The following is a 72,089-nucleotide window of genomic DNA, read 5'->3' on the forward strand; positions in this document are numbered from 1 at the left end:
TTTTGAAACTTGAATGTATTTAGAAAACTTGAATGTGATCTACTAAGATTCAATTAGGCTCATTAACTAACTGATAAGTTACATCAGTAGTGCCTGTAAGTGAGCTGTGTGTATTCTGATAAGTAACACTAACATATCAGACGTTGAAATATTTAATTTGAGAGTCCATTGTCCTTGTGAATTGTGTTGCCAATGTCGAAAGTTTGACATAAAAAGTGCCTCTTCATCTCTAAGCTGTACTTCTACTGCAAATATGCTATCCATAAGTATTTTTTAAATGTTATGGAATAATTAACAATTAAGAAATAGCATTAGTGTCACAGTTGATTTGTACTCGAAATCTTACATGTTTTGTCGGCCGGTGTGGTCGAGTGGTTCTAGGCGCTACAGTCTGGAACCGCGCGACCGCTACGCTCGCCGGTTCGAATCCTGCCTCGGGCATGGATGTGTGTGACGTCCTTAGGATAGTTAGAACTACTTGAACCTAAGTTCTACGGCACTGATGACCTCAGATGTTGAGCCCCATAGTGTTCAGAGCCATTTTTTTCTTACATATTTTGAGAAAAAATAATTTTTTTGGTGGAAATTTCGAATTTTCTCTCACGATTAGAAACGCGCATCGTTGTACTTGTATTCTGCCATAGCCAAACCAGGTATTCAGCGAGGTGGCGTAGGTAAGAGCGCGGTATTTCGGCAAACCGACTTCTTGCCATTTTCAGGCGTTCCTGTTGAGTGAGTGGTATCTGCTGAGTGCTGCCTTTATATCCTCTCTTCCCTCCCTCCCGCCGCCACTACCTGACGCCATCAGATGTAGACGTGGTGCTGTGGTAGGGGAACGGCGGTGTCGGGAGTCGAGCCAGAGTTGTCAGCAGTGCCTCGAATGGCACTGAACGTATATTGCTGCTAAGCCGGCCGCGATGGCCTAGCGGTTCTAGGCGATTCAGTTCGGAACCGCGCGACTGCTACGGTCGCAGGTTCGAATCCTGCCTTGGGCATGGAGATGTGTGATTATCCTTAGGTTAGTTACGTTTAAGTAATTGTAAGTTCTAGGGGGCTGTTAGCCTAAGATTTTAAGTCCCATAGTGATCAGAGTCATTTGGACTGCTGCTGGCGTAGCGACAATGCTTCTTCGTCCTTTGCAGCTGTGACGGGTGAGGATCTCCATCTCAAATCTGGGTCCTAGGCCTTGCTTAATTGAAACCCGCTGTCCTTATTTATGTGTCCATCATGCAGCTGGATTTCTACGGTGTCTTAGAGAATGCAATCCCAGAAGGAACTGCATTACTGCAACAACTTTGAGTCGTCATAATTCATGGCATGTCCGTGGGAGATGCAATACTCGCTCACAGCGGACTTTGTCGGCAGAATGTTGTCTGTGTGGCACTTACGTTCAATGTGTATCTCTTGTGCTGTCCGGATAGTCTGGCCTACATGCATTTACCCATACTGGCACGGGATGCGGTAGACTCCAGGTTCCCCGAGTGCTGGTGGTCCTTGAGTGATCCTAATAAGGCTTTCGACTTGGCTGGTGGGCGGAATATGTACCTGACACTGTGGTTCCAGACTGTTCTTTCGACATATGCTCATGTGTTCACGATGAGTGGAATAACCGCCGTGATTTGAAAATGACGGTAGATGCTGCTAGAGTGCCGTCTGGTATTCGTTTGAGGAGCATATCCATAAATGTAAGCTGGTGGTTTTCCTCTATCTCCATCGTGAATTTTATGTTCTGGTACAGCGAATTTAGATGTCGCAGAAAGTCTTGTAGGTGGCGTCGTCCATGTGACCAGATTTCCAACTTGTCGCCTGTTGTTGTTGGGTCTTTAGTCCGAAGATTAGTTTGATGCACCTCTCCATGCTACTTTATCCTCTGCGAGCCTCTTCATTTTCAAATAACTACTGCAACCAATATTTTTCCGAATCTGCTTACTGTATTCAGCTCTTGGTCCCCCTCTACGGTATTTAAACCCTCCCTCCCTTCCTCACACACTTCCCTCCAGTACTAAATTGGTGATTCCTTGCTGTCTCAGAATGTGTTCTATCAACTGAGCTCTTCTTCTGGTCCCGTTGTGCCGCAAATTTCTTTTTCCTCCAGTCCTATTCCGTACCTCCTCATTAGCTACGTAATCTACCAGTCTAATCTTCAGCATTCTTCTTTACCACTACATTTCGAAATGGTACTTACATACTCGTCAGGTACGCAGAAAGTACCGAGCGAGGTGGCGCAGTGGTTAGACACTGGACTCGCATTAGGGAGGACGATGGTTCAATCCCGCGTCCGGCTATCCTAATTTAGGTTTTCCGTGATTTCCCTAAATCGCTCCAGGCAAATGCCGGGATGGTTCCTTTCAAAGGGCACGGCCGACTTCCTTCCCCGTCCTTCCCTAATCCGATGAGACCGATGACCTCGCTATCTGGTCTCCTTCCCCTAAACAACCAACCAACCAACCGCAGAAAGTACAAGCACAGAGTCGTATTGTACCTAAAATAGAAATGGTTCAAATGGCACTGAGCACTATGGGACTTAACTTCTGAGGTCATCAGTCCCCTACAACTTAGAACTACTTAAACCTAACTAACCTAAGGATATCACGCACACGCATGCCCGAGGCAGGAGTCGAACCTGCGAACGTAGTGGCCGCGCGGTTCCAGACTGTAGCACCTAGAACCGCTCGGCCAACAAGGCCTGTCCTAAAACACAGAGTGAAGCTGTGTTTCGAAACATCAGCGCGTTCTTTTGTTGCCTTTTCTATTGACAAACATTATTTCTAGTTTAACAATCGTAATTTTTACCGTTCAAATTTTTCCATCATTTCATTTAAAATGGGGAGAACAAGAGACATGTTTATATTAGTAACAGATCAAGATTTTAATTTTAGTTTTATAAATTTTGAGACTAAGTAGCCCGCATCTCGTGGTCGTTCGGTAGCGTTCTCGCTTCCCACGCCCGGGTTCCCGGGTTCGATTCCCGGCTGGGTCAGGCATTTTCTCTGCCTCGTGATGGCTGGGTGTTATGTGCTGTCCTTAGGTTAGTTAGGTTTAAGTAGTTCTATGTTCTAGGGGACTGATGACCATAGATGTTAAGTTCCATAGTGCTCAGAGCCAGACTAAGTTTCCGTTTTTCTTTATGAAGTGTTGAACGAGTTGGTAATGCAGATATGTTTTTACACTATCCAGTCGGTGCGTAGTTCATTAAAAGTAGTAAGCAGTGATGATCGTTTCTCTCTGATATCGTTTCGTGAAGGTCTGACAAGCATAGTTACGAAAGTACCTAATCCTTCATCTGACACTCTTCACTATTTACTATTTACTTTATTTTTGTATTGTCACCTGCATAATTTATAATTTTGCTTCGGTAGTTCAATGAAGCCACGTGTACCCTTGATGTAAAGAATGGGAAACGACACTGGGTCCTGGAATCCATCAACCTATTGCTAGCTCTCCAATTTACTTAAAAGGCTGGTCGGAATCTCTCGGAGTCGAAGGTGAGCAGTTCTCGGTTCGGAGGGTATTGTGAGCTTCGCTCTGACTCTCAGCTCATTCCAGAAACAGCAGCGTCTCCTCAAACGCGACACAAGTATCCGACCGAGACTGACCGAGCTGAGGGTACAGTCGCTTTGAGGGAGGAGCTCGGCTGACCGAAGCCGCTGCGCAGAGAACGCCCTGTCAAAGCGCGTGGCCGCCCACAGAGTTACCAGCAGAGAACAGAGTACCATTGGGCTGAGCCGGAAATAGCCTGGTAGGAACTCTGGCGTTCGTCGTACCTGGAAATATCTAAGTTGGAAATATCAGGAGCTCGGAGTGACTTATCCTCAGATGAAGGGCCAGCCTGCTGGCATTCCGAGATTATTGGTTCTAATTTCTCCGTTTTGTAGCTAATGAACTGTTCCGGACATTTATATCACATTCCGGTTTCTTAAACTCCGCTTCATGCAAAACACGACGTATTTCTTGTTTTATTAACCCATACGTGATTTGACCCCTATATGTTACCTTCTGTGGACCTGGCTTTATTTCTGTAAAATATCATACAAAATCCTTGGTTGATTTTCAAATTTTCACTCTCCTTAAAACCTATATCATGTGCTTTTTGTTTAACTTGTTTCGATTGGTTACCTGAAATTACGTTACTTGTGAAAATGGATTTTTACTGCTCGGTTTGCTTTTCTGCCGCCTTATCGTTTTAATGGAATGTTGTCTAGGGAGTAATGGTGAAGAAAGTAACTTACTTTTGAAATTCTGTTTCGTGAGTAGTGCTTGTCTATTCCCTTGTAGTTACGTTTTTCATCCAGTTGTGCATCTCTGGTGGGTTTTCTTTTACTGTTGGTACTATGTACTCTGAATTCCACGTATTTTTTTTAATATTTCACTCTCACCTTCATTTTTCACACGTGTTTACACAAAACTGGATTTGAGCAAACAATTAAGACAAAATAGACGTGAAACACGCTGTGTTATTGCCGGCGTCCTCTTGTTCAGCGTTTTGTTTCTGTTTAATGTAGCTCTAATTTTCAATGTTTGATGAAAACTATTGTAGTGTGTCTACTGATGCGCTTGCCTGTCAGTACGTGTGCTTGTGTGTGTGTGTGTGTGTGTGTGTGTGTGTGTGTGTGTGTGTGTGTGTGAGTGAGTGAGTGTGTTTGTGTGTGTGTGTGTGTGTGTGTGTGTGTGTGTATGTGTGTGGGTTGTATGTTTGTGTGTGTGTGTGAGCGAGCGAGAGAGAGAGAGAGAGAAGGAGAAGGAGGAGAAGGAGGTGTGAAGGTGAGGGCTAGAAAAAGGTGGGAGGTCATTGAAATGCACATGTTTCAGGATATTTGACGAAGTATTAATACCCCGCTTTATGTAAAGAAGGATAATGGAATGTCGTCGAATAAGTCTGGTGATGCTGAGGGTATTAGATTAGGAAAAAAGACAAAGTAGTAAAGGAGTTTTGCTATTTGGAGAGCAAAATAACTGATGATGGTCGAAGTAGAGAGGATATAAAATGTAGACTGGCAATGGCAAGGAAAGCGTTTCTGAAGAAGAGAAATTTGTTGACATCGAGTATAGATATAAGTGTCAGGAAGTCGTTTCTGAAAGTATTTGTATGGAGTGTAGCCATGTATGGAAGTGAAACATGGACGATAAATAGTTTGGACAAGAAGAGAATAGACGCTTTCGAAATGTGGTGCTACAGAAGAATGCTGAAGATTAGATGGGTAGATCACATAACTAATGAGGAGGTATTGAATAGAATTGGGGAGAAGAGAAGTTTGTGGCACAACTTGACTAGAAGAAGGGATCAGTTGGTAGGACATGTTCTGAGACATCAAGAGATAACCAGATTAGGATTGGAGGGCAGCTAGGAGGGTAAAAATCGTAGAGGGAGACCAAGAGATGAATACACTAAGCAGATTGAGAAGGATGTAGGCTGCAGTAGGTACTGGGAGATGAAGGAGCTTGCACAGGATAGAGTAGCATGGAGAGGTGAATCAAACCAGTCTCAGGATTGAAGACCAACAAAGTTTTGTTTCAAAGTGCTTTTAGTCTTTAGATTTTTCTATATCGTGTTAGTTGTGCAGAATGATGTTTGTCGATCTTGTTTCTTCAGAATGTTCCCCACTCTGAGGACGTTTTTGTTGCTGTTTGTTGATATCCGACATACTATCTTCTTTGTAAGGTGATCCCGGTTCTCAGTGTTTACCGTGTTTTTCATATGTTTTATTTTGTTATATGAATGCGTCCACAGCTGTGATGCATTATATATAAATTGGAGGTGGAAGGGGGAAGGCACTACTGACGTAAGCTGCATCGGGACATTACGCAGAATCAGCGGGGACAAGCGAGAATGTATACAGGACCGGAACTCGAACCCAGGATTTCCTGCTTATTAGGCAGATACGTCAACCAGTGCGCCTTCCGGGACACAGCGTTATCGCAACTGTGCAGACTATCTGGGCACGGTTCACGGCTGACCCACACTCACACCGAGTGCAACCTGTCCAAGGTCCCTGTCCATTTCCTTTCCTTTTCTTTCCTTCCTCCCCCCTCCACATCCATTTACATACAGGTATAATGCATCACAGCTGCGAGTTTTCTCATGGTGTCTTTACTTTCTGACATGCCAAAAGAACAGACATAGCTTATTCATTTCACTGATTCGCCTAAATGTGCTTCTTCAGCGCGGATGCACAAGTACGTCCGACCTTCTGCGGGAATCTGAGAGCAGCGAGCATGCAGAAAATGGACATAGACCGCAGACAGGTGGCAGTCGCTGGGAATGTGGCAGAGATAGTCCGCACTGTTGCTATAATACTGTGTCCTGCATAGCTCAGTGGTGCCGGCACGGTAGCTCAGCGCAGCGTGTTCGGTCAGAAGGGTAGCCACCTTCTGCAGAAAAAAAAAGAAACCTGAGTGAAACGATCAACGAAGGCGTGAAAGGGTGTCATAAGACGTCCACCCCAAGCAAAGACAACGAACAAAAAATGAGATAAAGAAAGTGGTCGCCGCACGTGCCTAGTAAGCAGGAGATCCTGGGTTCGAATCCCAGTCTGGCACACATTATCCCTTGTCACCGCTGATTCTGCATAATGTCTCGATGAAACTGAAATTGGTAATTCATCTCCTTTCCTTTCTCCCTTCACCTTCAATATATATAGTTTTTTTTTTATTTCTGCGTTGTACCCATTCTCTCTGGATACCTGGTGCCCACTATTGTGTGAGCCGTGGCACTTTGGGGCGGCGGATGGAATTTATTGTATATTGAATATGATAATGTTATGTAGAAAAGATGCATTTTCCGGCCGATGCACCATTTGTGGGGCGGTGTATGAAAATTTGTTGTTATTAAAATGAATGTGTAACATCTTTCCCAACGATGTACCATATGTGGGGCGGCGTATGGAAATGTTTGTTATTAAAATGTTCCTATGATTTATTTAATCCTGTTGTTTGCCGTTCTCAACTCTGGCTCTCTAACTACAATATTGGCAACCAGAAAATGATTAGCAAAACGTGAAGCCTGTAATCAGAATTCCTAGTGCCCACTTCAACTGAGAAATACACTTATAGCTACAGTTTATAGCTCTGAGGAATTAGGACATTTTCTGGGATTCATAATCAAAAACGATTCTTTCAAAAATGTTCACTATATTCTGAATGTCACAGACCAAAAAGAATCCACACAATGCAACTACCAGAGCAGAGTCTAAAGCGCTGATGCAACTATAACCGTACAAATTAAATGTTTAAGTGAATGCTCGCCATAATTTGATGATAATGTTCATCAAACGCGACGCTAAATAATGGTAGAATGTCTATCCAGCGGCGGCACGTGAAAATACCACATTCGGGAACTGAAGATAGATCATTGAAGTCATCCCAGAATTGACACTTCACTCGAAAATGATTTCATGGTTACGCGTATCCCGACTAACTTATTACGGCATCCGAGGCTGTTTATAGCAATGATACCGACGCGACGCGACTCCCGGCACAGATGCTGCGCTGATCAGCGTCTGGAGACAACTGGGGCCTATTTTCCTCGCGCAGCGTTCTTATATATAAAGCGGCGGTGCGGACGGCTAAGGGAACGCTTGATTAAATTCGCTGTCCCGACTAGCCGCTGGGCTAGTAATGCACCACTTCAAGTTATCAAATAAATCATTGCTTACTTTGCTGATGGCCGATGAAGCTCTCAATTTAAATGTGCAATCAGCACACAGGTAAGTAATTATAATAAAAGTTTGACGTGGCTAAGTCCAATATTTTGGGCGAGATAATTAATTTAATTACACTACACGCAGTAGACGAGCTCTGAACTTGCCCTTTGGAGATACGCTATCGCTATAGTTTTATAGTTATTCACTTGAAACTTCTTACATCTTTATGATTGTAGCGTATCTCCTTTCTACTTAAATTTAAACATCCTATCCTTATTTATTCGCCTACTTAATCTATCTTGCTTCTTAATTTTTAAGACAAAAACCAGAAAATTATGAATTTCAACTAAAATTTTAATTTGTGAGATCTAGAATAGTGTTTCTACTAAATTATTATGCAAAATGAATCTAAATATAAATTTTTAAGTTTCTAGCTCTTTTCTGTTGCGCCAATGATTTTTACAGAAAAACGTCCAAATCTCGAAATGGTTAAAGCTATTGAACTGATATTCAACACATACTGATTTAGCATTAGTCCTGACATGCTAGCAACGTTTCAGGTTATTTACTTCATTTTAAAGTATTGCGCAACATTTATGACGTCAGAGCTAGTTACAGAGGACTGGCTGGCACACAATGGAAAGACTGCTGTGAATTTTATACGGCGTGAGTAGGCTACTTCCCTACAGCGCCATTGAGTTAGTAGACTGTTCTGTCTGGCGCCTCTGGCTGAAGCGTAGTATTGACTATCCCTCTTGCCGCCACATTGCCAGTATGTACATCTACATCTACAGATACGTGATTACTCTGGTATTCACATAAAGTGCCTCGCAGAGGGTTCAATGAAGCACCATCTACCTATGAAGCGTTGGTACCTGTGGACAGTGTCCTTAGGTCTTTGCTTGATGCTATATACCCGAGGTTGGCCGGCCCCAAAAAGAGAGGCACGAAGTTTGGGGATTGGCGGTAGCGTCGCGACAAGAGGTGGTCACGAGGTCCAAACGGCCGAAGCCACCAGCTGCGTAAGGAGGGCCTGCGCCGAGCGAAGACACATGAGTATTTCACCTGGGTCAGACCGACATTCCGTTGGTTGGTTGGCAACATTCGTGTCCGACGACCGCTCGTGGCCTGGCTGCCCTCTTCTACCTGGCTTTCATCGTCACCACGCAGTAACCGCCGCGACGCACCGTGGATCAATGGAACTGCTTGCTGATAAAGGGGAGTAACATTCTGTAATCCTCGTGGTGATTTGTGTCATTGTCCACGTGTCATCCTCATTATTTTCTGGTTTGTAACTTACCGCCAGAGTTGTACTGAGTGGCTCTTTGGTCTTAAACATAGGCCATAGTATTGTACTAAGACACAAGTTTCTATTCCAGTATGAAAAGCTGTTCCATTGTTACATTGAAGATATATATTGTACACAGAAAATAGTAACCAGTGACATTTCGATTTCATTAAGGCAGATACAACAATGAAAACTTCGTTGTCTAATGGAGTTGCCTCAAATACCTACTCAAATTGCAAGAAACTACTATTAGCAATAGATGACATTGCAAAAAGTGTGGAAGACAATGTAAAATCCGTATGAACTTCATATATTTACACTGTGTTTGGCAGAATAAGTCGTGGAAGTTCCTTGTGAAGCTTGGTTTTAGAAAAAAAATATTTTTATACATTGTTTGTTTCTTCTTTCATTCCCTCAGTAATACATATTAATATATTATAATGATAAGACAAAAATGGAAAAATGGACAGAGAAAGAAAGAGAGAGAGAGAGAGAGAGAGAGAGAGAGAGAGAGAGAGAGAAGGAGAGAGAGAGTGAGAAAGAAAGGATTACTTGCTGTGTGATGGATCAGAGTTTTTGACCTACGTATGTGTATGCAACTTTTTACATGTATAATGCAAATTATTGACCATGGAGTCTTTTAATACTATGCCGAAGGTACGTATGTGTGTGTAAATGAATCGATTACCGTTTACCATTTAGTGTTTACAACTTAGCATTAACCATTCACTGTTTACCGTTGCGTGTATGTGTCTCAGTGTGTTTAAGGAGTTCACTATTTTTGGCATATGAAATACAGAGAGAAATGAATACTTCGTATGATTGTAAGATATATATACATAAATAATGTATTGCTCTGAAGATGGCACCATTATTAGCATTTTGCGTTAACGATTGAATATTTAGCATTTAGTATTTAAGATTTCCAGTTAACTGTTTGCTGTTGTGTCAATAATTACTCTGAATGAGAGAGATAAATTGTTTGTAAGGACTGCTGTATTCGTCTCATGAAATACTGAGATATCCTTGGGTAGCATTTTCCGCATATAATTCATATCTTTGACCTTGAAGTCGCCTTAATATTAGGCCGCTCGTGTGAATGTGTACGCAAAAGTTGCGTAGCTTTGACCTTGGAATCATTTTAATATTACATTACAGGTATGTGACTTTCACAGAGATGAGGCATGTCTTTGACTTTAAATTTAGGTTTATTAGTTTTTTTACTGCATATCTGGCACCGCCTTTTCACATTATCTTACTGCCTCATTCTGATTGTTTGGAGAGACCAGCGGGAGGACGTATGAAGCGCAATTGAGATAGGTTCCCCCTGTGGATTTCTGTTTGCCTGTTAGACTTTAGATACTTATTCGTGGTTGGGTGGGAAGAGAAGGAAGACTGGTGGGCATAAAGTAAAATAGAGCTAGTTCCACCACGTAAGATTTTTCACTGGATATTTTATTTTAATACTGGTCTATGATTGGCTCGAGACGAGGAAAGGGAGAGTGGGAAGTGGAAGAGGGTTTATAATTTATCACTAACATCCTCTATCTTAAATTTTATTTCTTGGTCTTCCATTTTTAATACTTTGCTGTTACTGGTTGGAAATTTGGATGTAAATATGACTGCAACGAATATGAAATACAAACAAGTGGGAAATGTGTAGCAGATCGCTCTGGACGGCCTTCACTGGATCCAAGAAATAATAAATGACTGAGATAATAACCCAATGGAAGGTCTTTAACCCTTCGGAAGTCTTAGTACCAGGTTGTATAATGGCGTAATAGTACAACAGTGGATATTTCAACCTATTTCGCAATATGTCATATATGTTTGTATTGACCACCTTTCCTTGCAACAAGTGTCGAACCTCTGCACGTCTTTTGGCGTTTAGCTACAATTTTTTAGTTCTGCAACATCTCTGTATACAACAGCATCATCAACGAAAGGCCTCTTGGAACATTATTATTTATCACAATTCCTAAAACCAACTAAGAATTGAAGGTAGCTTCTTTAGAACTGTAATCTGCACCTATTCACATAGCCAAAAGAACCAGACATCACAAGCACCTGCAAATGATATTTTATGTTATTTAAGGCAACATCAGATTATTTCAGGCACATTATACTGTCAACATCAATATTAACCGTAAATTCTCACGAATGTGTACAAGATCATTTTCATGTATTTACGACACAGGCAAAAACAAGTAGTGGGCTTCCGATGTTCTTTTCCTCATACTTGACTGGCCTTTGTCATATTTTTGGCCCATTGTTTCCAGCCGGACATGAGTGGTGGGTACACATCACAAACGGTCAGAAGAGCTGCTATAGATAGTACTCTACGTAACAGAAACTCCTTTGTCACCAGGTTGCTGGTTCGGCCATTATTTTATAAAGAGAAGAGAAAAGGAAGAGACGCGCAGGGTGGCGCATTGTTTGGCTTTCCTCGGCAGGATTAATGGCGGAGCCAGACCGGAAGTCCAGGTCTGAAACACGACTCCAGCCGACCGGCGATAAACACCAGCCGTACGTCACGCCACTGCTGGCGTGCTCTGCCGCGCCTCCAGTGCTGGAGCCCAAAGAGGATCTCACCGCAAAATGCCTTATGAGAGACACAGGCCGAGTGATCTCAGTCTAGCTTCCACATTACGTATTTATGAATCAAAAACGGTATTGCAAAGCTAGCAGCATGATTGAGAATCTATTAGGTGACGACAAGTTTGGCTTTGCGACTGATAAAGGAACCAGAGAGACAGTCTCATGTTCTGTTTATTAATTCCAGCAATACTTATGAAAATCTAAGACATGTTTACAGGATTTGACGATCTAGAAAAAGCGCCAATATTGTAAAAATGTGTTCGAAATTCTGAGAGAAACTGTGTAACTACAGCTTAAGACGGGTGTATACAATACGTACAAGAGCAAAAGGTGACAATAGGTCTGGAAGACGAAGAAAGGTCTTCTTGAATATGAAAGGGTATAAGACTGGGCTGCAGTCTTTCTCCGATGTTTTTCAGTCTGTACATCTAAGCAGCAATAATGGAAATCAGTGGTGGCTCAGGAATGGGATTCACACTCTGGATGAAAAAATATAAATGACAAGATTCGCTGGTGACATAGCTATGCTCAGCGTACGCAAGGAAATAAATTCTCTGCTGAACGCAGACTATTACGAAAGCCAACTGGGGAAAGATGATAGTAATAAGGAGTAGCCGAAGTGATTTTAGTAATAAATGTACCTTCAAAATTTGGGACAGCAACGTAGAGAAAGTGAAGGAATTCTGCTACCTTGGAAGCAAAGTGAAGTATGACTTATGAAGAGAGAAGGACATTAAAAGCAGACTAGCACTGGCATAGAGGCAGTGCCTGGCCAAAAGAAATTTAGTCGAATAAAACATTTGCCTTAATAGGAAATGAAAATTTCTGAGAATTTTCGTCTGGAGCACAGCGTTGTATGGAAGTGAACCATAGACTATGGGAATATGGAAACAAACGAGAATCAAAGCGTTTGTGATGATATGCTAAAATGTACGTTGAAATTAGATCTACATAAAATGTGACGAGGTTCTCCACAGAACCGACGACGAGAGGAACACGCGGAAACCATTGAAAGGATGAGGGACAGAATGATAGAACATGTGTAAAGATATTAGGGAATGAATTCGCTGATACCAGAAAGAGATGTAGAGGGTAAAAACTGTGGCGAAAGACAGAGATTCAAATATATTCTACAAACAATGGATGACGATGGGTGTGTCACTTTTAGATTAAGAGCTTGACATGGGAGAGGAAGACGGATTGTGGGCTGTTTCAAATAAGTAAGAAGACTGAGGGGAGAAAAAGATAAAGAAAGGAACCAGTAGTCTCTGCGATTATTCACGGTCTGTATACATAATTGAGTCGCTCTTCGTATACCGGAAACAGGCGATGATTAGGAAGTGGAGCTGATCGTAAGTGACCCTTATCACATGGAAACCTCCTTGGACTGTCATCGCATCCCATATCTTGCTACCAGCCAGGAATATCTTTATCCCTTTCTGCCTGGTAAGAAACCGCAGTTAGAGGTCGGTAGTTTGTTACTGTTTATTTCTTCCATTGTTTACATTTCTTAAAGAAGATGAAGAGAGAGCGCTACACCCTCGGACACTGTCGATTTTTTTGAATACTTCGTGCTTCAACACTGACATTTAATACCGTAAGCCACACGCTGGCTCAGTACAAGACCCATTCGAAAACATCATCCAGTAGTAAGAGATTTATTCGTGTCTCTCCGGCATACATGTAGTTTAGCAAGGAATTCACCACTAAGTCCGATGCAGAAATATGAACGGTTAGACTACAGAGGTTTGATTCAACAGACAACGAAGAAGAATAAGATTTTCCTTAAATGAAATGTTTCGTGAGTCCTTTATTTTCTTCCATATCACCTATACTGCGTTTATTTTAATATTCTGTTCCACAGATCCACTCTGGGATAAAATTAATTACCATTTATTTTCCTAGAAAAGTCCTTATTACAAATGACTGTAGATGTCAAAAGATTCTTGTCGCTAAGGACTTTTTCTCACCAAAGGGTTTTGCATTCGAGGAATACTCAGTTCTGAAGGAGATCTGATTAAACATATTTGCTGAGAAGAGATTTATTTTCCTGCAAGAACGTTTTGTGCTTTAACAAAAAATTTACTTTCTGCGAGTATCGTAATTCTTAAGAATAACTTTATTTTACAAGAAAGTTTAAACTGCTTTCAGTGGCGGAGAAAACATTTCTCACGTCACGTTTTTTCCAGGGGATTAAATCCAGTTTATTTTCAACGGGCGACTCGCCCCGACTTTGCCCGAGCAGCACTACGTATTTACAGCCGGGCGATTTGTTGGCGCAGCGCTTACAAGTTATGTACACATACCTACTCACGAATGTTTTAGTGAAAACTGTATGTAACTCCCTACAGTACTTCCTGATAGTAGCCTTCACATACAGACAGAAAAACACGGTTGGGAAGTAATTTTAACTTATAATAACTATATATGAGGGCGTGCTAAAAAGTAGTGTTTCCGAATTTTTTTAACTGTTCTCAGTATCGGCGTTAATGGCCGTACCTTAGGTGGTCGACTTCCCGCTTCACTTGCAGTCTCCTGCCGCTAGGGGGCTCCGAATTGCAGAGTTTCACACGGCACATTGTAGCGTAACTATGTCTGTGACTGAGAAAGAGCTCTGGAAACTTAAAGCACGAATTGGAAGAGTTCGTCCACACATGTAGCACAGTCTACTCTAACATTACAATGCCAGACCACACACGAGCGCTTGCAACGTCTCCAACAATTCGACGCCTTGGGTTCACTCTCAAGGATCATCCTCCACACAGTCCCGACTTGGCACCATCACATATTCATTTACTTCCAAGACAAAGAGAATATCTTCGAAGTGATAATGGTGAGGGGGTGGAAGCAGTGGTGTGGTTGTGTCTCCGTCAAGTCAGTGAAGTCAATCATTCTATAGCGACAGTATCAACAAACTGGTCTCTCATTCGCAGAAACGTGTTTTAAAAGTTTATTTGCCAGCTCGCTCTCGGAGTTTAATATTGTCTCTGGTAAAGCTTCACTGTTCTTTGAAGTAGCGGCGACTGTTTGACTACTGCTTTTCCCGCCAGATGCCTCGTTCCATGCATCTCACCAGAAGCCCATCATTGCAACATGTCACTACAAACGTCAGTTACATGAAACAGGAAACAACACATCTATTATAAATTCACCATTACTATAATTGTAAAATATGTATAACAACCTTTTTTGTTAGTTTGTCTATTTATTTGTGAAAATGGTACTAATATACTTACATTAGTTCCTGAAACTAGCTCGAATATACAGACAGGAAAACTTCAGGGGTGACTTTAATTTAGCAATATTCATATACAGGATTTGGAAAGCATAGATGCTTCATAGTAGTCTTGAAGAGATCTCCGTTGCGCGCTTAGGACTCGAAATCAAACCGTTTCCGAAATATCTTGGTATAATCTCGGATAAATCTCTGACGTTTACGTAACTTTCTATCATTAAAAGCATAGCAAACATAAGAAAATAAGGTCCTCCGAAAATTTATCAGCAGACACAAATTTTCACAATATCCGAAGCAGTGGAAGTGGGACAAGAGGTAAGAATCGTACAGTGAACACAATCCAAGGTACAACAGGGCGTATGGTAACAATAACATGAGCATGTTGCTAAGAAACAATGTGGTACATAGAACTGGGAACATAATGAAGAAACCATGATTCCCAAAATTCTTCACTAGAGACCTCGCATCTCAGAAAAGACTAAGAATAAACTGTAGAACATTGTAGTTGTTGTTGCGGTCTTCAGTCCTGAGACTGGTTTGATGCAGCTCTCCATGCTACCCTATCCTGTGCTAGCTTCTTTATCTCCCAGTACCTACTGCAACCTACATCCTTCTGAATCTGCTTAGTGTATTCATCTCTTGGTCTCCCTCTACGATTTTTACCCTCCACGCAGCCCTCCAATACCAAATTGGTGATCCCTTGATGCCTGAGAACATGTCCTACCAACCGATCCCTTCTTCTGGTCAAGTTGTCCCACAAACGTCTCTCCAATCCTATTCAGTACTTCCTCATTAGTTATGTGATCTACCCATCTAATCTTCAGCATTCTTCTGTAGCACCACATTTCGAAAGCTTCTATTCTCTTCTTGTCCAAACTATTTATCGTCCATGTTTCACTTCCATACAAGACTACACTCCATACAAATACTTTCAGAAATGACTTCCTGACACTCAAATCTATACTCGATGTTAACAAATTTCTCTTCTTCAGAAACGCTTTCCTAGCCATTGCCAGTCTACCTTTTATATCCTCTCTACTTCGGCAATAATCAGTTATTTTGCTCCCCAAACAGCAAAAGTCCTTTACTACTTTTAGTGTCTCATTTCCTAATCTAATTCCCTCAGCATCACCCGACTTAATTCGACTACAATCCATTATCCTCGTTTTGCTTTTGTTGATGTTCATCTTATAACCTCCTTTGAAGACACTGTCCATTCCATTCAACTGCTCTTCCAAGTCCTTTGCTGTCTCTGACAGAATTACAATGTCATCGGCGTATCTCAAAGTTTTTATTTCTTCTCCATGGATTTTAATACCTACTCCGAATTTTTGTTTTGTTTCCTTCACTGCTTGCTCAATATACAGCTTGAATAACATCGGGGAGATGCTATAACCTCGTCTTACTCCCTTCCCAACCACTGCTTCCCTTTCATGTCCCTCGTCTCTTTTAGCTGCCATCTGGTATCTGCAGAAATTGAAAATAGCCTTTCGCTCCCTGTATTTTAACCCTGCCACCTTCAGAATTTGAAAGAGAGTATTCCAGTCAACATTGTCAAAAGCTTTCTCTAAGTCTACAAATGCTAGAAACGTAGGTTTGCCTTTTCGTTCATCTTTCTTCTAAGATAAGTCGTAGGTTCAGTATTGCCTCACATGTTCCAGTGTTTATACGGAATCCAAACTGATCTTCCCCGAGGTCGGCTTCTACTAGTTTTTCCATTCGTCTGTAAAGAATTCGTGTTAGTATTTTGCAACTGTGGCTAATTAAACTGATTGTTCGGTAATTTTCACATCTGTCAACCCTGCTTTCTTTGGGATTGGAATTATTATATTCTTCTTGAAGTCTGAGGGTATTTCGCCTGTTTCATACATCTTGCTCACTAGATGGCAGAGTTTTGTCAGGACTGGCTCTCCCATGGCCGTTAGTAGTTCCAATGGAATGTTGTCTACTCCGGGGGCCTTGTTTCGACTCAGGTCTTTCAGTGCTCTGTCAAACTCTTCACGCAGAATCGTATCTCCCATTTCATCTACATCTACATCTTCTTCCGTTTCCATAATATTGTCCTCAAGTGCATCGCCCTTGTATAGTCCCTCTGTATACTCCTTCCACCTTTCAGCTTTCCCTTCTTTGCTTAGAATTGGGTTTCCATCTGAGCTCTTGATGTTCGTACAAGTGGTTCTCTTATCTCCAAAGGTCTCTTTAATTTTCCTGTAGTCAGTATCTATCTTACCCCTAGTGAGATAAGCCTCTACATCCTTACATTTGTCTTCTAGCCATCCCTGCTTAGCCATTTTGCACTTCCTATCGATCTCATTTTTGAGACGTTTGTATTCCTTTTTGCCTGCTTCATTTACCGCATTTTCGTATTTTCTCCTTTCATCAATTAAATTCAATATTTCTTCTGTTGCCCAAGGATTTCTACTAGCCCTCGTCTTTTTTCCTACTAGATCCTCTGCTGCCTTCACTACGTCATCCCTCAAAGCTACCCATTCTTCTTCTACTGTATTTCTTTCCCCCATTCCTGTCAATTGTTCCCTTATGCTCTCCCTGAAACTCTGTACAACCTCTGGTTCTTTCAGTTTATCCAGGTCCCATCTCCTTAATTTCCCACATTTTTGCAGTTTCTTCAGTTTTAATCTACAGGTCATAACCAATAGATTGTGGTCAGAGTCTACATCTGCCCCTGGAAATGTCTTACAATTTAAAACCTGGTTCCTAAATCTCTGTCTTACCATTATATAATCTATCTGATACCTTTTCGTATCTCCAGGATTCTTCCATGTATACAATCATCTTTCATGATTCTTAAACCAAGTGTTGGCTATGATTAAGTTGTGCTCTGTGCAAAATTCTACCAGGCGGCATCCTCTTTCATTTCTTAGCCCCAATCCATATTCACCTACTATGTTTCCTTCTCTCCCTTTTCCTACTGTCGAATTCCAGTCACTCATGACTATTAAATTTTCGTCTCTCTTCACTATCTGAATAATTTCTTTTATTTCATCATACATTTACTCAATTTCTTCGTCATCTGCAGAACTAGTTGGAATATAAACTTGTACTACTGTAGTAGGTGTGGGCTTCGTATCTATCTTGGCCACAATAATGCGTTCACTATGCTGTTTGTAGTAGCTTACCCGCATTCCTATTTTCGTATTCATTATTAAACCGACTCCTGCATTACTCCTATTTGATTTTGTGCTTATAACCCTCTAGTCACCTGACCAGAAGTCTTGATCCTCCTGCCACCGTACTTCATTAATTCACACTATGTTGTTGTTGTTGTCTTCAGTCCTGAGACTGGTTTGATGCAGCTCTCCATGCTACTCTATCCTGTGCAAGCTGCTTCATCTCCCAGTACCTACTGCAACCTACATCCTTCTGAATCTGCTTAGTGTACTCATCTCTCGGTCTCCCTCTACGATTTTTACCCTCCACGCTGCCCTCCAATGCTAAATTTGTGATCCCTTGATGCCTCAAAACATGTCCTACCAACCGATCCCTTCTTCTAGTCAAGTTGTGCCACAAACTTCTCTTCTCCCCAATCCTATTCAATACCTCCTCATTAGTTACGTGATCTATCCACCTTATCTTCAGTATTCTTCTGTAGCACCACATTTCGAAAGCTTCTATTCTCTTCTTGTCCAAACTATTTATCGTCCATGTTTCACTTCCATACATGGCTACACTCCAAACAAATACTTTCAGAAACGACTTCCTGATACATAAATCTATATTCGATGTTAACAAATTTCTCTTCTTCAGAAACGCTTTCCTTGCCATTGCCAGTCTACATTTTATATCCTCTCTACTTCGACTATCATCAGTTATTTTACTTCCTAAATAGCAAAACTCCTTTACTACTTTAAGTGTCTCATTTCCTAATCTAATTCTCTCAGCATCACCCGATTTAATTTGACTACATTCCATTATCCTCGTTTTGCTTTTGTTAATATTCATTTTATATCCTCCTTTCAAGACACTGTCCATTCCGTTCAACTGCTCTTCCAAGTCCTTTGCCGTCTCTGACAGAATTACAATGTCATCGGCGAACCTCAAAGTTTTTACTTCGTCTCCATGAATTTTAATACCTACTCCAAATTTTTCTTTTGTTTCCTTTACTGCTTGCTCAATATACAGATTGAATAACATCGGGGAGAGGCTACAACCCTGTCTCACTCCTTTCCCAACCACTGCTTCCCTTTCATGCCCCTCGACTCTTATTACTGCCATCTGGTTTCTGTACAAATTATAAATAGCCTTTCGCTCCCTGTATTTTACCTCTGCCACCTTTAGAATTTGAAAAAGAGTATTCCAGTCAACATTGTCAAAAGCTTTCTCTGAGTCTACAAATGCTAGAGACGTAGGTTTGCCTTTTCTTAATCTTTCTTCTAAGATAAGTCGTAAGGTCAGTATTGCCTCACGTGTTCCAACATTTCTACGGAATCCAAACTGATCTTCCCCGAGGTCTGCATCTACCAGTTTTTCCATTCGTCTGTAAAGAATTCGCGTTAGTATTTTGCAGCCGTGGCTTATTAAACTGATAGTTCGGTAATTTTCACATCTGTCAGCACCTGCTTTCTTTGGGATTGGAATTATTATATTCTTCTTGAAGTCTGAGGGTATTTCGCCTGTCTCATACATCTTGCTCACCAGCTGGTAGAGTTTTGTCGTGACTGGCTCTCCCAAGGCCGTCAGTAGTTCTAATGGAATGTTGTCTACTCCGGGGGCCTTGTTTGGACTCAGGTCTTTCAGTGCTATTCTTTAATCTATCCATTTCCCTTTTTAAATTTTCTAACCTACCAGCCCGTTTAAGGGATCTGACACTCCACGCTCCGATCCGTAAAACGCCAGTTTCCTTTCTCCTGATAACATCCTCTTGAGTTGTCCCCGCCCGTAGATCCGAATGGGGGACTATTTTACCTCCGGAATATTTTACCCAAAAGGACGCCATCATCATTTAATCATACAGTAAAGCTGCATGTCCTCGGGAAAAATAACGGCTGTAGTGTCCCCTTGCTTTCAGCCGTTTGCAGTACCAGCACAGAAAAGCCGTTTTGGTTATTGTTACAAGGCCAGAGCAGCCAATCATCCAGACTGTTGCCCTTACAACTACTGAAAAGGCTGCTGCCCCTCTTCAGGAACCACACGTTTGTCTGGCCTCTCAACAGATACCCCTCCGTTGCCGGCCGGCTGATGTGCCCGTGCGGTTCTAAGCGCTTCCGTTTGGAATCACGTGGCCGCTACGGTCGCAGGTTAGAATCCTGCCTCGGGCATGGGTGAGGGTGATGTCCTTAGGTTAGTTAGGTTTAAGTACTTCTAAGTTCTAGGGGACTGATGACCCCATAAGTTAAGTCCTATAGTACTCAGAGCCATTTGAACCATTTGGTTGCAGCCGGATTACATCCGCTTCTTACCGTGATATTTCTGCTGACTAGCATTAATCGATCTTCAGCTGAGTTTCTTGCAATCGAGATTGCTGGTTCACACCACTAACTTTGTACACAAAAATTGGCCCCAGAGACGGATGCGCAAAATCGGCCCTATATGAGCGACCTCCGTCGAGTTTCGCGCCCTCTTCTAATGTTGCTCCATCTGTGGCGTGCAGGCGCATGCTTAATGAGATACTGCATATGCGCTCTTTGTCGGAATGCGCACTCGGGGAGTTAAAATTCAGATTTCAAAATTAATAAAATTAATACTCGCTAGACGTGTCATTAGTCATAAAAAGTTTTCTTTCTGAAGAAATTTTTAAAAAAATGGCCAGCGCCTTGTTCAATTGAAATCTGCCATCACGATTAATAAAATCTTCCGCCAAATCTATTTCTACCGATTCCTTAATGATTAAACCCCAGAAGGACCTCGTCGACGCCAAGTCTTCAATGGGACAATAGTCAATAGGATGTCCTGTGAAGATACATTGCTCAGCTACCGCTGACTTAGTCGCCCTTCCCTTAACCTACTTTTTGTTCAAAAGTGAATAACTTGAGAAAATTGAAGTCCTCTTTCCTTCCTGAAAGAAAATTGCTTAATGGAAGACTTTTTGGAGAGGGCATCTGTTTCGGCAAACTTAAACAAAAAGTCTTCTGACCATATGCGGATGGTACTTTAGTACTGTGGCCCCATGGCGAAGAAGAGCTGTCATGCTGCAGCTTCTGAACTGTATCCACGAAAATATCAAACTTACGATGAAAGTGGTGGAGGGTGACTGTCTACCATTTCTGGACGTTTTGGTCGGTCGGTAAGCGGTTGGATCATTGGGGCTTTCCGTTTACCGTAAGCCCACACACACAGACCTGTATTTGGAGGCGTCTAGATGCAGCCACCTATAGGAAATTAAGGGAATCCTTCGAACGTTGGTGCACCGTGGCGATGCTGTGTCTGATGGAGACAGCCTTGCAAAGCAGCTGGAACGTCTACAATCTGTGTTCGGTGACGATGTGTAACCTCCACATTAGATCAGCACAGCTTAAAGGGAGAAGAAACGTGACCAGCCACAAGATCAAGAGAAGGAGCGATTCAAGTCCAGGAAGTTTCTCCCATTAGTCGATAATATTTCGTCGAAATTAAGCAGAATCTTAAGGAAATCTTATATTAAAATAATCTTCTGTGATTGAGGAGGAGTGGAATCTACAGATCATTTTGTTGACAGTGAAGCGAATCCTACATTGATCAGACGGCGCATACAGTGAGTAAAAGGTACGCAGCCAACTAAGTGAGCCATATCCGGACATTGTGCTCGTGTGTCCACAAAAACCCATAGATTATTATGCGACGGAGATCCTGGCGCGATGAAATATTTCTGGGATTCAGTTATTAAGTCAGGGGTGAAAAATACGTTTGGCAGAATATCTTATTAATCGTGATGGCGGCTTTCAACTGGATAAGAAGTGTGGTAGCTGTTTATTTATTTAATTTCTTCAGAAAGAAAACATTTTATGAATAATCTAGCGACACTTAATTTATTAATTTGGGCACCTGAAATTTAATTCTGCGAGTGCGCAGTCCGACAGAAAGCACTCATGTAGTATCACTTTAGGTGTGCGCCTGCACTCTATAGATGGACCAATACACGGAGAGGGCGCGACACTCGAGGGTGGTCACTCATGTAGCGGCTGTTTTTTGCACATGCGTCTCCTCGTCACTTCTTTGGTATGAAATTATCGATGTGAACTAGCAGTCTCTAGTGCAAAACACCTGAAGATGGTCGAATGGAGGTCAGCCGAAATATCTTGGCAAAAATTCGACGTATTCCGACTGCAATCGTGAAACTTGATGGAATAGTTCACACTTTCGAAGAACGTCTACTGAACGAGAACCACTGCCCAACAGTTATTCTTACACGCTGAAGAGCCAAAGAAAATGGTAGACCTGCGTGATATCGTGTAGGGCTACCACGAGTACGCAGAAGTGCCGCAACACAACGTGGCATGGTCTCAACTAATATCTCAAGTAGTGCTGGAGGGGACTGACACAATGAAACCTGCAGAGCTGTCCATAAATCAGTAAGAATACGAGGGGCTGGAGATCTCTTCTGAACAGCACGTTGTAAGGTGTACCGGATATGCGCAATAATGTTCATGTCTGGGCAGTTTGGTGGCCAGCGGAAGTGATTAAACTTAGAAAAGTGTTCCTGGAGCCACTCTGTAGCAATTCTAGACGTGTGGCGTTTCGCGTTCTCCTGCTGGAATTTCATAAGTCCGTCGAAATGCACAATGGATGTGAATGGATGCAGGTAATCAGACAGGATGCTTACGCACATGTCACATGTCAGAATTGTATAGAAACGTATCTGGAGTCCCAAATCACTCCAACTGCTCGCGCCCCACAACATTACAGCTTGAACAGTCTCCTGCTGACTTGCAGGGTCCATAGTAGATTCACGAGGTTGTCTCCACACCCGTACACGTTCATCCACTAGATACACTCCTGGAAATTGAAATAAGAACACCGTGAATTCATTGTCCCAGGAAGGGGAAAATTTATTGACACATTCCTGCGGTCAGACACATCACATGATCACACTGACAGAACCACAGGCACATAGACACAGGCAACAGAGCATGCACAATAACGGCACTAGTACACTGTATATCCACCTTTCGCAGCTATGCAGGCTGCTATTCTCCCATGGAGACGATCGTAGAGATGCCGGATGTAGTCCTGTGGAACGGCTTGCCATGCCATTTCCACCTGGCGCCTCAATTGGACCAGCGTTCGTGCTGGACGTGCAGACCGCGTGAGACGACGCTTCATCCAGTCCCAAACATGCTCAATGGGGGACAGACCCAGAGATCTTGCTGGCCAGGGTAGTTGACTTACACCTTCTAGAGCACGTTGGGTGGCACGGGATACATGCGGATGTGCATTTTCCTGTTGGAACAGCAAGTTCCCTTGCCGGTCTAGGAATGGTAGAACGATGGGTTGGATGTACCGTACACTATTCAGTGTCCCCTCGACGATCACCAGAGGTGTACGGCCAGTGTAGGAGATAGCTCCCCACACCATGATGCCGCGTGTTGGCCCTGTGTGCCTCGGTCGTATGCAGTCCTGATTGTGGCGCTCACCTGCACGGCGCCAAACATGCATACGACCATCATTGGCACCAAGGCAGAAGCGACTCTCATCGCTGAAGACGACACGTCTCCATTCGTCCCTCCATTCAACCTGTCGCGACACCACTGGAGGCGGGCTGCACGATGTTGGGGCGTGAGCGGAAAACGGCCTAACGGTTTGCGGCACCGTAGCCCAGCTTCATGGAGACGGTTGCGAATGGTCGTCGCCGATACCCCAGGAGCAACAGTGTCCCTAATTTGCTGGGAAGTGGCGGTGCGGTCCCCTACGGCACTGCGTAGTATCCTACGGTCTTGGTGTGCATCTGTGCGTCGCTGCGGTCCGGTCCCAGGTCGACGGGCACGTGCACCTTCCGCCGACAACTGGCGACAACATCGATGTACTGTGGAGACCTCACGCCCCACGTGTTGAGCAATTCGGCGGTACGTCCACCCGGCCTCCCGCATGCCCACTATACGCCACGCTCAAAGTCCGTCAACTGCACATACGGTTCACGTCCACGCTGTCGCGGCATGCTACCAGTGTTAAAGACTGCGATGGAGCTCCGTATGCCACGGCAAACTGGCTGACACTGTCGGCGGCGGTGCACAAATGCTGCGCAGCTAGCGCCATTCGACGGCCAACACCGCGGTTCCTGGTGTGTCCGCTGTGCCGTGCGTGTGATCACTGCTTGTACAGCCCTCTCGCAGTGTCCGGAGCAAGTATGGTGGGTCTAACACACCGGTGTCAATGTGTTCTTTTTTCCATTTCCAGGAGTGTACAATTTGAAACGAGATTCGTCTGACAAGGGCCGGCCGCTGTGGCCGAGCAGTTCTAGGCGCTTCAGTCTGGAACCGCGCGACAGGTACAGTCGCAGGTTCGAATCCTGCATCGGACATGGATGTGTGTGATGTCCTTAGGTTAGTTAGGTTCAAGTAGTTCTAAGTTATAGGAGATTGATGTCCTCAGATGTTAAATCCCACAGTGGTCAGAGCCATTTGGTTCGTCTAAGGAGGCAACATGTTTCCAGCCATCAACAGTCCAATGTCGGTGCTGACGGGCCCAGACGAGGCGTAAAGCTTTGTGTCGTGCAGTCATCAAAGATACACGACTGGGCCTTCGGCTCCGAAAGCCCATATAGATGATGTTTCTTTGAATGTTTCGCTGGCTGACACTTGTTGATGACCTAGCATTGAAATCTGCTGCAATTTGTTGAAAGGTTGTACTCCTGTCACTTGGAACGATTATCTTCAGTCGTAGCTGGTCCCGTTCTTGCAGGATCTTTTCCCTGCCGCAGCCATGGCCGAGGTTTGATGTTTTACCTGATCCCTGATATTCATGATACACTAGTGAAATGGTCGTACGGGAAAATCCCCACTTCATCGGTACCTCGGAGATGCTGTGTCCCATCGCTCGCGCGCCGATAATAACACCACGTTCCGACTCACTTCACTCTTGATAACTTGCCATTGTAGCAGCAGTAAGCGATCTAACAAATGCTCCAGTCACTTGTTGTATTACATTGGCGTTGTCGACAGTAGCGCCGTATTTTGCCTTTATTTGAATTCACATGGCTATAGTTTATTTGGCGCTTTAGTTAGATACACTCCTGGAAATGGAAAAAAGAACACATTGACACCGGTGTGTCAGACCCACCATACTTGCTCCGGACACTGCGAGAGGGCTGTACAAGCAATGATCACACGCACGGCACAGCGGACACACCAGGAACCGCGGTGTTGGCCGTCGAATGGCGCTAGCTGCGCAGCATTTGTGCACCGCCGCCGACAGTGTCAGCCAGTTTGCCGTGGCATACGGAGCTCCATCGCAGTATTTAAAACTGGTAGCATGCCGCGACAGCGTGGACGTGAACCGTATGTGCAGTTGACGGACTTTGAGCGTGGCGTATAGTGGGCATGCGGGAGGCCGGGTGGACGTACCGCCGAATTGCTCAACACGTGGGGCGTGAGGTCTCCACAGTACATCGATGTTGTCGCCAGTGGTCGGCGGAAGGTGCACGTGCCCGTCGACCTGGGACTGGACCGCAGCGACGCACGGATGCACGCCAAGACCGTAGGATCCTACGCAGTGCCGTAGGGGACCGCACCGCCACTTCCCAGCAAATTAGGGACACTGTTGCTCGTGGGGTATCGGCGAGGACCATTCGCAACCGTCTCCATGAAGCTGGGCTACGGCCCCGCACACCGTTAGGCCGTCTTCCGCTCACGCCCCAACATCGTGCAGCCCGCCTCCTGTGGTGTCGCGACAGGCGTGAATGGAGGGACTAATGGAGACGTGTCGTCTTCAGCGATGAGAGTCGCTTCTGCCTTGGTGCCAATGATGGTCGTATGCGTGTTTGGCGCCGTGCAGGTGAGCGCCACAATCAGGACTGCATACGACCGAGGCACACAGGGCCAACACGCGGCATCATGGTGTGGGGAGCGATCTCCTACACTGGCCGTACACCTCTGGTGATCGTCGAGGGGACACTGAATAGTGTACGGTACATCCAACCCATCGTTCTACCATTCCTAGACCGGCAAGGGAACTTGCTGTTCCAACAGGAAAATGCACGTCCGCATGTATCCCGTGCCACCCAACGTGCTCTAGAAGGTGTAAGTCAACTACCCTGGCCAGCAAGATCTCCGGATCTGTCCCCCATTGAGCATGTTTGGGACTGGATGAAGCGTCGTCTCACGCGGTCTGCACGTCCAGCACGAACGCTGGTCCAACTGAGGCGCCAGGTGGAAATGGCATGGCAAGCCGTTCCACAGGACTACATCCAGCATCTCTACGATCGTCTCCATGGGAGAATAGAAGCCTGCATTGCATCGAAAGGTGGATATACACTGTACTAGTGCCGACATTGTGCATGCTCTGTTGCCTGTGTCTATGTGCCTGTGGTTCTGTCAGTGTGATCATGTGATGTATCTGACCCCAGGAATGTGTCAATAAAGTTTCCCCTTCCTGGGACAATGAATTCACCGTGTTCTTATTTCAATTTCCAGGAGTGTACAATAAATAATGTACACCGCCATGTATTAGTTCACTCTTAAACTCTATAATATATCTGACTGATGTCACAACACTTAATCAAAATCCACTCAACACACACACTCACACACACACAAAACTATGGCCTTCTCCATCCCCTTCCCAGTTTTATTCCGTCCCCTCTTTCTAGTCGTAGGACAGCTTCAAATTCCCCTCCCCCGCAAATTCTCTCCTAATATTTTCTAGTCCATGGCCTAAATGTAACACGTCAATAGTGTAACAGGTGAATGTCAATCGACACTATGCCTATCAGTGCAGCACAGTTTGCCAGTGAAGGGTACAGGTGCTAAAACGCGACTGTCAACTTGAATTTTCCACAAAAATAACATTTCAACCGTGTTTCATACAGGTGGTATTATCCGAACGAAGCAAGTATTTTTAATTTGCAAACAGGTGATTGCCAGACCGGTAGTGACGTAAACAAACAATTACAATGGCTACCAGAATGAGATTTTCACGTTGCAGCGGAGTGTGCGCTGATATGAAACTTCCTGGAAGATTAAAACTTTGTGCCGGACCGAGACTCGAACTCGGGACCTTTGCCTTTCGCTGACAAGTGCTCTACCATCTGAACTGCCCAAGCACGACTCACGGCCCGTCCTCACAGCTTTACTTCTGCCAGCACCTCGTCTCCAACCTTCCAAACTTTACATAAGCTTGTATATTAGTGGAGCACACATGGGCGGGGATCACCCTGCCTGAGGACTACAAGTGGGAAAATCAATTAAGAAAGCGACTTTGAAAAAAGAAAACATTATTTTCGCAGAGCCTGTGTGGGAGTATCTCAAAAACGATGAAACTGGTAGAATATTGACGTGCTGCTGTCGTGAGCATCTAGGCAGGACACTGAAAGAAGCAGGACACAAACTACCGCCAGGCGCTAGAAGGTTGGACGTCTACGACTCTTCACAGAACGTCCTGTTCTCTGCTCTGGAATGTGGGATAGACGGTGGCCTGTGACATCTCTGTCTAAAAAGCACATTGGTAGTGCACACGACAATAGTTTATGAGCATACTGTTAAATGTGCGCATTGTTGAACATGGAGCTTCGCAGCAGACCACCCATAAAGTGTTCACATGTTGACCCAATGACATCGTCAATTACGATTTTAGTGGGCACGGGACCATCGGGATTCGCCCGTCGAACAATGGAAAAGTGTCGGCGCTTCGTGTGAATCACATTTTTGCTACACTAGGCCGATGGACGTCTCCACAAAAGCTGCTATCGAGGTGAACAGAGGCTCTAAACGTGCAGCACTCCACGGAAGAGACATTCTCCTGTGCTTGCATGGGACCTGGGGTAGTAATCGAAGACATGACGACTGATGCGAAGCTTCACGTGTCCACAACGCCATCAGGCGTCATTCAACGTTCCGGTGGGCAGTGGTAATGTTTTGGTGTATCAATGTAGGCACTGGCCAAAGTTAAGCTGTAATTTGTAAGTTAACAGGGAGGTACTAGTGGAAGTAAATCTCCAAAATATGACAGAAATCTCGTGAATACTGTAACGCCATCACAATTTTTGGGTGTTACCTCAGAAAACAACAATTCAGCCACAACAATAGAAGGCAGGCGACGCTTGCTAGCGCTCCGGTAGCCTAACTACAGTGTCGGGGCTGTGTATAGACCATGCATCGGACGAGGACAAGCAGGAAAATCGAGCTCTTGTAGGGTGAGACAAGCCGTTACCACATTCCCACGTCACGGAGCTGTTGTACAGAGCATGACTGGAAACAGCGCATTGACACAGGAAGCACGCCGTGTACGGGTCTAACCATTCATTTATGTGGACACCGGGATGGACAATCCAGCTGCGCCTACAGGGACCAGAGCAATACGCCAGATGATCGAGAAACACTGTAGCTAGTTCTGGTTCCACCGCTGCATCTTCTGCGTGTGATTCAATGTACATGTATCTGGCACGGTTCTTCCTCAAAACGACAAGAAGTTTTAAACACCGTTTACAATGAACTAATTGAAAAACCAGAAATACTATAATTGCACATAGAAGCCAGAATTACAAGTCTAATACATGGACACGACGGAGATGCTTTGTTGACTGAACCTGTGACCAAGAGGCATTGTCATTAAAGAAATGTGATTATTATTTTTTTTACCTCGACATATATTGACGAAAAATACACTGTGATCATTGCAACATCTCCCATCTATACATTACACCAACCGTACAGCATCTACTCCCTCGCCCAACAGAACAACAACTGCACTCGACATCCTCTGGGTTAGCACTGCTCTCTACATCCTTTCAACAAGTACTGCCCACGGCAACCTCTGAACTACTACTGCCCCAGCGAAGGCGGCGGAATAATAATCTTTTGCGCAATCTCTGGCACTGTGACTCAGTATAGCCACCTTTCACCGTCTTACACCACCTTGGCCCAATACTGCACAAAAGCAATCCCACACCCCCAGACAACTCAGTACCTTGAAATAAAGGTGAAGGAAATTGTGGAAATAAACCTTCCAAACGTCACAGACGTTCCAGTGAATGCCCTGGGAGCTTTGATATATTGGCGGAAGTAACGCTGTGGGAGTGAATCGTGAGTCGCGTCTGTGAATTTCGATCGGCACAGTGTTTGCCAGCTGAAGTCAAAGGTTCCAGCTTTGCGTCCAGGTCCCACACAGAGTTTTAATCTGTCACGAGTGCACATTGCACTGTAATATTGTCGATGTTCAAACTTCAGCGGCATATGCAGCTGGTACGTTTCAGTGCAGTGTACGAACACACGCGATTTGAGTACCGCGATTTTTCTGCGTGTACGTATTGCAGAGTGGCGGTGGATGCCACGCCGGCGGCAGATATTGCTGTGCGGCGGAGTTTCCGGCTGGAGGGCGGGTCGGCTCCAGACGCAGGCCGCGCTCCAGAATTTAATATCGGACGCCTGGCAGGCTTTGCGTTGACGGGACCCCGGCGTACAGGCAGCACGCTGAGCGCGTGTGTGGGCCGCACACACACGACCGCGCCGTGGCAGGGGAAGAATGGCGCCGAACACTGTGTGTGGAAGCTCCGTAAGACGCGGCCTACGTCTCATAACGCACACCGCGCCGTTATCGCGGAGTTTAATCAAGCGCCGAGGTATTACTTGTGGTTTCCGCTGTCAGTCTTTCGTTTCATTTCGGCTTCCTGTTTAAGTTCGCATTTCACGTTACTTTAGCTGCCGCACGGGTCCATTCGGCCGCCGTCGCTGTTGCGGTTTTACATCTAAATCTACATCAACGATTGAACTTGTTGGTCCATACCGTCTGGTTTAAGATTGGTCAAGTCATCTCTTCGCTGGTCTTTCTCAAGATCTTGCTCCTCGTTGTTTATATTGTTTTATGGCTTTAGTGATCCTTGCATCTGGCATACAGTCCATATGTTCTCTCAACCTTAACAGATATTGTTTCATTATGTCATTTATGTTTTCCACATTCAGTTCAGCTCGGATGTTCCATTTCTCTTTTTATCCATCAAAGCATACCCAGCCACGTATTTAAGGAAATTTTTTCATATGATTCTAGTACCTTTTCATCTCTCTTCTTAAGAGTCCAGTTTTCGCATCCATAGATCCGTGCTGGTATAGCCATAACCTTATGGAACTTCAGTAGAGTGTCTCTGTGCAGTTTATTTCCCACTGTTTTGCATGAAGTTTCACAGAAACAGTTAAATTCCTGGAATGTATTTTCGTTCTGTCGTTGCAGTTACGAAAGGCACACCCTCAATAATTGTAAAGCAACTACGGGTAATATGGGAACACAAATGAAAAAATTAAATAGTTAAATAGCTATAGCTTATTTTGTATTTCATTGTGTGCTCCATATGTAATATCACACTCTAAATTTTTAAATGCATTAATTTTTTCTATGATCTGCTTCTATGAGCTGTCTTAAGAATTGCACTGATTTTGTCTTTGCGATGGAGACGTTCAGATTATACATGGTGTTACAAAAAGGTACGGCTAAACTTTCAGGAAACATTCCTCACACACAAAGAAAGAAAATATGTTATGTGGACATGTGTCCGTAAACGCTTACTTTCCATGGTAGAGCTCATTTTATTACTTCTCTTCAAATCACTTTAATCATGGAATGGAAACACACAGCAACAGAACGTACCAGCGTGACTTCACTTTGTTACAGGAAATGTTCAAAATGTCCTCCGTTACCGAGGATAAATGCATCCACCCTCCGTCGCATGGAATCCCTGATGCGCTGATGCAGCCCTGGAGAATGGCGTATTGTATCACATCCGTCCACAATACCAGCACGAAGAATGTCTACATTTGGTACCGGGGTTGCGTAGACAAGAGCTTTTAAATGCACCCATAAATGAAAGTCAAGAGGGTTGAGGTCAGGAGAGCGTGGAGGCCATGGAATTGATCCGCCTCTACCAATCCATCGTTCACCGAATCTGTTGTTGAGAAGCGTACGAACACTTCGACTGAAATGTGCAGGAGCTCCATCGTGCATGAACCAGATGTTGGGTCGTACTTGTAAGGGCACATGTTCTAGCAGCATAGGTAGAGTATCCCGTATGAAATCATGATAACGTGCTTCATTGAGCGTAGGTGGAAGAAACTAAAATGAGCTCTAACATAGAAATTAAGCGTGTCCGGGCACATGTCCACATAATATCTTTTCTTTATTTGTGTGTGAGGAATGTTTCCTGAAAGTTTGGCCGTACCTTTTTGTAACACCCTGTATACTCTGACTGTTTCACTTAAATTAAAGGCAGCTTCTTGTAATTCATTTTCGTTCTGACTAATAATTACCTGGTCGCCAGTAAAAGGTAATATACTAACATCCAAATCGTTAATTTTAAAATATTTTGTTGCCTGTAACCAAATTGTCCTCACATCATCGATAGATACATTAAAAATAGAGGGTGAGAGCGGACGTCCTTGTCTAGCTCCTCTGTTTATTCCAGCCATATTATGTCTACTACCGTCTATTTTTATTTGTGTTGTCTTATTCATACAGGAACTCAGTACAGCTCTTGTAATATGAGATGCAATCCCCCTATATCCGAAGCCTTCCCAGAGTTTGTTTCGACTTACTTTTTCAAACGCCTTTTTTGTAGTCGATGAAGGACGAAAACTTGTTTCACACCGTCTGATCAAGTTATTCTGTTACGTTATTCCACTTTTTTTTATATCTGTCACAGCACAGTGACATGAGCGATTCACAGTGCTGTAACCAGCCAGCAGTCGTTCTTCCTACTGTCAATAGACGAAAAGAAAATAATGAAGAACCACTGCAAAATCTATAAATTTTGCCAGTTTACTAGCTACATAATGATAAAAAATTATAATATAGTACTTAAAGGTTGCAAGAAGTTTTCATTGCATTATCAACAATAATGTAGGCGACAATAGGTGGAGTTCGACGATCTGCAGATGCTGTGAAATCCTCTCTTTGTCCATACACTTTCATATTTGATAAAATAATATCTGCTTTGGCAGATGTATTCATGAGAGTAATGTGACATGTGTGGCATGTATATAATTTTTTTTAAGAATTTCAAATTTCGAAGTTTATAGCGATTTGGGGGGAGGGGGGGGGTGAGGAGGAGTGAGTGCCTGTTAGGTACATGATGTCGATCCATTAATCAAAGCACATGTTAAAAAAAGAGTAATCGTTAGTTATATGACACGTGCACTTTCGTATCGGCGCTGCTTGCTTATTTCGATAGTAGCCAATCACAGCGAGTGTCTGCGAGCAGTCGCTGTGTACCTCAAAGACGACTTCCCACCAGTGGGCAGCCAGGCAGAGCCGAGTGGCAAGATATGGACGTCCATGGCACACTCGAGAGTCATGTCTCGCCGGCGGAAGTGTGTATTATTCGGAGAGTCAGCTGTTTCCGCAGACGAGTTAGCATTCCTGTGGGCTGCAAATCGCCTGAAGTAGGGGACCTAGCTAGGGATGTGAACTGTAGGCAACGAGATACCATTTGGCTTTCAAACTGTCGGCCACTCAGCCACGTGGAGAAAGCACGCTTGGCTTGGGAAACTGTCTCACATCGGGACTGTGGATTTTACTGCGAGCGACAGTTTCCAGGTATGGAAAGTAGTTTTGAATTTTATAAACAATTGTTATGGCCCCGGCCACCATGGTTATCTTTCTAATTTGCGAGTCATTTTTCTGTGACTGACCTGACATACTTTGGGGCGTACAGACACTCGTTTGTTTCTGTATTGCGCTTTCCCCAGCCATTATGAGCACGTTTAGCGAACTGTGGCAAACGAGGAGTAGTCATTAAATATAGTATGGGCAATTTTGGCAATGTATTGTCCTACTGCTGAGTGGCCTGGCTTGTTAGTGTCCGTGCAAGTTCTGCGTTTCTATATTACCTGGGAAACTGCATGCTCGAGAAACTGCTCTAAAACTTGATTGTGCTCACCAACATCGCCATTCCTTGGTGCAAATTTTTATGGTTAATTAGTAGCGTTACTGCAGTTTGTATGCTGCATGGGAGCTAAGGATTATTTCATAATTATTACTGTACTGAATACAAGATGGAGACCGGAAGCGAGCCTTGCTGTTTGTCCTGTGTGCCTAAGACAGGACCTAAGTGCACGAAAATAATAATAAAATAGAAACAAGAGGTACACCAGTGTACATTTTAATACTTTCTACACCACTGGACGGCCGGCCGGTGTGGCCGAGCGGATCTAGGCGCTTCAGTCTGGAATCGCTCGACCGCTAGGGTCGCAGGTTCGAATCCTGCCTCTGGCATGGATGTGTGTAATGTCCTTAGGTTAGTTCGGATCAAGTAGTTCTAAGTTCTAGGGGACTGATGACCTCAGATGTTAAGTCCCATAGTGCTCAGAGCCATTTGAACCATTTGAAAGCCACTGGACGGAGGTATCTTGTGTGCTTTGCCACCCTGCTAGCCATCTAATTTCATATATGTACTTTACTATAAGTTGTCGATTGTTTTCCTGCTTTTGAGTGTGCTCGCCTGTTCTACTGCTATCGCATTGCGGGTTTGTCTCCCTCTGCTTCCCTAGTGGACTTAAGCTCATATTTTAAGCATCCATTGCTGGTTGCAGACATCTGTTCAAAGCCACAAATTTAGTTATTCAAGACTATTATTAATGTTATTATCATCGCCTGATCTGCAGTTCCTTGTAATAAATTGTTAATGTTGCCTTACATTTTATTTTTAGGGGCTGCTGTACTTGTACAGCTGTTCTGTGCTTTTAAATTTTGAAAATTTGGCTTAACTGTTTTTGAGTTAGTTTTTTGCTTTCAGTACATTGAACCTTCCATTGTAATTGCTTTAATTTTATCCATTGTTATTAAGATATTACTTTTTTGAAGAGATAATAGATTGCTATGTACGGAAACACGATTGAATTTTCCCAGTCCCTTATCGTTTCCTAGTCAGCTCCCTACTGCTTCAGAGGCAGCTGGGTAAGGTTACGTTTGAGTGGCATGGTTCCGATTCTGTGTACTAGCAGGAATAGATAGTATTGCTATGTGTCTCTTTGGTTTTACTTCAGACAATTGTGAAAATGTAGACCGTCAGGGATCAGAGAGAAGCCATTTGAATACCATACTTTAATACACCGGATTGCAATTCTGTTATAAGAGATTTGGAGACGAAAAGTTCCGTGGTTGAGGCGAGCCAGTGTTGGCGAGGGACACTGGGCCGCAGGATTACCGATACAACCGAGAATGCCGGTGAGGTAAGTGATGCGTGCTCTGCTTGCAGAAACGTCTTACCATGTGTGCAAACTGTCCCTGGGATAGTATAGGACAGCGTTCCTGCTCATTCTCACATATCCAGAATCCAAGACCAGCTTAATCACCTAGGAAATCAGTTTAATGAACTGAGAACATAAAGGGAAATCAGCAACTGAGCAATTATGGGATAAGGCTATCCACTCACAACACAAGAGTAGCTTGTTGAATCAGGAGGAAAATGAGGGACGAGAAGAGGGTTCTGCTCCTGGCCTGTAGTAAAATTCCGAACTCATGGGTCACGTAGAAAATTGGGAATTATTTAACAAGTTCCTAGCTAGCTTTTTTCTGTGTTACAAGGAACCGTGTGCATATCTGTTGATACTAATGAAGAAGTAATATATTTCTTGTAGCAAATGCTGCACTTGCAAGAATCACTTGAGAGTTACTGACTGATTGATATTTCTGGTTATTTACCCCCTGACGTATGGCAAATTAAGTAGAGAAGTTACAGAAGCGCTTGATGAAGATGAATCATTAAGTCGGCTCTATAGGATACTAGTGCAGAGTGTCTAGGCCATTCTGCAATATCCTTGCAAGTCGATATTTCTATGAGCTTCAGTAATTTATAAAAAGTTTTGGACTAGTATACTGACGATATCCACATTGCCATGACAAAGTTGAGCCTTAACGTCTCCGAGTCTGAAGCAACAAATAATGTGTACACTGAAGAGCCAAAGAAACTGGTACACCTGCGCAATATCGTATAGAGCCCTCGCGAGCACACGTAAGTGCTGCAACACGACGTAGCATGGACTCGACTTGTGTCTGAAATAGTGCTGGAGGGAACTGACACCATGAATCCTGCAGGGCTGTCCATAAATCCGTAAGAGTAGGAGGCGTGGAGGTGTCTTCTGAACAGGTCATTTCAAGAACTGCCAGATATGCTCCATAACGTTTGTGTCCGGGGAGTCTGGTGGCCAGCGGCAGTGTTTAAACTCAGAAGAGTGCTCCTGCAGCCATTGTGTAGCAAATTCTGGACGTTTACGGTGTCGACGCATCCTTCTGAAATTGTCGAAGTCCGTCGAAATGCAGAATGGAGACGAATGATGCAGATGATCAGTCGGGGTGCTTACGTACGTGTCGCCTGTCAGAGTCGTCTCTTGACGTATGAGGGGTACCATATCACTCCAACTACACACGCCCCATACCACTACAGAGCCTCCACCAGCTTGAACAGTCCCCTGCTGACGTGCAGGTTCAATGGATTCGTGAGGTTGCCTCAGTACACTTACACGTCCGGCCGCTCAATACAGCTTGAAGGGAGACTCTTCCGACCAGACAACACGTTTACAATCATCGGCAGTCCAGTGCCGGTGTTGACGGGCACAGGAGAGGCGTACAGCTTTGTGTCATGTAGTAATCAAGGTACACGAATGGGCTGTCGGCTCCGAAAGCCCCTATCAATGATGTTTCATTGAAGGGATCGCACGCTGGCACTTGTTGATGGAGCAGCATTGAAATATGCAGGAATTTGTGGAAGGGTTGCTCTTCTGTCACGTTGAACGAGTCTCGTTGCCCCGTTATTGCAATATCTTCTTCTGGTCGCAGTGATATCGGAGATATGACGTTTTACCGGGTTTCTGATATTCCCGGAACACCCTTGGTCGTTCGGGCAAATCCCCACTTCTTCGCTACCTCGGTCATGATGTGTCCCATCGCTCGCGTGCCGACTACTGTATAACACCACGTTCAAACTCACTTAAATCTTGATAACCTGCCATTGTAGCAACAGTAAGAGGTCTAACAACTGCGCCAGACACACGTTACCTTATACAGGCGTTGTCGAACGCAGCGCCGTATTCTGAATTTTTACGTACCTTTGTATTTGAATACACATGCCTATACCAGATTTGTTAGCGCTTGAGTAGCAGGAGGGGTGCACCCCGACGACTGTTCATGGATTCTGTTTTCTTTTATGCCACACATTTTCAGAGTTTAGGTTAGAGCATTGAAAATGTCCGTTCCACTGACGAGAAACATTGTCAGGCGTCATCTGCTTCTAACTAAGGGTGGAAAAGTCGGCCGCTCAGTATAGCCTACCTAATCCTATGTCAGACTATCCGATGACATGTTTTCGGTGCAGCTAGAAAGGTACTTGGTTATGGATTGCCTGGAGCCACTAGAGAGATTTTTGCAGATAAGACGCTATACAAGTGTAGGCTGTTGTAGGAGCCTGCGTGAGTTAATCAGACGCCTTGGTGAGGACATGTGTCTGTTACAGGTTGGCCTGCCGTACGTGTGCATTAGTGTGACCCATGAACCAGTGTGCCCATTATTGACTCAGGAACGAAAGTGTCACTAGTGTATTCAAAATGGTGTCTTTAAGCTGCCTGGTGTGCACTTGTCATATGTGTCATGTCGAATTGTAAATGGAAACCCATTACCTGTTTTGTGGGAAAGTTTGGCTCCATTGTGGCATTCGCATGCTGTGGAACGTATCGTAACAGAAGGGCTGACGGCGGATGAGGTCCTGGGGTGCGATTATCTCGAGCGAACAGAATGCGTATGGAATTACGTAGATAGGATTATCATGTTTGAATTTAAGCTGGATGAGAAATATCTTGTGTGTAAACGTAAGTGCTATCGTGGGGCTTGTTCTCTCGAGATGGAGAAATCGCCCTTCGTTTCTCATTTTCTTACGGAGCAGGGGAAGGTCTTAAGATGACATCTGGAAGTGCTGGCCGGTAAGCTGGGTTGTGAACAACAAGATACGGAACAAGATTTTGACCACCGATCAGCTTCCATTTGACAGCCTCCCTGTTGCTTGTCACCAGCGATGATGAGGGAACTGAACAAGATTTTGACCAGGTTTTGGCTGAAAGTGTAATCTGGCCTTCAGAAGACTCCTATGTATACTCAAGCCCGGGGGGGGGGGGGGGGGGGGGGGGAGCATACCCGTCCAGTGGTTCATTATTGGGCCCACAGTCTGGAATCAGTACCACTGCCTGATAATTGCTTCACATTATTTTCTGCGCACAGTGCTTCACTCTATTCTCCTGTGGAGGAGTCTAAGCCACTGACAGCGTTTCGTTCACACTGAAATCTCTTTGAATATAACCGCGTTCCATATGGGTTGGTTGCAGAGACAACCGTTCTGCTCAGCTGTTAGATTCCGTACTGGGTGAGCATAAATTTAAACTTATCTACAAGTAACAGGAAAGTTTTGTAATTTACAGCAATACTTTAAACGAACATCTAGAGCTACCCTTTGGAGGGAAAATCCTTCACACTCTACATAAAATGGAGCTGATGGTAAAACCATCTAAAATCTAATTCATAAGAACAATTCTTTAGTAACTCCTAATTTATTACGAATTGATCGTAAAACTGCATAATCAAATAAGAAGTATCATTCCGGATGAAAGCGGAGTGGCGTTATTAAAGGGTTAGCCTGGCCGGGAACGGGGTATCTTTTTGTGTCAAATAATGTACGGCGAAGGTGTTCGTTTCGACCAAGGCCATTCATTTGTCCCCCAGATCTAAGGTCTGCTTGGTATCTTTTTTTTTTTTTTAACTCATTCCCAATTCTGCCAAGCTTCCCGCCCATCTTAACCAAAGGTGATGAACGTAAAGCTCGGCAGGCGCCCTTCGATGCCTTGAAGGCATCCTTGGCTGGTGCGCCCATCCTGGTCATGCCTGATGTCGACGGAGAATTTGTTCTTGCAGAACGACACCTCTAATTTAGGTGTCGCAGCCACGCTTCTCCAAGAGAAGGGAAAAGAGAGTAAGGCTTGCCCGGCATGCCTGCAGGTCGTTCGTACGTTTCATACGACCTTGCATAATCCATACCACAACTAATATCAGGACGGGAAACAGGATGGTGAATGATGGTTGGTAGTCGTACTTTGATTTACACATACTTAATTTATTAACGTAAGGTTCCTACAGGTCATTCCCCATAATCTTCACTACAAGCAGCAGTTACTTAGTGTAAGTACTTAATTAAACAGAACAAGTATAGCCATAAAATTCATTTAAAACAGTTCAGAAACAACTAGCAAGCCCAGTATTGCCGTCGCTTTGCCACACTTAAAAAAAGTTTACAACTAACAACACAGTTCCCATCAAAAAATGGCTCTGAGCAGTATAGGACTTAACTGCTCAGGTCATCAGTCCCCTAGAACTTAGAACTACTTAAACCTAACTAACCTAAGGACATCACACACATCCATGCCCGAGGAACGATTCGAACCTGCGACCGAGCGTGTTCCTATCAGACCAGCCACTCAATTCCATTTGAATACTACACGGCCTAACCAACACTTAAATCTCACGCCGTTAACCACAATTCACTAGAACATACATATGTAACAGAAGCAAGAACGATTGCCAGAAACATACCCAGATTACACTTAGTTTCCGGTCTATCTTCATGTAACCCAAAAAAGAAAACCATTTGTTTAAGCAACAGAAGATCACAAATTACAAAACGTATTTTAACCGCCTTGGTGGAAGGAAAAGATATACTAAGCTTTTTGTATGGGGTCTTCGCCCAAATTAATCCAGCAGTAGCAGGGTTACGTAAACACAGCACTACCTAGGCTGCGGATTACACCTCACTTCCCGCCAAGACGTTGGCGCTTACAGCAGCTTTTGTCAAATTTAGGACAACTGAAGCTCTCTGAAACACACACAAAATACAGGGCATCAGACATACGTGGATCAGTCTACAAAATGTTCAGTCCACAGAGTCGCTGCACTTTACGTTGATACCATTTAAGTACGGTTCACCAATAATAATAATATCATTTAGGTGCAGTTTTCAGTCACTTAATACAGTTATAACTAAGACTTCACTGCGAAGCAAACATTTAACCAGATCACACGGAGGTCATTAAAATTGCTACACCAAGAAGAAATGCAGATGATAAATGGGTATTCATTGGACAAATATATTATACTAGAACTGACATTTTAGTACATTTTCAAGCAATTTGGGTGCATAGATCCTGAGAAATCACTACCCAGAATAACCACCTCTCGCCGTAATAACGGCTTTGTTACGCCTGGGCATTGAGTCAAACAGAACTTGGATGGCGTGTGCAGGTACAGCTGCCCATGCAGCTTCAAAACGATACCACAGTTCATCAAGAGTAGTGACTGGCGTATTGTGACGAACCAGTTGCTCGGCCACCATTGATGTCCCATGCAGACGTTTTCAATTGGTGAGAGATCTGGAGAATGTGCTGGCCAGGGCACCAGCCGAACATTTTCTGTATCCAGAAAGGCCCGTACAGGACTTAAAACATGCGGTCGTGCATTATCCTACTGAAATGACGGGTTTCGCAGGAATCGAATGAAGGGTAGAGCCACGGGTCGTAACACATTTGAAATGTAACGTCCACTGTTCAAAGTGCCGTCAATGCAAGCAAGAGGTGACCGAGACGTGTAACAAAGTGCACCTCATACCATCACGCCGGGTGATACGCCAGTATGGAGATGACGAATACACGCTTCCAATGTGCGTTCACCGCGATGTAACGAAGCACGCATGCGACCATCATGATGCTGTAAACAGAAGCTTGATTCATCCGAAAAAATGTCGTTTTGCCATTCGTGCACCCGGGTTGGCGTCGAGTACACCATCGCAGGCGCTCCTGTGTGCAATACAGCGTCAAGGGTAACCGCAGCCATGGTCTCCGAGCTGATAGTCCATGCTGCTGCAAACGTCGTCGAACTATTGGTGAAGATGGTTATTGTCTTGCAAACGTCCCCATCTGTTGGCTCAGGGATCGAGATATGGCTGACGATCCGTTGCAGCCATGTGGATAAGATGCCTGTCATCTCAACTGCTAGCGATACGAGGCCGTTGGAATCCAGCACGGCGTTCCATATTACCCTCCTGAATCCACCGATTCAATATTCTGCTAACAGTCATTGGATCTCGATCAACGCGAGCAGCAATGTTGCGACACGATAAACCGCAATCACGATAGGCTACAATCCGACCTTTATCAAAGTCGGAAACGTGATGGTACGCATTTCTCCTCATTACTCGAGGCACCACAACAACGTTTTACCAGGCAACGCCGGTGAACTGCTGTTTGTGTTTGAGAAATCGGTTGGAAAGTCTCCTCGTGTCAGCTCGTTGAAGGTGTCGCCACCGGCGCCAACCTTGTGTGAATGCTCTGAAAAGCTAATCATTTGCATATCACAGCATCGTCTTCCTGTCGGTTACATTTCGTGTCTGTAGCATGTCATTTTCGTGGTGTAGCAATTTTAATGGCCAGTAGTGTACTTTTAGATTAACGGCGGTGTAAGTTCCACAATCATCTATCGAGTGAAACGCCTCTCGACGCGTCGCTCAATAACAAAGTCCTTCAGGGACTTTTCCCTTGATAGAAATCACGACACTTGGGTCTCCGAGCTGCCCCAAAAAGACAGACTTGCTGAGCAATACAGTTGTGCGCTACATCGCGCTGATATGGCACACCGGGTCGCAGTCGACACTCCTTTCTCCGGAGACGTCCCACGTCTCTCTGTGTTTTCCTTTTGAAAGCTGACGGCCGGCTGTTGAAACCGCCAACCCGGAAGAAAGCCACACGGTATGCAAAGATCTCATATACCCTCCACAATCGATCGCAACGATACAAGGAGCGTAGCCGGTGCTGGTGCCAGTCCGGCGCGGCTCTGCCGTTATCAGCCGCAGAGCAGCAGTACTCTAGGATTTAGAGACGCTTACATTGTTATTTGGGTTGGAACGTTTCAAATTTTATCGTGATCATTAGCCGTTCTGTTTAGAGATGAGCAACTGTGCATTGAAATGGGTATTAGCTAGACTGTAGAAGACAGGGAGAATAGCCACGTGGGTTGCGATGATCTCCACCTTCCGTTTTGATGTGCGCTGTATACAAGGTCTTCAAGACCTTGCGGCTGATGCACTTAGCCGAACGTTTTAGCACAAGGACGAAGTAATGGTCTTTCCACAATGTGCTGAGGAACCTGCATGTTTGGGAGCATTTCTGAGAGATATTACGCAACTGTTTGGTAATTTAGAGAAGGAATTGGATGCTGAACCTTGTTTACAGGTCATAAAGCAACAGCTTAGAGAATGAGAAATGAAAATGTGTATCAAGGCTGGGATTAAAACATGAATATCCCATTCACTAAGGAGATACTCTAACCAATATGTGGCTTTAAACAACTGCACTACTCCACATTGGTGTAGTGGTTAGAGCATCTTCATAGTCAGCAGGAGACCCCAGTTCGAAACCTGACCTTCATACAAATTTGCTTCAGTCTGCTCATATACATCACCGAGATTTAAGACTTGAAACATTCTCTAGGGCAATGTAGTTTCATTTGATTAGAGGAAAAAGTGGTGCCCATATACTCAACAAGTGGCTGACCTGCTTTCACAACCACTTCTATGACAAGAAGTACCAACACTGCCTGTCCCAGGAGCTGATCTCTCCAAAATTTAGATAGTTCCATCATTCCTTATGTGCAGAACACCTAGGAGTTTTTGAAACTATCATCAAGATTAAGGAATATGTCACCCGGTGCACATTATACGGTGGTGTCCGAAAATTAGTTGGCCAGTGTGGATCGTTCGTGAGAGCTCAGCCCAACCCCTGTACCTCAGTGGGTAAACGTAGCTCTGATCGAGGACAGCACACAATTGACAACGTTTTCATCGATTACCTACGTCGCCTACCCCACACTAAATAGAAAACTACTGTAATTGTTACTGGTCATGGATTCATTTATCCGGATCGTTTGGCTACTTCCAATCAAGACACGTACCTCTTGCACAATTTTTAACTCATAACGGATGAAGTTATGTTTCCATAATGTAACCCGTGAAGTTCGGTTATGGATACTCAGCAACTTCCATGACCATTATGCATCAATGTTGAAGGGGTTGTGAAAAATTTCAGTTGACATTGCAAGCCATCACTTGGTTTTAATCATAAAAATATGTCTGAGTGATACTAAAATATATTATCTTTACATAACGATAAGTATTATCTTTAGAATAACCTTCCAATAATGAACTACGTCCTTAATTTTTATATATGAAGTTATTGAATATACTCATTGCACATTTGTTGCCTTTGCCTGCGTTCACTTTCAAAACTCATATTAATAATCATTTTCATTAACGTAATAAGTTTAAATGTTGAATTACTGGTGCACCCATGTTCCACAACTATAAAATAAAAAAAGGAATAGTTGGGAGAGTATGAATGACAGCAGTGACATATTTAAGTTTACAAAAATAATGAAAAGTTTTATTAATTCTTTGTAACTACAATAAGCTGACAATATAAGAAAATGACAAACACAAATCGGAAAAGGGATAGTGCCTGACTTAAAAAGCATTCATTGCGGTGGAATCTATTGCAAATTCTCCCCTGAATTAATCTCGTTCACAAAGCAATCTAATTTTGTTTACATGAATCCACTGAGAGGCCCAACTCTATTCAGACGGAATCAACTATGAACAAGTATATCACAAACTCTGATTCACCAGAGAACAGGGAGCTGTGTATCTCATTTGAAAACCCTACTCCAGTGCTGCAGTATTTTTATCCCTTCACCTTGATACCGAAGGCGGCAGAAAGCGGTGCGCTGGGGGCGAGGAGCGGCACCTGTAACGTTCTGACACGTCCATGAAGATTTGCAAACTACGCGGAGTGGTATTCTGATTATTAGAAAGTACAAAATTTCCTATGATAGCCCTGAAATCCGGGCAGCTTTCAGTGTTAGTTGCCGCCATTCGCTGGTCTGACCAAACCAATTTGACTCACAGGCACAATGGTGGGCGCTGGAATTATCAAATGTCAGACAGCCTACTCAGGACCAATCAGGTCACCCTCATGACACATGATATGTCTGAGGTGGTATGCAGTTCCACTGTTGGTACACTTCGATACTGCTACTGGCTATTAGTCCACCACAGTGTACAGACCATAAGTCTCACCCACTAGGGAAAGAACTGATTTTCTTCAACAGGGGAGGATCAAAATTGAAGAAGGCAAAGAAACACGACCACTTTCCACCAAGCCTCGGTACGGGACCTTCATTAGCAAAAACGAAAAAACGAAACAAACCAATCGAACTATCCTCAACCCAATGAATATTCCCTCTTGACTGTTCTATTGGCCTGCTAGCCAATCCAAATACAGCACTGGGATTCCCAAGCTGAGGGAGCAAGCCCCCCGCTTTGCACATCCTGAGAGAAGCCAATCATCGGCTCAAAATCTCCCTTGTCCCAAAAGAGAACGCATTCGGGAGGACGACGGTTCAATCCCGTCTCCGGCCATCCAGATTTAGGTTCTCCGTGATTTCCCTAAATCGTTTCAGGCAAATGCCGGGATGGTTTCTTTGAAAGGGCACGGCCGATTTCCTTCCCAATCCTTCCCTAACCCGAGCTTGCGCTCCGTCTCTAATGACCTCGTTGTCGACGGGACGTTAAACACTAACCACCACCAACCACCACCACCCAAAAGAGAAGATTTTAGTTCTCACGGTAAGCATGGCCATGTTATTGGCAAAAAAAGAGCATTTACTTAGATGAGACCACAGGCCCTCATGCGAGTATTGGAACTTTCATAGCGGCAACTATTTGTTTACATTTCGTACAAAATAGATACGTGTTTCAAAGTTTTACTGACCTTCAAAGTAGTCACCAGAATTGTGTACAACCCGTAGCCAGTGATGTGGTAGTCGTAGAATACTCTTAGCAGTGAATGTTGTGTTGACAGTTCGAGCGGCGCGACCTATTGCCAAACGAATTTGTAGCAGTTCAAAAGCGAATGCCGTGTAGTGTTTCTTTCAGTTTAGAAGTCGAGTTGAACTTACGAGGGCTTAATTCAGGGGTGTGGAGTGTAAAATTCGTACGTACATAAACGGCTACCTATACATCACATACTCTGCTGAGAATTATATTTTACAACTATGTTGTATGAAACAGAACTGTGCTTTTTGTATGTTATTTTCACAGTGTTAAAGTTTACCTATGTCAGGTTGTACTGCAGCTTCCATATATGAATTCAGTTTAAGTTTAGTTGCGTTGACCAGCTCGGTGGACCTCCAGTTAGCGATGCAGCTCCGTGCTCTGTCATTAGCTGAAGGGTGTTTCATCTCTGGAGCCGAGCATATCCGGCGACGGAGGCGGAGGTCCTTAATGAACCACTGTTTGCTTCAGTTTGGGCTCGGTGATGTGATTTGCCGTCAGGAATAGCCGTGCACCTGTCGCAAGCGCAGGTACTGTCATGGTCAGCATAACAAGAGTCGTCTGTGACAGACGGACTTCTCCACGTATCAAATACAGATTTCTTCACTGATTCGCATCCATGTGAAAATTAAAATTAGAAAAATGCAACTCCGTATATCCACTTCTGTACTTCATATGATATCAGACGTGTAAGAGAATCTAAACCTTGTTCTTGTTGTGGTCTTCAGTCCTGATATTGGTTTGATGCAGCTCTCCATGCTACTCTATCTTGTGCAAGCTTCTTCATCTCCCAGTACCTACTGCAATCTACATCCTTCTGAATCTGCTAAGTGTAGTCATCTCTTGGTCTCCCTCTACGATTTTTACCCTCCACGCTGACCTCTAATACTAAATTGGTGATCCCTTGATGCCTGAGAACATGTCCTACCAACCGATCCCTTCTTCTGGTCAAGTTGTCCCACAAACGTCTCTCCAATCCTATTCAGTACTTCCTCATTAGTTATGTGATCTACCCATCTAATCTTCAGCATTCTTCTGTAGCACCACATTTCGAAAGCTTCTATTCTCTTCTTGTCCAAACTATTTATCGTCCATGTTTCACTTTCATACATGGCTACACTCCATACAAATACTTTCAGAAGTAACTTCCTGACACTTAAATCAATACTCGATGTTAACAAATTTCTCTTCTTCAGAAACGCTTTCCTTGCCATTGCCAGTCTACATTTTATATCCTCTCTACTTCGACCATCATCAGTTATTTTGCTCCCCAAATAGCAAAACCCCTTTACTACTTTAAGTGTTTCATTTCCTAATCTAATATCCTCAGCATCACCTGGTTTAATTCGACTACATTCCATTATCCTCGTTTTGCTTTTGTTGATGTTCATCTTATATCCTCCTTTCAAGACACTATCCATTCCGTTCAAATGCTCTTCCAAGTCCTTTGCTGTCTCTGACAGAATTACGAGGTCATCGGCGAACCTCAACATTTTTATTTCTTTTCCATGGATTTTAATACCTACTACGAATTTTTCTTTTGTTTCCTTCACTGCTTGCTCAATATACAGATTGAATAACATCGGGGAGAAGCTATAACCCTGTCTTACTCCCTTCCCAACCACTGCTTCCCTTTCATGTCCCTCGTCTCTTATAGCTGCCATCTGGTATCTGTACAAATTGTAAATAGCCTTTCGCTCCCTGTATTTTAACCCTGCCACCTTCAGAATTTGAAAGAGAGTATTCCAATCAACATTGTCAAAAGCTTTCTCTAAGTCTACAAACGCTAGAAACGTAGGTTTGCCCTTCCTTAATCTAGCTTCTAAGATAAGTCGTTGGGCCAGTATTGCCTCACGTATTCCAACATTTCTACGGAATCCAAACTGATCATCCCCGAGGTCGGCTTCTACAAGTTTTTCCATTCGTCTGTAAAGAATTCGCGTTAGTATTTTGCAGCTGTGACTTATTAAACTTATAGTTCGGTAATTTTCACATCTGTCAACACCTGCTTTCTTTGGTATTGAAATTATTATATTCTTCTTGAAGTCTGAGGGTATTTCCCCAGTCTGATACATCTTGCTCACCATATGGTATAGTTTTTTCATGACTGGCTCTCCCAAGGCCGTCAGTAGTTAAAATGGAATGTTGTCTACTCCAGGGGACTTGTTTGGACTCAGGTCTTTCAGTGCTCTGTCAAACTATTCACGCAGTATCGTATCTCCCATTTCATCTTCATCTACATCCTCTTCCATTTCCATACTATTGTCCTCAAGTACATCGCACTTGTATAGACCTTTCTGCTTTCCCTTCTTTGCTTAGAACTGGGTTTCCATCTGAGCTCTTGATGTTCATGCAAGTGGTTCTCTTATCTCCAAAAGTCTCTTTAATTTTCCTGTAGGCAGTATCTATCTTACCCCTAGTGAGATAAGCCTCTACATCCTTACATTTGGCCCCTAGCCATCCCTGCTTAACCATTTTGCACTTCCTGTCGATCTCATTTTTGAGACGTCTGTATTCCTTTTTGCCTGCTTCATTTACTGCATTTTTATATTTTCTCCTTTCAATTAAATTCAATATTTCTTCTGTTACCCAAGGATTTGTGCTACCCTTCATCTTTTTACCTAGTTCATCCTCTGCTGCCTTCACTGCTTCATCCCTCAAAGCTACCCATTTTTCTTCTGCCGTATTTCTTTCCCCCATACCTGCCGATTGCTCCCTTACGCTCTACCTGAAACTCTGTATAACCTCTGGTTCTTTTAGTTTATCCAGGTCCCATCTCCTTAAACTCCCACCTTTTTGCATTTTCTTTAGATTTAATCTACAGGTCATAACCAATAGATTGTGGTCAGAGTGCACATCTGCCCCTGGAAATGTCTTACAATTTAAAATCTATCTGAAACCTGTCAGTATCTCCAGGCTTCTTCCATGTATACAGCTTTCTTTTATGGTTCTTGAACCAAGTGTCAGCTATGATTAAGTTGTGCTCTGTGCAAAATTCTACCAGGCAGCTTCCTCTTTCATTTCTTTGCCCCAGTCCATATTCCCCTGCTACGTTTCCTTCTCTCCATTTTCCTACTACCGAATTCCAGTCACCCATGACTATTAAATTTTCGTCTCCCTTCACTATCTGAATAATTTCTTTTATTTGGTCATCCATTTCTTCAATTTCTTCGTCATCTACAGAGCTACTGTAGTAGGTGTGGACTTCGTATCTATCTTGGCCACAATAATGCGTTGACTATGCTGTTTGTAGTAGATTACCCGCATTCCTAGTTTCCTATTCATAATTGAACCTACTCCTGCATTACCCCTATTTATATTTGTGTTTATAACCCTGTAGTCACCTGACCAAAAGTCTTGTTCCTCCTGCCACCGCACTTCACTAATTCGCACTATATCTAACTTTAACCTATCCATTTCCCTTTTTAAATTTTCTAATCTACCTGCCCGATTAAGGGATCTGACATTCCACGCTCCAATCCGTAGAACGCCAGTTTTCTTTCTCCTGATAACGACATCCTCTTGAGTAGTCCCCGCCCGGAGATCCGAATGGGGGACTATTTTACCTCCGGAATATTTTACCCAAGAGGACGCCATCATCATTTAATCATACAGTAAAGCTGCATGCCCTCGGGAAAGATTACGGCCGTAGTTTCCCCTTGCTTTCAGCTGTTCGCAGTACCAGCACAGCAAGGACGTTTTGGTTATTGTTACAAGGCCAGATCAGTCAATCATCCAGACTGTTGCCCCTGCAACTACTGAAAAGGCTGCTGCCCCTCTTCAGGAACCACACGTTTGTCTGGCCTCTCAACAGATACACCTCCGTAGTGGTTGCACCAACGGTACGGCTATCTGTATCGCTGAGGCACGCAAACCTCCCCACCAACGGCAAGGTCCATGGTTCATGGGGGGAGAGTCGAAACCTTATTTTAATACATTTTGAGTGTTTCCACTGAATAATGTTAAACGAAATTATATTTTGTAGTAAACCACATCTAAGAAAGAAAATCTTTTATACACAGAAGCATGCCGTCCTTTTTCATGATCACATGTTTTGAAGGAGTATTTTAATTACGACTCCGTAGTACATGTACAAGGCTACTCAGTGAAACTGTTCAACTCAGGTATTTTCTGTAGTGTTTAATATAGTATAATTCTGCTTTCACGCAAATGAAATTCCCACTAAGTGACGTGCAGGCAGTCTTCACTTCAAAAGTTTAATAAAACAGTAAAACACAGAGATTTGGGAAATAAAGACTGTTAAATAATAACTTAGTGGCGTAAATTTTGTGTCAAGGTAAACACTTAGATCAACATCAGCAACATAAAAGGAAAATACAAAAGAATGTGGTTACAAACCCTTCCTTAAAATTCCATTTATTTCATCAAGTTTTCGAAATACCCTCGGTTTACTACAACACGTTGGCAGTCGGTAGTTCAAAAACTTCCGGAAAGACTAAAGAGATCCCCTTGATACCATTACACATACGTCAACAGCACGATGGTTGAAATCCTCTCAGCATAAAAACAGAAGTGCAACCAGGAAAGAGCAGGTTGTGCGCTTTTCTAGACACAAGGTAGCAGTGAGCCGGGTTACCACGGCGCATGCAACATCTACTCTACATACACTCCTGGAAATTGAAATAAGAACACCGTGAATTCATGGTCCCAGGAAGGGGAAACTTTATTGACACATTCCTGGGGTCAGATACATCACACGATCACACTGACAGAACCACAGGCACATAGACACAGGCAACAGAGCATGCACAATGTCGGCACTAGTACAGTGTATATCCACCTTTCGCAGCAATGCAGGCTGCTATTCTCCCATGGAGACGATCGTAGAGATGCTGGATGTAGTCCTGTGGAACGGCTTGCCATGCCATTTCCACCTGGCGCCTCAGTTGGACCAGCGTTCGTGCTGGACGTGCAGACCGCGTGAGACGACACTTCATCCAGTCCCAAACATGCTCAATGGGGGACAGATCTGGAGATCTTGCTGGCCAAGATAGTTGACTTACACCTTCTAGAGCACGTTGGGTGGCACGGGATACATGCGGACGTGCATTGTCCAGTTGGAACAGCAAGTTCCCTTGCCGGTCTAGGAATGGTAGAACGATGGGTTCGATGACGGTTTGGGTGTACCGTGCACTATTCAGTGTCCCCTGGACGATCACCAGAGGTGTACAGCCAGTGTAAGAGATCGCTCCCCACACCATGATGCCAGGTGTTGTCCCTGTGTGCCTCGGTCGTAAGCAGTCCTGATTGTGGCGCTCACCTGCAACGGCGCCAAACACGCATACGACCAGCATTGGCACCAAGGCAGAAGTGACTCTCATCGCTGAAGACGACACGTCTCCATTCGTCCCTCCATTCACGCCTGTCGCGACACCACTGGAGGCGGGCTGCACGATGTTGGGGCGTGAGCGGAAGACGGCCTAACGGTGTGCGGGACCGTAGCCCAGCTTCATGGCGACGGTTGCGAATGGTCCTCGTCGATACCCCAGGAGCAATAGTGTCCCTAATTTGCTGGGAAGTGGCGGTGCGGTGCCCTACGGCACTGCGTAGGATCCTACGGTCTTGGCGTGCATCGGTGCGTCGCTGCGGTCCGGTCCCAGGTCGACGGTCACGTGCAGCTTCCGCCGACCACTGGCGACAACATCGATGTACTGTGGAGACCTCACGCCCCACGTGTTGAGCAGTTCGGCGGTACGTCCACCCGGCCTCCCGCATGCCCACTATACGCCCTCGCTCAAAGTCCGTCAACTGCACATACGGTTCACGTCCACGCTGTCGCGGCATGCTACCAGTGTTAAAGACTGCGATGGAGCTCCGTATGCCACGGCAAACTGGCCGACACTGACGGCGGCGGTGCACAAATGCTGCGCAGCTAGCGCCATTCGACGCTCAACACCGCGGTTCCTGGTGTGTCCGCTGTGCCGTGCGTGTGATCATTGCTTGTACAGCCCTCTCGCAGTGTCCGGAGCAAGTATGGTGGGTCTGACACACCGGTGTCAATGTGTTCTTTTTTCCATTTCCAGGAGTGTATTTGAAGTGGTAGGTCCGGTAGGACAGCTGGTAGCACGTCGGCAAGAAATTGTGCTTATCTTTTACCCGTTAATGTTTTTCCAATATACCGGACGATCAAAAGGTCAGCATAAATTTGAGAACTGAATAAATCACGGAATAATGTAGATAGAGAGGAACAAATTGACACACATGCTTGGAATGACATGGGGTTTTACTAGAACCCAGAAAATACAATAGTTCAAAAAATGTCCGACAGATAGCGCTTCATCTGATCAGAATAGCAATAATTAGCATAACAAAGTAAGACAAAGCAAAGATGATGTTCTTTACAGGAAAAGCTCAATACGTCCACCATGATTCCTCAAAAATAGTTGTAGTCGAGGAATAATGTTGTGAACAGCACTGTAAAGCATGTCCGGAGTTACGGTGAGGCATTGGCGTCGCATGTTGTCTTTCAGCATCCCTAGAAATGTCGGTCCATCACGATACACTTGCGATTTCAGGTAACCCAAAAGCCAATAATCGCAGGGTCTGAGGTCTGGGGACCTGGGAGGCCAAGCATGGCGAAAGTGGTGGCTGAGCACACGATCATCACCAAACGACGCGCGCAAGACATCTTTCACGCGTCTAGCAATATGGGTTGGTTCTAATAAAACCCCATGTCCTTCCAAGCATGTCTGTCAATTTTTACCTCTCTATCTACATTATTCCGTGGTTTATTACGTTTTCAAATTTATATTGACTTTTTGATCACCCGGTATAAAGACCAGGTTTGTAGTCTCCAATACTTCCTCATCAAACAATCGCACTCCACTGCCTGTGATCTTCAACGTGCCTAGCCAGTGCTTAAGTTCGGTTATAGGTGAAGAAGACTGTCAAACTCAACGATCTTACAGATGGAATACGACACAGCTGCTAAATTTGGTTTCAATGACATTTCCTGCTACCCAGTGATGTCTGTTTCTTATATCTAGCTTTTCATGATTGACAATAATTCTTCGAAGAAAGAATCTGTTGTCATGATGTTGCATCAGAGCCTGGCCACAGTGTTCCATGCCTCTCCTGCAACCTCGCTGGTTAATCCGCTGCTGGGGTGCCACGAGGTATGGTTAGAGCAATATCCACTAAATGTGAGCAGCAGTGGACTGTCTTATACCAGCGACAGTCGCAGTTCTTCTGGAACTAATACGAGGATTATGACCAAAAGCCACTGTAACATTATCCCAATCTCTCGGCTCGTTGCGTGGTTGCTGCTTACCTTCTGACCAGTACTTCAGTGCCCTTCTAATAATAATTTTTGGCGCATTTATCACATGACCACGCCAGCACAGAACCCATGGCGACATAGACGCCACCGAAGATAACGGACAAAGATGAAGCGCAAAAACCAGCCTAGTTAGGTGAAAAAAAAACAACGAGAAAGACGATTTAAGAATGAACCGGCATAGACATGTGAGTTTTCCTGAGCCAGCTGTTCCTGTCTGACTTTGTTGTGACTGTGTCATTTTGTCCAAGTAGCACGTAAGGAAATGACTACCACCGACAATGACTCACTTGTGTTATGTGTCAACAGGGCACATCGTTCATACAGATACTGCTTAGACAGCTAGCTTATGATTAACAGTGGAGCTTTTGTTGCTACATAGCTACATTATTGTTAGAGTTTGCCTCGCGGGGTGAGGTGTGCGGTCTAAGTCGCAGCAGCCATGGACTGTGGGGCTGGTCCCGTAGGAGTTCGAGTCCTCCCTCGGGCATGGGTGTGTGTGTTTGTCCTTCGGATAATTTAGGTTAAGTAGTGTGTAAACTTAGGGACTGATGACCTTAGCAGTTAAGTCCCAAAAGATTTCACACACATCTGAACATTTTTTGTTAGAATTTGATAGGTAGGTCGCAGAGTCTTGCAGTAAATAATTTGCTATTTCCAGAACGAGATTTTCACTCTGCAGCGGAGTGTGCGCTGATATCAAACTTCCGGGCAGATTAAAGCTGTGTGCCGGACCGAACTCGAACTCGGAACCTTTGCCTTTCGCGGGCAAGTGCTTTACCAACTGAGCTACCCAAGCACGACTAACGCTTCGTCATCACAGCTTTACTTCTGCCAGTACCTCGTCTCCTACCTTCCAGACTTTACAGAAGCTCTACTGCGAACCCTGCAGAACTAGTACTCCTGAAAGAAAGCATATAACGGAGACATTGCTTAGCCTCAGCCTAGGGGATGTTTCCATAATGAGGTTTTCACTCTGCAGCGGAGTGTGCGCTAATATGAAATATCGTGGAGGATTAAAACTGTGTGCCGGACCGAGACGTGGACAGCTCAGATGGTAGAGCACTTGCCCGCGAAAGGCACAGGTCCTGAGGTCGAATCTCGGCCCGGCACACAGTTTTAATCTGCCAGGAATTTTCAATTTGCTGTTTAACCGAAAGCTCCCAATTTATGCTGATTCTCCTATCTGAGGACTAGAGTAAATCTAGATTGCTTCCAGATAGTAGGAATATTGATACCTTAAATGTACACGACATTTCATCTTAATTTACAATCAAGAAAAAGGCATAAACCACTCTGAATCTTATTTAGGAAAAGTATGCAACACATTTAGATCTAATACAGCAGCGCTTGTTAACGAAATATCTACTTTAAATTACAGCAGAAAGATCTGATGATGAGATGCTTATCCAAAACCGAAATAGCTTTGACGATATTTATAACAATTTCAACGCACTTTAAGCAAACTAAAGATGATAAACAACTAGTTAAGATCGAGTATAGGTAAGACAGACGATGAAATTCAAATGCACTACGGGCCATTAAAATTGCTACACCACGAAAGTGACGAGGTACAGACGCGAAACTTAACCGACAGGAAGAAGATGCTGTGATGTGCAAATGATTAGCTTTTCAGAGCATTCACATAATGTTCGCGCAGGTGCCGACGGCTACAACGTGCTGACATGAGGAAAGTTTCCAACCGATATCTCATGCACAAACAGCACTTGATCGGCGTTGCCAGGTGAAACGTTCATGTGATGCCTCGTGTAAGGAGGAGAAGTACGTACCATCACGTTTCCGACTTTAATAAAGGTCGTATTGAAGCCTATTGCGATAGCGGTTTATCGTATCGCGACATTGCTGCTCACGTTGATCGAGATCCAATGACTGTTAGCAGAATATTGAATCGGTAGGTTCAGGAGGGTAATATGGGACGCCGTGCTGGATCCCAACGGCCTCGTATCACTAGCAGTTGAGATGACAGGCATCTTATCCGCATGTCTGTAACGGATCGTGCACCCACGTCTCGATCCCTGAGTCAACAGATGGGGACGTTTGCAGCAGCATGAACTATCAGTTCGGAGGCCATGGATGCGGTTACCCTTGACGCTGCATCACAGACAGGAGCCACCTGCGATGGTGTACTCAACCTGGCTGCATGAAAGGCAAAACGACATTTTTTCGAATGAATCCAGATTCTGTTTACACCATCATGATGGTCGCATCTGTGTTTGGCGACATCTCGGTGAACGCACGTTGGAAACATGTATTCGTCATCGCCGTACTGGCATATCACCCGGCGTGATGATATGGGGTGTCATTGGTTACACGTCTTGCTCACCTCTTGTTCGCATTGACGGCACTTTGAACAGTGGACGTTACATTTCAGATGTGTTACGACCCGTGGCTCTACCCTTCATTCGATCCCTGCAAAACCCTACATTTCCACAGGATTTGTAGGACCGCATGTTGCAGGTCTAGTACGGGCCTCCCTGGATACAGAAAATGTTCGAATGTTGCCCTGGACAACGCATTCTGCAGATCTCTCACCAACTGAAAACGTCTGGTCAATGGTGGCCGAGCAACTGGCTCGTCACAATACGCCAGTCGTTACTCTTGATAAACTGTGCTATCGTGTTGAAGTTGCATGGGCATCCAAGCTCTGTTTGATGCAATGCCGAGGCGTATCAAGGCCGTTATTACGGCCAGAGGTGGTTGTTCTGGGTACTGATTTCTCAGGATCTATGCGCCCAAATTGTGTGAAAATGTAAACACATGCCATTTCTAGTATAATATATTTGTCCAATGAATACCCATTTATCATCTGCATTTCTCCTTGGTGTAGCAATTTTAATGGCCAGTAGTGTATATTGTTGACGGAATATGCCACAGCTACTGCATCTGATTTCAGTGATATAAAAGGGTCTGCTGCGCCCAGAGCAAGGAAATAGGAAGTAAAGTTATAATAATTTCGTTTTTGGAAAACAAACCATTCTCAGCACTTAATTATAGTCCTATTTATTTTATTTCGGGTTGTGATTCATAAGCTGTTAATAATTTAATAGGACCATATGAAATCTGTTCATTGTTTTACATCAAAGTAAAATCAATGTACAGTAACTGGCACAAACACTAACACTTTCAGTTATTTTAGAAAGTTTGTACAACTTGTAATTTATTTACTACAATCATACATTTAATTTGTGCTGTGCAATATATGTCGTCTGTAGATCTCATTTAAGTGATATTTTTCAATGACACTTAATTTTTATTAAATCAACCTTACAAATAGCAAAAATTATTGTATCTGTGCAGAAAAAATGCAGAAAGGCACATCTTCGGCAATTACGATAGGAGCGCCGGATCATCTCGATACGGCTCTGAATACGACTGCTTTGCTCTTCACACTTACGCGCTTGCCAAACGGCTCATAAAACCACTTACAGACTATTTTTCGACCTTCCCACTCTCGAATGGCACGTCGCAAAAGTGGACTCCTTAGTATTTCCGTGCGAGATCAGATTTCCTTCATTTTATTTCGGTGACCATGTATCCCTATGCAGGTGGCACTCAGTCACACTCCATCGTCAGGCCACAAATGGCCTACTGGGACCATCCGACCGCCGTGTCATCCTCCGAGGAGGATGCTGATTGGAGGGGTGTGGGGTCAGCACACCGCCCTCCCGGTCGTTATGATGGGATTCTTGACCGAAGCCGCTACTATTCGGTCAAGCAGCTCCTCAGTTGGCATCTGACTGCATCCCGAAAAATGGCAACAGCGCATGGTCACCCATCCAAGTGCCGGCCACGCCCAACAGCGCTTAACTTCGGTGATCTCACGGGAACCGGTGTATCCACTGCGACAAGGCCGTTGACTCCTATGCAGTTGGGAGTGAACAAAATATTTTCAAATTCGGAGAGTAGAGTAGGTCACAAAGTTCGTAGAAGACCCCGCTGCAAAGATTTTGCTGAAGTGTCATTATTATTGGACACCATTTGAATGGAATGTCTTTCTGCAGGAAACTCAACCACCTTTTTCTCCGATCCTTATGCATTCTATGTGAACAAGTAACACATGTAGTTTATTTCGGTTTGGAAAAAAAATAATTTTCTTTCAAACCAGCTAGCACTCGACTCACGTGAAGGACACAAACCGAATACTCATTTTGGATGTATAGATAAACAGAGAACAGTATGCTAGTTTGACCTGAAAGTGTACCATAGATGATTAAAAAAGTTAGGGGGTATGAACTAAGTATAAATTTATTGGTTTTGTAGACTACAAGCGTGTGTCAGTACCAATAATGTGAGGGACATCTCTGGTCGTTTATGAAACGAATGCAGGAGTTTAGTCCTTGTGAATTGATGGCATTGTGGGACGAAACAGCTGTTTTCATATAATATTTGTTTTTGTCTGGATGATGTTTTCGATGGATGTTAAGAGTATAGCTAGGAGCTTCCATTCTAACTCGGAATACCTTGTTTTGAACAGCCTGCTGTCGTAGAAGGTTCCCGGAAGAATTTTGGCGCGCCGAGTAGTCAGTGTCTCATTGTGTGATGGTGCATCATTCTTTATGAGTGGATAAAAAAGAATCGGCCACAACTCTTATCTACGACATTGTTTATGTGGGACATCCCGAGTCAATCTCGTATGTATGGTAAGGCTAAGGTGTTTGATTGATTGAGTCATACAAAGTAAAGGCCATGTCAACAATTGTCATATGCCAGTTGCGAACCTTGAGTTTCGTGGTGAACAGAATTGCTTCGCTGTTGTTAGGATAATCAAAGCCACATTTCCTTTGTGCTGCATTGCTATCATGGAGGCGATATACTCTGCTTGCTCCGTATCTTACATAACGTATTCCCTTATTTTTGTATGAAATCACGAACTTCCATGTAAGACAGCAATCGTTTCATGTCCAAGACAGATCAATCCAAAGTTATAATTCTTATAATGATTCCTAAACTAGTAACCGAATTTTTGAGACTGAAACAACGTTGAATTCTCTTCTTTTAGACCAGTAGTACTATCAGCTGAATTGACTATAGTTTCATTTGAAAAGCAAGTTTGATGCCGATATCACTGTGATTAATGCAGCTATAAAAAGATACTACAAGTAGTTGAAGTACACTTTCTCGCAACCAATCTAGGATATGCAGAGCTACAATACCTCAACCGATTTCGGAAATATTTGAAAAGAACAGTTTATCTGAAGCATGCTGTAGTCTTCCATCAGAATCATTGTAGGTAAACCAGTGCATTTTGTATGGAGTGAACACATGTAAATTAATAGATGAGAAACTGAAGTATTTTCTTTATTACAACATAGATTACTTATGAAATCAATAAATAACGTCGCTACAAAAATCCTTATCAATAACTTACCTAATGATGTGAAATGCTTGAGAGTTAAGAAAATTGTATCTGAAATAATTCTGTATAACATTATATCGTTGTAAGGAGGGTGTTTAGGTTTTCTTATTGGTAACGCCACGTAGCGATCTATATGAAAATCACTGGCTGTGCTGAGTGCAGTCTGTGGCTGGTTTGCATTGTTGTTGGCCATTGTAGTGTTGGGCAGTTGGCTGTTAAAAGCGCGTAGCGTTGCGCAGTTGGAGGTGAGCTGGCAGCAGTGGTGAATGTGGGGAGAGAGATAGCGGAGTAAGACTGGATGTCATGAACTGCTATAAACATTATGACTTTTGAACACTATTGAGGCAAATACATGGTTTGTTCTCTATGAAAATCTTTTATTTGCTAACTATGCCTATCAGTAGTTAGTGCCTTTGGTAGTTTGAATCTTTTATTTAGCTGGCAGTAGTGGCACTCGCTGTATTGCAGTAGTTCGGGTAACGAATATTTTTGTGAGGTAAGTGATTTGTGAAACGTATAGGTTAATGTTAGTCAGGGCCATTCTTTTGTGGGGATTATTGAAAGTCAGATTGCGTTGCGCTAAAAAATATTGTCTATCATTTTGAGCACAGTCATGTATAATTTTTCTAAGGGGACGTATCATATGTCGACCCTTAACAGAGGATACCTCACAGAAATCTTTTGATTTTTTCTTGTTGTTTGTGCAATTAGTGCAGCCTTTGGTAATTGCTAGCGCTTAATTGTAGAGAGAATTTCCTTTGTAGTTGTAGTTTTTCGTTCTTGTACAGTAAAACAGTTGTGGCATGCATGTAGATAACTAGATACTATTAACTAGATACTATTTTCAGTGCTATGTTAATTTGTTTTTTTTTATTTTTGCTCTTCAAATTGTCTTTTCTGTGTTATCGTGTGAAATATTGTGACAGTTATGGCGTGTGAAAAACGTAATACTAGGCTCCAAAGTAAACTTCGAAATGACAGTGAAGACGAAAGCAGTGTGTTAGCGCTACTATGTAGTGAATTAACTAATGTTCAACATAGTAATTTGGTAATTGTGCATAGGGAAATGGAGTGGGCGGCAAACAATGGTGTAGACAGTGAAACAATTAGTGAACAGGGAAGCATTATCGATCGATCGGTCGGCAACAGCCCGCCTCAGGAATCGGGAGTGACAGGACACAATCTTGCAAATACTGTAGATTCAGGTTTTGGGTCCTCACTGTTTTCTCAAATAAGTCAAGACATATTTTCTGCTTGTCAAAATGTGAATGTTACCGGTTCTACTTCATTGCCGAAAAGCACTGAGGAACATGTTTCAGACATCAGTGCATTGTTATTACAGTTAACGCAACAAATGGGACAAAGGCTACAAAAGTTAGACACAACGCTTGAACAAAATCTGAAACAATTGTTACAAAATCTTCAAACGTTAGACACAATGGAACATAATCTGCAAAAGTTAGACACTATGCAACAACACCAGAGACAAACACAGCAACAGTTAAACACATTGGAACAAAATCCGAGACAAACACAGCAAAAGCTTCAAACGTTAGACACCACACTAGAAAAAACAAGTTAAGATTTAACTACTGAGTTACATAATATTGAATCGAAATGTCAAAGAGTCTGTAATGACGTAAAAACACAAATTTGTGAGCATTTTCAACCTATTATTTGGCGTCATGAAAATGCATTACAGAATCACGAAGCAGCCATAAAAGAACTGCAAACTGTTGTTCGTGAAAAGAAAAAAAGAGTATGAACAAATTAGAAAATTCAAACAAAATCAAAATGAAATCAATAAGCGGTACAAAAAGAAATCCGGGAAGTACAAGATCAGTTGACGCAGGTAATAGAAGAATTATATATTTCAGAGGACAGTCGTGCTCCAACACGGGAAGGGGAACTTAGAAATACGGAAAAGCCACAAAATAATATGACAGGGCATTTCGGAAATTATGAAAGAAATTGGCAAGGTGCATCGAATTTTGAGATGGAACCGCCGAAACGACGTAACAATGACCGATATTCTACTCTCCGACACGATCATTTTGACTATAAGCTGTTCATTACTACACGTAAATTCAAAACATTTAAGAATTCTGGCAACGACATTCATCCACAAACGTGGCTTCATCAATTCTCTCATTGTTTTCCTCCCAACTGGTCTTTATAGCACAGATTAGAATTTATGTGTGACTACTTAGAGAATGAACCAGCTGAAAGAATGCGATCGGTCATTCACGATTGTCACATTGAAAGAGAATTTTATCATGTCTTCCTCTCAGCTTATTGGTCTCAAGCTACACAAGACCGAGTAAAACATAGCATCATAATGATGAAACATTTCGAACAGTCTGAATTTTTCAGTCTTGTGAAATATTTTGAAGACATGTTGCACAAGAATCAGTACCTGTCAAACCCATACAGCCCCTCAGAACTCATCAGCATTTGCTTAATCAAATTGCCTGAACATTTACGACACATTACTTTGGCAGGACGTTCCGAAGACGACATTTAAGCTTTTCAGGGACTCTTACAATAATTAGAAATTGACACAGACAGTCGCGGGATGCGAAAACAGGAAAACAATCACTACAGGTCACATCTGTCACAATTCCGTTACTACAGAAACAATTACTGGACACGACAAGGCTATTCTTACAACGTAAATCGTGACAAAAACAGACACCACCCGTATGGCAACCGTTTGCAGAGTAATTATAGTTACAGAGAAAGATTGCATTTCTGTAGTAATGAATGTGACAGAGACAACCCTAGAAAGAGACAATATGGGAACCAAAACAATTATTATCACGGGAGACAGAATAACGTCAGACACAACAGTTCACCGTGCAGTGATAATTCAGGGAGATATTCTCCACCACTTAACCGACAAGAAAGAAATTACAGGAACTACCGATATGACGACAGACGATATAATCATAACGACAGACCTGAATTTCATCAGAACTGGCAGGATTCAAACATGGCTCGACCCTCTCGGCAAGTTAGGTCTTCTAATCCCAATAACGAACGACGCACGCCAACAAAGAGATAGCAGAGAATGACTCACACCGCAGGCAGCCACGTGCGCCGGCTGGCTCAGTGAAAAATAACATAGACGCTAATCTTGAAAAAAAAAATTATAGCATTCTTTACCGACATATACCGCATAAGTGCGTTCAAGTTGATTTACTGCGTACTGAGGGAAGGTAAAGGATTACACAACATTTCACATGTAAAACCGTTTATTGAGAGATAATTTGCTTTTTAACTTAGTCTTTGCCATAAAACTTTTCACTTCAGACTACTAGTACAATTTGTCACACTGAGAAACGGTTAACATGTAACAATGTTTTGAAGTTAACTATCCAGTATAAAACCTGATGATGATGATGATGATGAGTCCCATACTCCGTTTACCGAGCGTAGGGGAGCGACGCGGGAGACCCGCGCCGCCATACTAGGCAAGGTCCTAGTGGAGGTGGTTTGCCATTGCCTTCCTCCGACCGTAATGGGGATGATTGATGATGATGATGAAGACGACACAAACACCCAGTCATCACGAGGCAGGTGAAAAATCCCTGACCCCGCCGGGAATCGAACCCGGGACCCCGTGCTCGGGAAGCGAGAACGCTACCGCGAGACCACGAGCTGCGGACGTATAAAACCTAGGGAACATATTTAAACAGAAATTACGAATGCATTGCTATATTGAACAGACGACACATTGTTATTGTGTGTGTACATTCTTGCTTGCTGTTGGCACGATTACGTAACGAATATAAGGCTCACATACTTACAACATTTACCAGTACTGCGAATGAGATTTTATTGCAACATTTTGGTTTACTGGAAAATACATTCTGGATTTAAAGTACTTTCTGTGAGATTAAAGATGGCTTAGTATTTGGTTTCTTTGACAGCTACACGATTTTATCACGACGCTACTAATGAGTGACAATTTACAATGTTGCTTTTGCGGTGTTTTTGTTTTATATCTGCACAGTTTTTCTGAATTATTCTGGAAAGTAAAACATGTTTTAGTAGTAACTTTTGTGGTATAGCTACAATGAGACAGCCTTTTCCGGAGCACAACAATACGTTACAGCACAATACTTTCTTCATCATGGCAATAAGCGTAATAACTAAGATATCTATACGCAAAGCATTTCACTTTTGTTTATCATGAGGTAAGTACATTGACTTCTGGAGAACTTAGCTTTCGGAGGACGATAACTACGACACTTCCACAGAGATTATCTTACAACAATACGCACAGTTTAGCGCTACAGTACACGTATTTGAGTGATTAATTTTGTACTTAAAACATTTATTTTTAAGGATATTTGAAGTACAATGATACAAAGGTTTTCCGTGATACATTCCATTGCTGTAATCTGTAACACCTCAGGGTATAGTTACATTAATTCTCAGGGGGGTGCACGCTTACTTTGTGTACCATGTGTGTGGCAAGCACAAGGAGTCCTAACTAATACAGTATTTGCTTATACAACTTTACACATCGGTACCATATTTCCCTAACACAGAATTACACAGCTATCTGATCATTTAACTGAGAGAGACAAATATTTATTTTAATACATCAGTGACAGATGTTTACGTAATTACACAGTTGGATAACTTCACACTTATGAAATTGTATTTTATCTGTACTTTGTGAAATGTTCATATTTTTTCGGAACCATTGTGATACTATGAGAGCTTTTCTTAAAGTACGTTTGAGGTAGATGAAACTTTTGAATTTTTTTAGGTTTTGAAATTATTGGAGGAAGCTATGAAGATTTTGAGATTTGGCTGAGGTTTTATGATGTTATGATGACGATGTGTATTACGCTGTTGCGGTATGTTTATGATCAATAAACTGATGCTATATGAGGAATTTGATTATGCTACATATTTATTATGATGACATATCGAAGAAGTGTCTACGAATATGTATATGTGTAATAAAGCACGGAATCATGAGTAGTGGTTACGGACTATGGTTTGTGAAAACCGAGAATCGTACTTTAAGAGTTATGAAATGTGTGTATATGTGTGAATGTATCACTATGCTGACGAAAATTTTTTTGGCACTGTTATATTTACAGGATTTTGTTTCTACAGATTTGAAACGCAAATTCTCGACCTGTGAAATTTTTATATGAGACTGTCACTGTAGCGGAAACTGGTGTCGTAAACATTTCGACAAGAAAGTTAAGTGACTAGCTTCATGTAATGCGTCGTGGGCACCCAGCTGCGCGACAGTTGCCTGGAGAAAAGCCATTAGTGTGTGCCTTTCAGAGGCACAGGTGGAAAAAAAGAGGCCATTATCCTCACAATTGACATTCCTTTGTAGAACGCGTCGCTAATACGACACGCTCAAACTTGAAAACATATGATTACACATTGGAGCTCTTAATTTATAATATTTAGGAAAATGCCTGATGAAATGATGAGAAACATTTTTACATCTATTGTCTTTCTATTTGAGAGATTGCTCAATTTCTTTAGTATCTAGTTTATAGCTGCCCTGCAGCATTGGTTAAAATAAAATCTTATAGATGTGCTAACATAAATATTGTATGCCCACAGACCCAGTAAAGAATAACTTTATGATGTACTTCAAAAAAACGAAGGAGCACAAAAAGACATTTCCCTTCACAGGAATTGCATACAGAATTTTCTTTTCAAGTACTTGGTAATTTCTTTTGTAGAATAAATGGTGATGCATCACTTTAGTGTTAAGATGTGACTTAGATATTAGACATGGCCATCTTTAGTGTAATATTTTTTATGCTTGAGGTTTGTCATGTTTAGATATAAATTATTGCATTTTCTGCTGCTGTTCCCCAGGCATAGTTCTACTGAATTTTACATTTTATTAAGCTAGTTTTACTATTGATTTATTTTTCTTGTTGCTGCTCATTGCCGGATATTAGTTGTATTTGGTTTGCTAATTTTTATAACACTGTTTGCTTTGCCAATTTGCATTTGTTGTTATTGCTGTTTGTGTTAATTTATTATGTGCTACTGCATTGCCTTGTCCCTTAATATACACTCCTGGAAATTTAAATAAGAACACCGTGAATTCATTGTCCCAGGAAGGGGAATCTTTATTGACACATTCCTGGGGTCAGATACATCACATGATCACACTGACAGAACCACAGGCACATAGACACAGGCAACAGAGCATGCACAATGTCGGCACTAGTACAGTGTATATCCACCTTTCGCAGCTATGCAGGCTGCTATTCTCCCATGGAGACGATCGTAGAGATGCTGGATGTAGCCCTGTGGAATGGCTTGCCATGCCATTTCCACCTGGCGCCTCAGTTGGACCAGCGTTCGTGCTGGACTTGCAGACCGCGTGAGACGACGCTTCATCCAGTCCCAAACATGCTCAATGGGGGACAGATCCGGAGATCTTGCTGGCCAGGGTAGTTGACTTACACCTTCTAGAGCACGTTGTGTGGCACGGGATACATGCGGACGTGCAATGTCCTGTTGGAACAGCAAGTTCCCTTGCCGGTCTAGGAATGGTAGAACGATGGGTTCGATGACGGTTTGGATGTACCGTGCACTATTCAGTGTCCCCTCGACGATCACCAGAGGTGTACGGCCAGTGTAGGAGATCGCTCCCCACACCATGATGCCGGGTGTTGGCCCTGTGTGCGTCAGTCGTATGCAGTCCTGATTGTGGCGCTCACCTGCACGGCGCCAAACACGCATACGACCATCATTGGCACCAAGGCAGAAGCGATTCTCATCGCTGAAGACGACACGTCTCCATTAGTCCCTCCATTCACGCCTGTCGCGACACCACTGGAGGCGGGCTGCACGATGTTGGGGCGTGAGCTGAAGACAGCCTAACGGTGTGCGGGACCGTAGCCCAGCTTCATGGAGACGGTTGCGAATGGTCCTCGCCGATACCCCAGGAGCAATAGTGTCCCTAATTTGCTGGGAAGTCGCGGTGCGGTGCCCTACGGCACTGCGTAGGATCCTACGGTTTTGGCGTGCATCCGTGCGTCGCTGCGGTCCGGTCCCAGGTCGACGGGCACGTGCACCTTCCACCGACCACTGTCGACAACATCGATGTACTGTGGAGACCTCACGCCCCACGTGTTGAGCAATTCGGTGGTACGTCCACCCGGCCTCCCGCATGCCCACTATATGCCCTCGCTCAAAGTCCGTCAACTGCACATACGGTTCACGTCCACGCTGTCGCGGCATGCTACCAGTGTTAAAGACTGCGATGGAGCTCCGTATGCCACGGCAAACTTTCTGACACTGACGGCGGCGGTGCACAAATGCTGCGCAGCTTGCGCCATTGGACGGCCAACACCGCGGTTCCTGGTGTGTCCGCTGTGCCGTGCGTGTGATCATTGCTTTTACAGCCCTCTCGCAGTGTCCGGAGCAAGTATGGTGGGTCTGACACACCGGTGTCAATGTGTTCTTTTTTCCAATTCCAGGAGTGTATATGAGCTCAGCAGTTAGCTTAAGATGGGGTAGGCTAGATAACAGAACGAGTTGTGATGAACTGGAAGAAATGCATAGAGAAGCTATAAGAAAATGGTTTGGCCATTTCAAAAGAGGATATGAACAAAAAAGTTGGGTTTATGGACAAAAGGTTTAGGTAGGATTTTCTTGGAAATAAGTGATGAGGTAAGACAATGGAAAATAAATAATGAGGTAAGAAAAATATGAACATATAAATACAGAAAGCATGCTTGGATAGGATTTTTAGGGTGGAAACAAATGTTGAAATAAGAGGAAACATATATGGAATGAAGTTTTGGGTTGGACTGCACTACCAAATCTCACATTGAAAACAAACCCTGTCCTTTCCTTTTGTATTATTCCACTATGTGTTTATGTACCCTTGTGTATTTGTCTTTTTCTTGTCTTTATGTGTTTAGCTAATAAGTTTTATGTTGCAGAATTTTTCAAATACTATGTTATTTTCTTTGTAAAAATGTTTAGACATTTATTCTGTTTTGTTTTAATGCTCATGTGTGAAGTTGTTTCAAAAGTTATTCTGATCTTTTATGTATTTATTTATGTCATAATTCCTGTAACACTGACGTACATGTTTATTTCTATTGTTTTGTAAAGCCTGTATTACTACAAATGTTATCTGTATTATTATGTTTTCAGTGATTTATTTTGTACCTTTGCTGTTGTATTCTTATGTTATAATGTTATAATTGACACCAGATCATCAAATTAAGTAACTTGTAAGCATTCATATCACTGCACACATTTCTGTTGGTCATAGTATATGCACAATATGTGAAAAAAGAGGGCTGTTAGTGTTTGGACACATGTTGAATACAGCAAGGGACTGGTTAAAAGCATTGCTGGTTCTAACGGCAATTAAAAAAAAAACTCTGTTAGTGCACAGGTGGTGGTTTATGCACTTGCTATATTCTCCGCAAGACTCTTTGATGGTGATAGTGCAGCTGCACAGTTGCAACAGATGGCTGCTGGCCGTCTCTACATGGACTACAGTGGGTCTGCATCTTTGATGTCCCACCAATACCATTATTTCTGCAAGGACTGCAGGGGGTCTGCAACTCTGGTGGCCCACCAATACCATAATCTCTACCAGGACTACAGTGGGTCTGGTCTGCGATGCCCTGCCTACCAATATTCTTCAAAACTTCGACTGACTCTGCTGTGGGTTTGCTCTGTTGTGGCCCATTACCTGCCTGCATGTCAAGAGTCAGCACTGTCTTTCTGTTGGAAGGACAACACTACCTCTTCAAGACTGCGTGGAAATCCACTACTTCCGTGTGCATTCTCTTTTGCTGCTCAGACTTTGAGAAAAACACTGCAAGTTTACTGTAATGAACGATCAGGACTGTCTTAATGGACTGTGAGAAAATTTTAGCTTTTGACCAACATTGTATCAATAAGTGTGTGCATTTGATTTCTTTGTTATTGTAATTCTAATTATAAAAAATGATTCCAAATCTGTATTGGCCAGTGCCCAAAACAATTTGTAAAATTTTTTTATGTGGAGCATGGGGGCTATGTAAGTAGGCTGTTTAGGTTTTCTTATTGGTAACGCCACGTAGCGCTCTATATGAAAATCACTGGCTGTGCTGTGTGCAGTCTGTGGCTGGTTTCCATTGTTGTTGGCCATTGTAGTGTTGGGCAGGTGGCTGTTAACAGCGCGTAGCGTTGCGCAGTTTGAGTTGAGCCGCCAGCAGTGGTGGATGTGGGGAGAGAGATGGCGGAGTTTTGACATTTGGAAGACTGGATGTCATGAAGTGCTATATACATTATGACTTTTGAACACTATTGAGGTAAATACATTGTTTGTTCTCTATCAAAATCTTTCATTTGCTAACTATGCCTATCAGTAGTTAGTGCCTTCAGTAGTTTGAATCTTTTATTTAGCTGGCAGTAGTGGCGCTCGCTGAATTGCAGTGGTTCGAGTAACGAATATTTTTGTGAGGTAAGTGATTTGTGAAACGTATATGTTAATGTTAGTCAGGGCCATTCTTTTGTAGGGATTATAGAAAGTCAGATTGCGTTGTGCTAAAAGATATTGAAGCACAGTGATGTATAATTTTTCTAAGGGGACGTTTCAACGCTTCCCTAACCAACTCAACTTACTCCAGAGAATAATTTTTAATGCAGAAATAACTTTTTATTGGACACAAATAGGATGTATATTTACGTCTGTCATTAAGCGAGTACTCGTTATTTCCATATTAATCAATCTTTAAGCGATCAGCATGATAGTATGTACCTGTATTTAGAGTATAGTTATTCTTTAACGACACTCACTTCATTTTGTAACAGTTCTGTTAGATTTTTGACATATTTTTTACACGAAACTTATCAAATAAGGCGCACTACTGCTGCAGGGTACAAAGGTGGTCACCTTAAAATCCTTTACCGCAGCGGACCCAGGGGGTAGTAACATTAGGCAAGATGATTGTCGTCGGTGGAAAACCTGAGAGGCATATTCAGACAGGTACATTTCATGTTAAAGAAACACTTATTCTATTATATTTGTACTACATAAGTGTGTAATGTTTTATTATAGACAAAGAAGAAAACTACCGAATATGTGTACTATTCTCTACAACGCCAAGCTGTAAATTATTTAAAAAATTGGGTGAAGCATGGACAGTGAGAGCATTTCTTGGTGGAGGAAGCAGATTGGAGGAAGAGACACGAGAGTGGTTCCCCTGTGACAGACGCAGACAGGAGGTCGCCATACACGCAGGCTCGCCACTGCGTGTGGGCGACGCTAGGGTACGGCAGCAGCAGCCACCGGACAAGGGCGCGGCGTAAGGCTTCACTTGACGCTGCCGTCGTACACGACGTATCCACTGCCTTTCTGGAGACTCCGCCCACAGTTACGGCGCAACTCAGCTCGTAACTCCTTCACCTAATCTACTACGTGGGTACTTGTCTCGAAGACAAAGATGGCAATCATCTTCTGCGGCACATGAGAGAAGGGACTGCCAAGGTCTTGTGAAAGGATCGCCGTAGCTTGGAAGACTACCTGGTAGGACATTACTAACTTAACGCTGTAGCCATGGCTCAGAATAGCATTTACATAAGCTACCAACTCTTCTGAGAGTCCATTGTTCATAAAAGATATTATAATCAGTCCTTCGTTATATCCCAATGTCATCGTAAATTGCTGAATCTGCTCGCAGTGAAAACCTTCATATGGATAAGTTATTGCAGGACTACGCCAGAGCAGGTAGGGAGCTGCCTGGCATCACCTCACCGTAATCAGTGCTAATAAAATAACGCAAACCATTTTTTTTCCATTACCTAGAACAGTGACCAGCATGATTCCGAAGAATAGACTTAACTGTTTCAACTAACGTTCTCGTCATTAACTCTGTTACTATTGCAACTTGTTTCTGAAATGTTAATTTCTAATTTCTTTCATTGGCGTCAGAACAGAAAAAGATAATTGGAAATTTTTATTTTTCCTCCCATTCGTGTACACCGGATGTTTCTCTTAAGAGTCGTCAGGCGCAGATATTTGCAATTTTGTTTTTGGAGTGTGCAGCTGGAGTCAGCACAAAGACGTCGTTGATGCGAGGCCCAGGGTCGACGGGAAACGCCAGTTTGTTTTCGTAACAGCGGAATGCCACGTATCCATTCGACACAGAGGCCCAAAATTAGTCTGGCGCGATATTCATTTTAAAGATGTCTTTTAACAGGAACATTGAAACAGGAAGACTAACCAGTACTCTAGTACTGCAGAGCGCTGCTGGCACTGCTGAAGTGGTGCTCTCTCGTAGTATTTGTTGTATGCCGTTGCTTGGTACACAACACAGACGTTACACTGTTCCTTTAAGAAATAATCAATGTAAGAAGTGTGATTTTATAGGAATCTGCGACAGCGTTTTCCGCTATTTTCCGATCTGTGAGTCAACCGAGAACGATACGAATCAAATGTCACATTATATAATCATAAAATATTTATCAGTCTGACAAATTATTTGAATGTTTTTTGGCGAACTGTTAAATAAAAGAATACCAAATTTTCATAATTTGTTTATTTCTAATTGATAAGCTGCATATATATCTGCATATAAATTTGGCCACCAGAGTGTTCGGTCTGTTTAGTTATATGAAACATATGATCACCAGGTATAGTGAACTGTGTGAGAAAAACACATAAATGCATATTTATAGATTTGAGAGCTCAAAATTATTCACTTTTGTTCAGCATAAATTATATTCGGAAGTAAATTAGACAGTTTTGATGCACACTGTGTGATCAAAAGTATCCGGAAACGTGGCTGAAAATTAGTAATAAGTTCCTGGCGCCCTCCACCGGTAATGTTGGAATTCAATAGGGTGTTGGCCCACCCTTACCCTTTATGACAGCTCTCGCAGGCATACATTCAATCAGGTGCTGGAAGATTTTTTTTTTTTTTTTTTTTTTGGGAATGGCAGCTAATTTTCACGGAGTGCTGCACTGCGGAGACGTATCGCTGTCGGTAGGTAAGGCCTGGCACGAAGTCGGCGTTCCAAAACATCGCAAAGGTGTTTTATAGGATTCAGGTCAGGACTGTGTGCAGGCCAGTCCATTACAGGGATGTTATTGGCGTGTAACCTCCCTGCCACAGGTCGAACATTACAAACAGGTCCTCGACCTTGTTGTTCTTCAATAGTGAGAACCCACAAGGTGCTTAAAACATCAACGTAGGCCTCTGCTGTGATGGTGCTACGCAAAACAACAAGGGGTGCAAGCCCACTTCATGAAATTCACGACCACACCATAAGAGTACCGCCTCCGAATTTCACTGTTGGCACTACACACGCTGCAGATGACGTTCACCAGGCATTCGCCATGCCCACACCCTGCCATCGGGTCGCACATTGTGTTCCGCGATTCGTCACTCCACACAACGTTTTTCCCCTGTTAAATCGTTCAATGTTTACACTCCTTACACCAAGCGAAGCGTCGTTTGGCATTTACTGGCGTGATGTGTGGCTTATAAGCAGCTGCCCGAACATCAAATCCAACTTACGTCACCTCCCGTCTAAATGTCATAGTATATGCAGTTGATCCTTATGCAGTCTGCAATTCTTGTGTGATGGTCTGGACAGCTGTCTCCCTATTACACTTTACGACCCTTTCGAACTGTCGGCGGTCTCTGTCAGTTAGCAGACGAGATCGCCCTGTACGCTTTTGTGCTGTACGTGCCCCTTCAAGTTTCCACTTCACTATCACATCAGAAACAGTGGATCTAGGAATGTTTAGAAGTGTGAAAATCTCGAGTAGGGACGTATGACACAAGTGACACCCAATCACTTGACCACGCCCCCCCCCCTCCCCCTAGAGCTGAGTGGTCAGCGCGACAGAATGAAATTCCTAAAGTCCTGGGTTCGATTCCCATCTGGGTCGGAGATTTTTTCCGCTCTAAGACTGGGTTTTGTCTTGTCCTAATCATCATCATTTCATCCCCATCCATGCGCAAATCTCCGAGGTGGCGTGAAATCGAAAGACTTACACCTGGAGAACGGTCTACCAGACGGGAGGTCCTAGTTACACGACATTTACATTTGCCTGACCACTTTCGAAATCTGTGAGCTCCACGGAGAACCCCATTCTGCTCTCTCACGATTTCTAATGACTACTGAGATTGCTGATATGGAGTACCCGATATTAGGCGTCAATACAATGCGCCCAATATGAAAAACGTGTGTTTTTGAGGGTGTCCGGATACTTTTAATCACATAGAGTCTTAGTTAACACCATTTCTGAAAGTTCGTTGCAAGCAAGACGTAAAAACGAAATATGCATATCACTAAATCCTACATACTTTTCCCCAAACTTTTGGCGAAATCAAGAATTGGTGGATAAAGGCAACGGTACATAGTGAACGAAAGAGAAGAAACTGATTGAGGAACGATGTAACGCTCAGCAGTGCCTTCAAAAAGTCCATACGATCAAAGTCAAATTTAGGAAACGAAAAAAGCATGTGATTTACATTGGATTCCGACTCACATTCACATGCAGAAGAACTATAAATTCAGAGCTGACGTAGATGGAGAGGTAAAGAGGCGTGGTTGTAGCGGAGTTGAATTATGGCGGAAATAGTTTTCAGTCCAAGTGTGCCCTGCAAACCACGACTTTTTTGGATTTTGAGGTTGTAACACCGCATAATAACCATCTTTCGTTTATTGGGACAAGTTCCGTCTCACTTGCATTGATGTTTTCCGTGGCTCGTGACCTGACGTAAGTGCGAGGGCTGTCCGGAAAGTAAGGTCCGCTCGCTTGCGAAATGCAAACCACATCGAAAATCATTTTTTTTACTTAGACAGTTGTCGTGGCGTTGTACAAAGATTCCAGTACCCTCGTCACAAAAAGCAGACGCCTGTGCTTCCCGCTAGTTCTCTACGCTGCTCTGTCTTTCGTTGTTTGCGCCAAAGTGTTGAGATGGGACGAAAAAAAAAAAAAAAAAAAAAACATGGCATTTATGTTTTGTGGGCTGCATAGTTTCAGGCGAAATCTCTCAGCAGGTCCACATTCTTGGCGGGAGACTCTGTTGTTTTAGGAGTTTATACATCATCACTTTGAGCTCTGAACTAAAAAAAGCGACGTGAAACGATTGACAGGCACACTAAGGACACTCTATCACATCTGTGCAAAGTTTTATCGGATTTTCAGAGTGGTTTCCATTTCGTGCCAAATTGGATCTTACTTTCCGAATACGCCACATAGAATGTATACAGTTATTTCAAAGCAATGTCAGTGGCTACAGATGCCACCTGCTTCAATGACATTCAGTTTTCTCATTTCACTAGGTTCCAGGGCGGGAATGCACCCACAGAAAATGAATAGCCTGCACCCCCCACTTACTGCGGATATATTCTAAAACTACATCCAACATAAAAGGTTGGTTGTTTTATTTCGTCTTCGGTGTTGAATATTATTAACGACGTTCTGGGAGCTAGACACGATTAACATCTTTGAGAAACGATATGAAGATACAAGACTTGAGTGCTTCCAACAGTGCTACAAGCCCTGTCAGCCACGTGTGTCAACGCGACCACTTCCGGAACGGCGAGCTAATGTGATCCTGGATCAAATCCGAATTAACGACGAGGGTGCCACCCTCGTTGGATGTGGTTTTAGGTGGTTTCTCACACGCCACTAGGTGCATACTGGGCTGGTTCCATTGTTCCACAACAGATACACGCTGCAGAAACATCTAGGACACTTTCTCACACTTGCACAGAGAAGTCAATCAACAGGCAGACGGAATGGATACACTGCTGCTGTCCTTGGGGGTGAGTAAGAAACGAACTTAACTGCCTGATCTCCTTCAACATTCAATCGGAATCCATCAGTACCACTGTCTCCGCTAGACACGAAACATTAAAAGATGAACTAGTCTACGTAGGCGAGTTGTAGAATATAAAACAGCTTACAAAAATTGAAATTAAACGTAAATAGGAAAGTCACAACCGACAATAGTCATTGTGTGAGCCTTTGTTATATATACTTCATGTAGCGTCACATCAAGAAAATATAAAATTGGGCCAGAATACAGGTTCGGGTGTCTAGTTAACACAAGGACTTATTGTGCAGAAAGGCTTACCGCTTGCATTTGAAGCTTCGCAACGACGTGTCTCCTATTTGTTGCTGTTTAGTTTGGCAAAAGGTCTCCGATATAGTAAGACGGAACGTACAAAAATAAATTTGTTATGAACTAAAGGAAGAGGACCAAGGTTATAGAGAAAGCAAAACAGCATTCTTCCTATGACAGATTGGAAAACTGGAAATGTATTGGATTTAGCAAGGAAGAGGCCAGTCTGTCTGAGAAGGGACTACAACAGCCATTACCCCAAATTCTAGAAAGAAAAATATTGATGACGTAATTGTAGACTCTAAGATCATCTGTGAAATTGCCAAAAGCAGTAAACTTGAGCTGTGAGAGAGAGCAGTTAAAATTAGTAGAGCACTCACTGCGTAATACAGGCCAGTAAATTTGTTTCTGAGGCACATATTTTACATAAATTAAATAATACTGTGGAAGAAAAGAAGGCTGTAGATATAAAGGCAGATAAGAGTAACTCAGTAGTGGTAATACACTATGCTGCTCAG

Source organism: Schistocerca gregaria, chromosome 1, assembly GCF_023897955.1.
Source record: "Schistocerca gregaria isolate iqSchGreg1 chromosome 1, iqSchGreg1.2, whole genome shotgun sequence".
Lineage (NCBI taxonomy): Eukaryota > Metazoa > Arthropoda > Insecta > Orthoptera > Acrididae > Schistocerca > Schistocerca gregaria.